Below are 70,859 nucleotides of genomic sequence, written 5' to 3' on the forward strand. Positions count from 1 at the left end.
TGCAGGAGGCAACCAATCAATGTGTTACTCTCACATTTCTGTCTTTCCCTCTCTCTAAAAATCAGTAGAAAAAATATCCCCAGGTGAGGATTAAAAAAAAAAAAAAGATTGTGGGGTGGCCAGTAACAGGGTGGTGGTGGAATCCACCGAGGATTAAGGGTTCCTGAAGATCCAAGCACATGGGCAGCTCTGGAAGCAGTAACGGAGTGGCCAGCTGTCCCTCAGGCTCTTGTCTCTACTACCCCTTCCCCACGGTTCCTGTCCTGGGCAGTGGATGGAGCTGTTCCATTCCCTGGAGGCCCCTCATTGCAATTAGGCCCCTGGTTTTTCCTTCCCTACTTTGTCATCGGGTCCCCAGCAGCTCTCAAGATTCATGACTCTATGTCCGAAGTACCTAGCCTGCTTGGTGATAGGCCTTTTACAGGTAGGGCCTCCTGTGGCTTACCTGGAGCCACCCTGGGGCGGTTCAACATCACCAAGTTCATCCCTTATATCTGCCATACTTCACCTGGCTCTCAGTTACCGGCCTCCTGGGCAGGGGTGCCCCAGGACAGAAGCTGGTGTTACCCCATCTCAAAATCACTGTCCACAGTAAGGACCAGTGCTCCAGCTCTGAGCAGTGTGCTCGGTCCTTGCAGGTGCTCAGTAAAGGTTCATGTAAAGAATGCCAAGCCTCCCACACCTCACCAGCGCCCAGCTCTGTGAAGCATCTCACATCTTCACCCTTGCCCCAGGGCTAATAACCACTACCCCCAGCATGATAGTGCGGACAACACTGGGAATTGAGGCTCAGAATCCTTAAGAATCTTGCTGGAAATCCTATAGTGGCAAACAAGTCACAGTGTAAACCCAAATCTGACCGATTTAAAACTAGAGGCCGTGACCTTGACCTCTGCTTTCTTGCCTTCCAAAGCAATGAGTCCTTCAACAGGGCGGGCAGGAGCCCCAGGAGAGGAACCGATGAGGGGTGTTGGGTAAAGGGCTTGTTCCCTGGTGGTGGCTCAGCGTGGGGGGCCCACACCGACTACAGCAATGGGCCAGGAGGTGGTAGGCACGGGCACCAGGACTGATGGCTGTGGGCACATAGTGCCTGCCTACTCTGAGAGGCCTGTGGCTTCTGTGGCTTCCAATGAGCCAGTACAGACCTAGGCACCTGTGCTATGGCCAGTGCATGAGGTGAGTCCCCAGTGCAGCCCATCCTGAGTGGCTTTCCCCCCTTCCTATAGTACAGAAGGGATATGAGTGTTCTGACTAGGTATACTTGATATATTCTTGGCAAACAAAAACAAATACACATCAAATCACACCTTGTTATATAATTTCTAAAGTAGTTTTAACGTCACACAAGCAGCTTTTTAAGTCTAAAGTGAGAGAAAATAGAGGTAACTAAGAAAAATCCCCATTGGCCTCTGTTCCCCCCCAGCCTGTGGAGGGCCCAGCTGAGCCTGACCAGGATTAGCAGCTATGAGAAGGGACCTAGTTCCTCAGGAAGAGCCAGGGGTCCATTCCTTCCCCTTAGAAACCTGGTTTTCCAGGGGGGTACAGGCATCTCAAGCCAGGCCACTGCACCGGTGAATCCCCTCAATTCCTGTTCATTTAACTCTGACCAGAGAAGGGGTGCTCTCCCAGTAGACCCAGAACCAGCTTGCCCAGTCACAGGAAGGGTTCAGTCAGCAGGTTCATCTCGCAGGATGGTGAGGAAGCGCTGGCCTCCCTCACAGAGAAGGCTGTGCACAGCCCGGCAAAGCGCCAGCTGGGGTGCTCCCAGTGGCTCCTGCATGCTCACCAAGGGGAGAAGTTCTGCCATCAGGACCTGGGGGGAGATGTAGGGTCAAGGTTGCAGAGAGGCCTTACCCCAGATAGCAGCCCAGGGCCCGCAAAGGAGGGCCCAGGGGATAGAGTATTTCCAGGACAGGCTTTGAGGCACCATGATCCAGCCCCTCCCTCCTCCAAACGCTCCATTCTCTCTCCTGCTCCCCCGGTGCTGGCAAATGCACAGGTGCAGAGGCTCTCGTCAAGAGCACAGATAGGCTGTTGAGCCCTGACAAGGCTTCAGATCTGGAATCCTCCCCATGACTCAGGCTCCCCTGGCACCCAGACACCTACTCCCTAATCCTCACTCTGGAAGTACCTTTTCCAGGTGGATTTGCTGGTCCAGCATGTCCACTCGAAGCCTGAGGGCTGCCAGGGTTTGCAGCTCCTGCGTGCTGGAGTAGAGAAGCAGCTGGGGGCTCCAGGTGGGATCTGCTCCTCCTCCACAAGGCAATGAGGCCATGGGGGGCCTCTCCTCAGGCCACGGCCCCAGCTGCTGTTCCACCACTTCTGTGAGGACGGGGGAATGTGGCCTCCTGGGGTGACAGCCAGGCACCTCTTTGCCACTCTCCTCTAAGGGGGAGCAAAGTTGCAAAGTCTCCATTTGCCTCCGAGACAAAGCCCTATTGTTCATAATCATCTCTTACAAGGCTAGGCCAGTCACCTACCAGTACCTCTGATTCTCACATGCTACTTTTTCAATGATTGGACAAATAAGTAAACTACTTAAAGTGATAGGGCTCTGTGTGTTGGGAGAAGGAATGGGGGTGGAGGAGCTGTTCCGACTGGTCCCATAGGACAACTGGGGTGAACTCAGAATGCAATGGAGTGACTTGGGGAAGGGCCTGTCTGCCTCTACTCTTGGGTTATCCTGTGGCTAGAGAACCTTGACCTCCCCTACCAGACTTCAGCACAGATGGCAGTGGGGTCTCACCTGCCTGCAGTTCCCGCAGCCTGTGGAGGCACTGCTCCACAATGGCCTGTAGCCCCTCCAAGGTGAGCAGGCCATGGTACTCCTGCATCCAGTCCGTGGGGTCTACGAAAGAGTCAGGGAGGGCAGGCTGGGTCCATGCTGGTCCTGCAGCACCCCCAACTCCAACCCCATACAAAAACCTGTATCAGGGCCCACTGACCTCTTGTGAGCTCTTCCTCCATTCTCAGTCTTAGCAGCGAGCAAGCCTTCTGCAGGCGCCCTACCTCTGCCTCCACCTCTGCAGCACTGAGCCTGGAGCTAGGCCAGCCTGACTGGACACAGGTCAGGGAAACTCCCGTGTTCAGCGCCACCGCTCACCTCCCCTAAAGATGGGGCCTGGGAGTGGCTCTGGGCCTTCCTGGAGTTGCTCCTCAAATTCACCAAGTGTAGAACCAGACACTCTCCCCCTACCCCCCAGCAAATCCAGCAAGGATACAGTCACCTGCATTTTCTGGAGGAACTGGGTTTTAGAGGACGTAGTGGCATCCATGGAGTCGCTGGTCTGTGTAGAGCTGAGCTGGGCCCACAGGCTGGATGCACACATGGGCACCCCAGTGAGAGATCATTATTCTAGTTAGCTGGACTGGATCTCAGGAAGTAGGCAAGGGCCAGAGTAGGGGCCTCAGCCTAGGCCCTAGGGTGTCTGGCTCTGCTGAGAGGTAGGAGAGGCCTTGGGATGTCTCAGGGGAACTAAGAGGACACTGTCCAGAGAGCTGACCCATTGTGAGAAATACTAGGAGAGAATTTGAGGAAGAAGGGGAGAGGGGCTGGCAGTGACTGGTAAGAACGGTGGGCGCTGGCTGTGTACCAGGCACAGTGCATAACCTGAAAGGAACCACCTCAGTTAACATCTCTAGAAAGCCAGTACTACTATCATCACCTGCACATGCAAGACAAATCGGGACTAAAAGACACCAAGTGTTTTGCTCAAAGTCTTGCAGCTTATAACCAAGCAGCTGAGCTGGGGGGTCTCAAAGCCTACTGAGTCTAAGGTGACTACGGCAGTCGGAGCTGGGCAGACTCTCTTAACATATAGTGTTCCCTCCTAGCAAAGAAAGCAAAGAGATCTGCTGGAAAAGTCTTACCAACAGGGCCCCGAGCTGGTGGGAAGCCTTGGCTTCCCTGCTCTCCCCTCCACCCCCACCCAGTTGCCAGACTCAGCCTCACCAGGAGTTCTGAGAAGCCGCCTTCCTGAAGGCCATGGGCAGCTGCAGCAGCGTCCTGTCAGGAAACCCAGTGTTCAAAGGAGCCTCGCCTCATTCCGGGACTGCAGACCCCATTCCCTGCTCAGAGCCCAGATAGGGGTGAGGCTAACACCCCCCACCCCCAAACAGGGCTTCCAGAGTGACCATGGGAGCCAACCCCGTCCAGGTCTGCCCTGTCAGAGAGAGGAGAGGGTACCACAAGCAGAGCCCATCTGAGCCCCTGGACTGGGTAGATAAAAGGGCACTGGATGGCCAGGGAGGAGAGTGGGACAGGCCCTAGCACATCTAACCCAGCCAATTCACAACCAGCTGTTCCATTCTGCCAGCTTCAGGGCATGGGCCTCATGGGTGGTACTCCAGAACCCACATGCACGTCAATGCCCTGCCCTCCCTGTCACCCCAAATTCCAGACTCCAGCTGCTGGCTAGGGTCTGGTCAGGTAGAGTGCTAGCAGTTCCTCCAGGGAGGTTCTGAGAAACCTACCCCTTCTCCTTGAGTGTGAAGGCTTCTGGGGCCTGAGGAGCAGCCGATGGAGCTATCTGTGGGTCCCTGAGGCCAGGTCCAGGCTTGGCAGCTAGGGGCCCCCTCCCTGCACAGGTCTGATCCCCCGCGGACAGAAGCCTAGGCTTCGGGAGGCCCTTGGCAGGCCTGGTGGCCTGGCGGGTGCCCCTGGGGAGTTTTGTTTGAGAAGCCCGGTGTGGGGCAGCGGCTGTGGTAGCCGAAGTGGCGATGGACCCAGACTTCAGGCTGGAGGCCTTGTCTCTTTCTCCAGCCTTAGATATGCCTTTTCGCACGTGTACAGCCTTCTGCAGTGCCTGGGTTAGAAGCTCCAGCTCCTTGAGGTCTTGAGGGCTGGGTGTGCATGCTGCGGAAGCCAATGCAGCGGTCGGTCACCACTGTCCTTCTTGCCGCTGCATGCACAAGGCAGGCCAGGGGCAGCACTTGGAGCTGGGTGGCTGAGGTTTACCTGGAGACGGGGCCTCTTCATTCGTTTCTGGACCTGGGGTTGGCTCCGGAGTCGGGGTCTCCGCTGGTTCCCTGCGAAGACACAGGAAGCAAAACCCCAGCCTTCTCAGAGCCTTCAGGGAAAGGGGGGAGGGGGATGACACCGACAACCGGCACCTGGGAAGTGGGCGCTGGGCCCGCCCTCCTGGCCCGGTCTCTGAGAGGGGTTCTGAAGGCCCGGGGAAGGCCGAGTCGGGGGTCCCGGGGCCCGCGTACCAGGCCCGCAGCAGCCTCCGGGAGACCCGCAGGCTCTGCTCCAGCTGCCGCTGCCGCTCGGCACAGGTGTCCAGGGCGTCCCGCAGCTCGGCCACCAGCCTGGGGAGGACACGCCGGTAGCTCAGCACCCGGGCGGCCTCCAACGGGCCGTGCTCGCTCCCGCCCTCGCCCCAGCGCCGGACTCACCGGCGTGAGCAACCGAGCGGTAGCATGGAGACGGTAGTCAGTCTTCAGGATTTGCCGCCGGCGGGAAGTCCCACCCCTTCCGGGCTATAAGACCGCCCACTTCCGGCGGACTATCCAATCCGGAGACCAGAGCTCAGGACCTTCCCCCTCCCCCTACACCCAGCCCACCTGCCACCCCGCGCCTGGCGGCTCGGGCCCCTCCTCCCGGAGCCAGGCCCCGAGGCTTGGAGGAGCGGACCTCGGGAGCCGCGCAGGCTTCCGGTGCGGCTGACTGGTGGATGGTAGCATCTGCGATCGCTCACAGCCGGCGTCTCTGTTCTCACTGAAGGCACTCTGAAGTGGGGCCGGCGGGTCTTGCTGACGCCGGGATGGGCCCAATCGCTATTTACTGGCAACAGTTGCTCGAGATGAGGATGAAGTGTGTGTTGGGAGCGGGGGTGAGGAAGGGGGGAGTGTTCCCTTTTGGACATACAGGTGCGGTGAGGACATTCAGGGGAGACATCAGGTAGGCACGTGGGTAGAGATGAAGCAAGAGGGTTCAAGGTGAGGCAGGTGTGCAGGGACAGGGACAGGCGAGGAATGGGTGTTGGAAGGAGAGCTGGAGCCCGGAGAGGTGGAGTGACAGCAGAGCCCGGTGTCAAAGAAGCACTGGGAGGCTGTACTAGGACGCTGTCCAAGGGATGGGGTGGGGTCTTCAGTGACTAAGGGAATACCCAGCGTGGGGGCAGCGATGCAGGCGGCAAGCCCCAATGTAATTGCAGAAAAGAGTAAACAAAAATCTTGGGTTACGGCCACAGATCTTGTCGGGGGAGAAGGGGGAGGGCATGTTTACAGATGGAGAGCTGTCTATTTTATAGTCACTAATAGAAAGGTGGTGCAGCATAGGGGAGAGAGACATGAAAGTGGGGAGTTGAGGCACAAAGGGGTTGGGACCCAGGCAGCCCTGGGGCTGCTGTTAGCGTAGCCCCTCCATCTGCTGTGGCCTGTTTTCATGTCTAACGTGGGGAGGCTGATGTCATTCTACCAAAATGAGATTCTCTGTGAGGTAGGAGGGGAGGGGGAAACGCTTCCCATCAGCACTTGGGAGACCCCACTCCAGTCGTAGGGCACTGAGGTGGTCATTAGAACTTTGGAAGATGCAGGGAGACTCCACACTGTGGTCATGGAGTGTTAGGTTCCACAGGAGTAGTTTTCCCCGACAGGTGCAGGCTGGGAGAAGGCAAAGACCCGGGTTCACCCAGAGTTGGGATTTTGGTAAGGGGCCATGGACAAGTGCCACAGTGTGCCTTGGTTGACAGTAGGAAGTGACAAGAAGGCAGTACAGATATGCACATCACTCAGCTTCCACTATCCTCATCACATTTAATCCTCACAACAGGCCTGTGAGGTAGATATTGCCCCATCTTACAGGCGAAGAAACAGGCTCACACATGCCCAGGGGCACACAGTTGCAAAATTCTCTTACAGTAGAAAAGACATAGATACACACCACACACACACACACACACACACACACACAAGCACTGTAATTCTGGTTCAAGAGCATTTGGGGGACACTCCTAGTCAAGTGGTTCTTTCTGACATTTGGAGAGGAAACAGAAGTTATCACAGCATGGCGAGTGTCAGTGGTCAACCCAACTGCGGAGAGGTCAGGGTCCCTGCTCTTGGGCAGATCTCTCAGGTGTTTTGGCTGCTGCCCCAAGCGTCTCGGCTAGTTGTTCTCAGGAACCCACAGCAGACCCATCCTCGCCCGGTAGGCAGGGACAGTTCTCAATCTTGCTCTTCTGCATCTGGGTCACTTCAGATGTTACAAATGATGTTTTTTTGTGGGGGTTTTCTCCCCCTGGCTAACCTCTTTAGGAAAATTCTTTTTGCATAAACAGTATCAGGATAGCTTTGAGGGGTTTGAATCAGATTATCTTTAGCTGCGTCTAAATAATGTTAAGAATCCCTTGTTTTTAAAAATTTAATACCTTCTATTTAAAAAGAAATGGCCCAGAAATTCAGTACAGCAAGAGATGTTCATATGGAGACTATCCGTTGGGGACACAGACAAATCACTCTGGGAGGAGGGACAGATTGCTAAAATGAGCTGGGAGGGAGGGAACCTACGACCAAGACATCAAGGCCCTGTCCTGCAAAAAGTCAGGGCCTTCATGTCTGGTCATCACATGTAGTCCGACAATGGAAAGGGCAGGGCTCCTTCACCCCGGGACCCTCTGCCCTGTGAGGGAGTAGATGACCTGGGCAGGGTGAGGTGGGCACGGCAACAGACCTCTCAGCTCCCCCTAGAATAGGGGTCCTCAAACTTTTTAAACAGGGGGCCAGTTCACTGTCCCTCAGACCATTGGAGGGCCGGACTATAGTTTAAAAAAAACAACTATGAACAAATTCCTATGCATACTGCACGTATCTTATTTTGAAGTAAAAAAACAAAACGGGAACAAATACAATATTTGTATTTGCATGTGGCCTGCGGGCCGTAGTTTGAGGAGCTCTGCCCTAGAACCTAAAACCAGATAGATGGAGTGGAGAAGCTGTGCCAGGCTACCTGGATCACGTGTTCTCAGTTGTGAAAGCTGTCGCTACTGTGATGAGGGTTCAATGGGGTTGGGGTTGTCAGGCCATGGGCTTAAGCTTCCCAAAGAGAAAGCAGGACAGACACAGGGGAGCACAGAGAAATAGGCTTCACACAGTGTTGCTTTGAGGTGAAACTTTTCAAAGAGAAGGATCTGAGTTTTTGTTCTGATTTAGACATTCTGATAGCTGGAATGGGACTCGCCTGGTGAAAGACACTCAGTGCCCTCCTAAGTTCTCTGTACCCCATTTGAGGCCACTGGGGTCTACACATCATTCATCTCCAGTGCTCCCACTTCTAGTGCAGCAGCAGCTCTCTCTCTGCAAACATTCACTGCAGCAAACACTAACACACTCACAGCTCCAGGAAGCCCAAGTTCGTGTCCTGCTCCTCCTTGCTGGGGGCAGATAGGTTTTTCCTTTTCACCTCTTGCCGGGGAACATTGCTCTCTGGGGAACTTGAGGGACGACACTGTAAACACGACTTCCTGGCATGATGATGGCAATGCAGTGTGCTCAAGTCACTGCCTGGGGAATGTGCTGAGGTAGATTGGGGAGGGCCGCCATTCACGGAGTTTGTAGGACTCACGCTGCTGACGGAGGAGTACCCTGAGGTTGTAATGTCCTTGCTCAGTTCCCTGCTGCCACAGAGAGGGGGCGTGGGCCCTAGGGCCAGAGGTGTCTGGGTGCTTGGCACCATGGCGTGCAGGTCCTGGCATCTCTTGTCCTCCAGGCAGGCCTCCTCATCGCTAGATTCCTGGCCGCAGTGCTGTTCGGGATTGAGGTACACCACAGTGACATCAAGGACACCGCTGGGAGCCGTCACTATGGGAGAAGGAGGAGTCAGAGGAGAGGCCAGGCCACAGACTGAGCATCAGGGTGACCCCCTACCCAGCTGGGACCCTGGTCGCCTAGGGTCCAACCAACTCTCACCCAGTTCTCTCAGCTAAATATGCTGGACCTCACTATCAGTTCCCTCTACTGATCTTTGAGTTAAAGAATGGAATATGAAATGCCTCCTTCAAGCTTGGGGCACCCAATAGGACTTGGGGGATAGTAGGAAGTGACAACAAACTGGTCATCTAATAATTTACTTAATTCCCTGGACACAAAAGCTTGCAAGCAATCGGGAGATTGACAGAAACTGCTTGAATTGGATTTTCTATGCAGACAAGTGCCTGAAAACACGAGAATAGAGCCCCCTGCAGCCTCCCCTGGACCCTGGAGGAGAGTGTGAGGCACAGAACCACAAGGCTGCACAGGGCAGTGGGGGACACATCTCATACATAGTTCTAGAAAGATCTTATTGTAAACTCCAGACAGGACTTCTTCCTCTTCCCTGCCCCAGTGAGTCCCTTCCATCAACACAAGCCTGCCTGAAACTGAACACACGTTTGGCTTAAATCCTTTTCTCCCCAAATGCTGCTGTGGTGTCCTAGGGACTCTGCTCTCTCACGTCTACCTGTGTCTGGACATGTTCTCTTTTTTTTTTTTTTTTAAATATATTTTATTGATTTTTTACAGAGAGGAAGGAAGAGGGATAGGGAGTTAGAAACATCAATGAGAGAGAAACATCGATCAGCTGCCTCCTGCACGCCACCCACTGGGGATCGAGCCTGCCACCAAGGTACATGCCCTTGACTGGAATCGAACCCGGGACCCTTGAGTCCGCAGGCCGACGCTGTATCCGCTGAGCCAAACCGGTCAGGGCTGGACATGTTCTCTTGCAGGTAAAGCCAGGGGCCCTCGATGAGAGCTGCCCTTTTTCTCGCTGCCCCCTTTGGTATAGCCCCTGGGTAGCTTCGTGGCCACAGGACTTACCATCACCTTCCTTCTCGCCCTCGCTCTCCTGGTCGCCCTCGTAGCCAGAGCAGTAGTCCAGGTTCCATTCCAGGAAGCTGCCCAGTAGCGTCTCTTCCTGGCTGGACAGCTCTGCGGTGGGGGTGGTGACGAAGCTGCCCCTGTCCTCTTGGAGGCTGTTCTCTCGCTTCCTAAGATGTGGAGGCCAGGAACTCAGTCATAGGCAGCAGCATTAGGTCCCTGGCACCTGCCTGCCCTGCCCCGTGTGCTGTGATAGAGACAACACAGCCACCCAGTGCCTGCCCTTGGAGTCCCAGAGGCAAGGCCAGAGGTGCAGTGAGAGCACTGGCTCATCTGGACTTTGCAGGATCAGTGCGAGTTCTTCAGGTGAATGAGGTGGGGAAGAAAAGTTATTGCAAGTGGTACAGCCAGGACTTTGAGATAGGAGAGACAGAAGTAAGTGGGATATACACAGAAGATTTAGGATAGAGATGAGGGTGCACGGGAGGGGCTGAGGACACTAATTAGGTTATAGCTGGAGTTCAGGGAGTGCCAGTAACACCATGGAGTAGAGGGCCCAGGGAGGGTGACATGTGACAGGTGCATGGCAGGGCCAGAGCCTGAGCTGGGCTCAACCTATGCTCAAGCCTATTTTCTCTCAAAGGGTATCAGTCAAAGCAAGAGACAGCACGTTGGAGGAGAGGATAGCGCTGTGGAGTGCAGCTCAGGCCCGGGGGCCTGAGGCCTGAATTCAACCCAACTTCAATTTCATAGGATCTCTTGCTTCTCCGTTATGCCATAGGAACCCTCTGTGTATGGAGCCCCTCAGGCAGTTGCAGGGGTCACGAGGGAACCCAGGCCCAAGCACACAGGAGCCACACTGCATCACACCCTTAAGATACCGGGCTTACTAACCTCTTGGTTTTCCTTGCGGAAGGAGAGCTAAGGAAGGTGTGAATGTCCCCTGAGCTGAGGAAAGACGTGGGTTCCGGGCTCTCTTGTTTCACTCCTAGAGCTGCGCACACCTGGCTGTAGCTCAGCACCTGAGAGGAAGCCAGGGTCAGAGGGAGAGAAGAGGCCCCAAGGGGTAGGCAGGGGTTTGTTCCCACCCCAACCAGGAGACAGGGTAGGGAGGTGACACCTCTTCCTGGCTGATCTCTTGGTAACGCTTGTCCTCAAATCGCTGTTTCACGGCAGTCAGAGAGACTTGTCTATAGTCCTTGGGGACGTCATCATGGAAGCTGCAAATAGAGGGACACATGAGGGACAGTGGGGGGCAGGTGGGGATCCGGGGCAGGCATTATCAGCACACCCAGCCCAAGAGACTCCCATTTTTAGCCTCCCTCACTAAAATGAGAAGGGACAACATACTTTCAAAAATAGCTCGGTGACGGGAGGTAAAGCAGGGTGCTACTGTGGAAAAGTCTAGCTGTTCCTAACAGTTAAACCTAGAGTCACCTATGACCCAGCAATTCCAGTCCCAGGTGTATCCCCAACAGAAATGTGAACACATGTTCACACAGAAACTTGTCCATGGATGTTCATAGCAGCATGATTCATAACAGCTAAAGGTGGAAACAATCCAAACATCCATCAGTGCACAAATTATAAACACAATATCCACACAGTAGATATTACAGTGGGAAATATGAGGGTGGAAGAGGTCGGCCACAAAAGGTCACATATTGTATGACTCCGTTTCTATGAAATGTCCAGAACAGGTGCATCCATAGAGACTGACAGTAGATGAATGTTTGCCTAGGGCTGGAAGGGCGAGGGAATATGGGTAATACATGTAAGGAGTACAGCCCCCCCCCCCCCCATTTTAAAACCATTTTTATTTTTCAATTATAGTTGACATACATTATTATACTAGTTTCAGGTGTACACTCTAGTGATTAGACATTACATAACTTACTAAGTGATCATCCTGCTACATCTTGCACCCATCTGACACCATGCATAGTTAATAGATTATTCACTATGTTCCCTATGCTATACTTTATATCCCATGACTATTATGTATTAACAATTTCTACTTCTTAATCCCTTCACCTTTTTCACTCATCCCCTCAACAATCTTCCATCTGGCAAATGTTCTCTGTATCTGTTATTTTGTTTTTTAGATTCAACTGTTGATAGATATGTATTTATTGCCATTTTATTGTTCATATTTTTTATCTTGTCTTTTCTTCTTCTTCTTAAAGAAGACCCTTTAGCTTTTTTTTTTTTTTTTTTGGTCTGCCCTCTGATTTTAAATGATGGCTTTGCTGGATAATCTTGGTTGTAGGTCCTTGCTTTTCATCACTTTGAATATATCTTGCCAATCCCTTCTGGGCCTTCAAAGTTTCTATTGAGCTCCCTTGAAGGTAACTGCTTTTCTCTTGCTTTTAAGATTCTCTCTGCCTTTACCTTTTGCATTTTAATTACGATGTGCCTTGGTATGGGCCTCTTTGGGTTCATCTTATTTAGGACTCTCTGCAGTTCCATATCTATTCCCTTCAGCAGGTTAGGGAAGGATTCTGTCATTATTTTTTCAAATAGGTTTTCAATTTCTTGACCTTGGCAGCTGAGATAGCTCTCCCAATTTTTATCCACCACATGTGGGACCAGCCTGTTCTCCTTCTGGCAACCCCATGATGCAAATGTTAGTGAGCTTGAAGTTGTCCCAGAGACTCCTTACACTAGCCTCATGTTTTGTGTTCCTTTTTCTTTTTGCTGTTTTGACTTGGTGTTTTTTTGCTTCCTTTTATTCCAAATTGCGGATTTGGTTCTTAGCTTTATCTACTGTACTGTTGTTTCCCTATAAATTATCCTTCATTTCAGTTAGTGTATTCTTCATATCTGACTGGTCCTTTTTTATGCTATTGAGGTTCTCACTAAGTTCACTGAGTATCCTTATAACCAGTGTTTTGAACTCTGCATCTAGAATGCTTATCCCCATTTTATTTAGTTCTTTTTCTGGAGTTTTGTTCTGTTCTTTCATTTGGGGCATGTTTCTCTGTCTCCTCATTTTGGCAGCCTCCCTGTGTTTGTTTCTATGTATTAGGTAGAGCTGCTACATCTCCCTGCCTTGGAGGAGTGGACTAACTTAGTATGTGTTCTATAGGGTCCGGTGGCACAGCCTACCCAATCACCCAAGCTGGGCACTTGAGGTGTGCCTCCTGTGTGGGCTGTGTACACTGTCCTCTTGTAGTTGAGCCTTGATTGCTGTTGGCACATCAATGGGAGGGATTTACTCCCAGGCCAATCAGCTGCAAGGACTGGCTATGACCACCAACCTGATACTCACAACTTACTGCAGGAAAGGTCTGGGTGGATTGATGGTCCTCCCATGAGAGCCCCTTCCTTTTCTCTATACTTGAGGACCCAGCCTCTGTGGCAGAAGTAGGGTGGGAGAATCCATTTCCTTTTACAGACTCACCACTTTTGGTGAAGACTCAAGACACAGGGTATGAGGTCTTCACAGGAGAAGCCGGTGAGGTCCCACAGTTGAGTGCTCCAGGGCTGTGCTGGGGAGAAAAGCAGGAATGGTGGGGCTGTTCTGACACCCACTCACACATACAACCCAGATGGTTCTGTTGTGGGATTTCCTGGATTTCAGGGTTGCAAAGACCCCCACATACAAAGCATGCCTCCTTGCTGTCAACAGTGAGGGAAATACAGGGGTGGGCAAAAGTAGGCTTAAGTTGTTCATATATAAAATCTATAATAATAAAAGCATAATATGCAAATCAACCAAACGGCAGAACAGCGGAACAACTGTCCGGATGAAGCCAGGGCTGTGAGGCCCGAGGCAACTGGGGCTGCGAAGGCCTACTCTTGCACAAATTTAGTGCAAAGGGCCTCTAGTAATATAATAATTAGTAAGTAATAATACAAGCCTGGCTGGTGTGGTCAAGGTTCAATTCCTGGTCAGGGTACATGCTGGGGTTGCAGGCTCAATCCCCAGTAGCGGGGCGTGTAGGAGGCAGCTGACTGATGATTCTCTATCATTGATGCTTCTATCCCGCCCCCCCCCCCTCTTTCTCTCTCTCTCTCTCTCCCTTCCTCTCTCTGAAATCAGTAACATATTTTAAAAATAAATAAATAATAATAATACAAGAATAAATGCTGTGTTTGGTGTACTATAATTATAAATCTACTTTTGTCTACTCGTGCACTTAAGCTAGAACCATCGCTAACCTCACCCCCAGAGAATGGCTTTTAGTCCATTCTAGTGTTTTCTTCTCCAGGAGAGATGGGCCTGCTTCTTTTTCTCCCCTCTCCCCACTTATATCTGAGCATCATTTTCTGACTCCAGGAATTGCCCAGGGCCCTGGCTCAGCCTGTGCTGAGTGGCTAACAGGATCCTTACTTTGCCCATGTGTCAACCTTGCTAGCAGCAGGGCGGCTGCGGCCAGGCGTGCTGGGGAGTAGGCGGCCAGGCTGGTGTGCAGTAGGGAGAGCTCGCAGAGGAAGCTGCACAGGTGCTGGGTTCTTGGTGGCATAGGGATCAGCGTCAGCAAGATGTCCTTGTAATCGACCACAGTAGGGACCTAGAGAGAACCGGAAGGCAGACGTGGGGTGGGGTCTCAGCACACAGAGAGCTCATCTACCCACTCAACAGGGAGGCTGGCCCAGCAGGGAGGCTGGCCCAGCACAGAGTCTGGCATGACTGATGTTCAAGATGGTTGCCAGGGCATGTGGTGATAAGATGACCTCAGGGTCCAAGAGAACTTCTCAGAGCAGGGAAGTTCAATGCTATGAGGTTGCCCTCAGATCCTGCCACTCCCTCAAGTGACCTCCACTTTGATTTACAAAAAAAAAGAAAAAGGCCACTTACTCGAATCTTCCCTTCCAGGGCAGAGATGATCTCTCCCATCATCCTCACCAGGTCCTCATACTTGTACGTATTGTCTGTGAGCCACACGGCTTCCCGGATTGTCAAGATCTCTTTGTTGATGAACCTGGAATATGAGATGGGGTCTGAGAGTTGAGCTCAATTCCCTCAGTGAGGCAATCACTTTAGGCTTCAGTAAAAGAGGCTGGGGGTGGGGAGGTCAAGGAATAGACCTGGATGCTTGTGACTACAGACAGGAACTGAGGAGGTCACATAACCCTGTCATAAGGAGCTGGAAAGGAGGAGGGATTAGTGCCACAGACCATTATGAGTGGCTGGACCGCCAGGCACACAAATGTTTCTGCCAAAGGCACTCATGAATGACGCGACTGGTCAATCCTCTTAGTGAGTGAGGGGGATTTGCCTTGCTTTGTGCCAGATTCTACAGCGAGTATAAATGGCTTAAACCTAGGAGGCAGGTGAGCCAACCGAACTGAGCTAGAGGTTGTTTGAAGGTTTGTACATAGCACAGAGTCTGGCCACTGGAAATGTGATTGCCCATTAGGCAGGTGGTCACCCTGTTCCCTATTCTCCACGAGAGCCAACTGTCAGTGGACACACTGGTACAGTGGCCTGCGAGGGTGCCTCGCCTGGAAGGGTGGACTGGGGCCAGGCCTGTGACCGCTCTGTTCTAAGACTCTGCAGCTCCCACATTTGCTGAGGCATGGGGACCACAGGTGCTGAAAGGCTGAGATGCAAGTGTAGCTGATGAGAGCCCCCTGCTTGGAGTCATGGCAAGTGCTGCTTTGAGAGCAGAGGTGGGGGTATCTCAGCCTCTAAAAAATTTTAAAGCAATTAGCATCTCACCGCTAGTCAGTTTGTGATCCAATAACTTGGTTTCTGATGGCAAGGACGTAAGTATGCCACCTAGGTACAGGAGGCAGGCGCCCTGTCTATTCAGCCCTCTCAGGTGAGGAGACCTGAAATACTCAGGGGCCCAAACAGTGTGCGGCAGTCTGCTTGCTGACCCTGAGTCCACCATGCTCCCTCCACCTGTGGTCATACGACCATGCTTCCATGACCACTCAGAGATCATGCTTTCTAGTTACATGTGGCCATGTGACTGAGCTTGCTGCCAAGGTGGCCATGGTGACCTTAGGGGTCATGGAACGGTGGTGGCAGAGAATAAGACAGAAACTAGGGCTCCTCTGTGACCTCCATGAAACAGAAAATCCGTCCCAATGACATGATGAGCCTGGACCTTATGCCTCTGGGTTATTGTGCAAAAGAAATCAATCTCCCTGTAATTCACACCACTGTGTGCAATGAGCCTGTTCCTTATTTCCCCCAAGCCTTGCAGACAAGGATGGTTGGTCTGGAAAGCACTGCCCAGGGGAAATGGCAGACCATCTGGTTTAGGAAAACTAGAAAATACAAAATGTATGGTGGGAATCACTGTTCATATTACTTCCAAAACTGGGTGGACAGGTATTTGTTAAAGGACAGCAGATTTAGGTAATAAATAAGATTGAGAAACACATTCTTGGGAACGTGACTGCCAACAAGCAATCTTTCATGATCTTGGGTGGAGGACTCTGACTTTCCCTCCTTGTTGAGTCACCCTCAGGGGCCAGGAGAAGTGGGGTCCAACCTGAGCCTCACCAAGTAAGGCCACACTCTGGGTCCTGAGACCATGTGCTGGGATGAGTGGCTGCCCACACTCCAAGCTCAGCTGTCCCTGTGGGGAGGACTACGTTGCTTGAGCACTCCCTAAAACTCAAACCCCCATCTAACCAAGTGGGGTGCTGAAGTTTTATTTCACTGAAAAGCCAGCCCATGGACTAGGGCAGCGGTTCTCAACCTGTGGGTCGCGACCCCTTTGGCGGTCGAACGACCCTTTCACAGGGGTCGCCTAAGACCATCCTGCATATCAGATATTTACATGACGATTCATAACAGTAGCAACATTACAGTTATGAAGTAGCAATGAAAATAATTTTATGGTTGGGTCACAACATGAGGAACTGTATTTAAAGGGCCAGAAGGTTGAGAACCACTGGACTAGGGCATAGCTGTGGGGAGCTTCTCACCGAGTGCAGATGACCATGCAGGCAATGCCCAGCAGCTGGAGCCTGTACCGGGGCACCAGCCTCCTCCGTAGGTATCGGTCCACACACTCCACTGTCAGGTGAAGGCATAGGCTTGTGAAGTCCTTCATAGTAGCAACTTCTACCAGCCAGTCGATCAGAATGTACCTTTGGGAAGAGAACCACCCCTGAACACTAGAGCGAGCACTCATGTGTCCTGTCTCCCAATCCAGATGGTTCATCTTCTCGAGTGAGAGAGCTGGTCATCTGCACTATTGGTTTACCCAGGAGCCATCCCAGGCTGAGATGCCACATTCAAGGGGGTTGGGGAGGCCCCACATCTCCTGGCATTGTTTCTGGGGGGTCGGTGGCTCATATATCTGTGTCTCTGCCTTCCCCACAGGGCCCCCCAGGCACTGGAAAGACCTGATACTCACAGGTAAGGGGCAAGGCAGAGGTGGAACAGATCACAGACCCCAGGACCAGAGAAAAGACACTCAAAGGTGCGAGAGCTTTGGCCTTCCTGCAAGTCACCTATGGGGTCATTTACCAAAACCTTTTGCAGTGGAGCAAAGAGCCAAGAACACAACTAAAGCAGAATGCACCGAGCCCATGAACTGGACTTTCTTAGTCACCCACCAACCCTGATGGAGCACAGAGACAACACACATGGGGTCCTTCCTCGAGAGGGCTATAGCCTGGGGTCAGGGACACAGACATCACAAAGGAATGCTGCGTGCAATGGGAAGGATACTCGAGTACGGGAAATGCCTTTCTGAACAAAAGAGAGGGGACGGAGAGAATAGGAGAGAGAGAAAACTGTGATTCTGCACAGACAGGGTAGATGGGATCCTGGTGTCAGGCAGGACAGAAGCATCTCAGAGGGAAGGAGGGAAAGATGGGGTCAAAGTGGTGGAATGGAAGGAGGGAAGGATGAAGGAGGAAGACAAGCCTCTAATTTCTCCCAGAAGGAGGAAGACCACATGAGTATCAGGTATTTGAGGTTTAAACCAGCCACTATTGGAACAGAAGAGGAAGTTCCCCTATACAAAAAGATTAACAAGCTTAATCTGGCTTATAAAAACAGAATAACCACTGTATATACTTTAAAATGGTTAAATCTGAAACTAATATAATGTTACATGTCAATTATACCTCAGTAAAAAAAAAGTTGGCAGTTGCTAGGCAGAGGAAAATGGAAAGATGCTCAACTCAAGGGCTGAGATGATAGTATCGCAATAAAATTATTTTAGTTCTTAACAAGGAAAAAAAAAGTGAAATTTATTACACACTGTTGCTCCCAAAATAGCAACAGTAAAAAAAAAAAAAAAAGGCAGACTGAAAGGGCACAAGTGGTGTTACCAGCGAATTTCTTCCAACAGAAAAAGGGAAGAGCTGAGAGGAGGGGGGAAGGGATTGTGATATTTAATGTGGGATCTAAGGATGCTGTATCCCTCACTGTGTGTGTGGTAGACATTAAGCCTCTCCAGGAAACGCTAGATCCTTCTAAAAATAAATGTTTACTGAGAACTTACTATGTGCTGGGCATTGTCTACTAGAGTATACCCAGAGCCTGCCCATTATAAATCCGAATGTATTAGAAATCTCTTACATAAGCTCACAAAATTATTCACATTTTCCATTTTACTAACATGTAAGTAAGAAGTGCCTTATCTCTAAACCTTGGAGGAAAATGGGCCTGCAGGAAGAGGTGGGTATTGCTGGGGTTTTAGGACACCGGGCACATTGCAGCTGCCCCAGAGGGCATAGCTCCTGGTTCAGGCTGGCTCAGACAGCCATGGAGTTTCACACACTCAGTTGATGATCGTAATGATAGCTTATAAAGAAAAGGTGGTTTGGGGGCTTCAGAAAGATGTTTAAAATGGTTTATCTTGTTCTGAGGCTTAAAAAGGAAAACTGGAGAGAGCAACACTTTTTAGGACGAATATTTTCTCTTAGAAGCCCTGGATAACTTAGAGAACACTCACACACACACACACACACACACACACACACACACACAAATGGGGTGATCTAGTGGGGTTGACAACACAGAGTGCTCTGTGACAGGTGGTTCAGGTGAAACAGAATGGATAGCTCCCTTTGCACCAGAGACCAGTGGTCACTCTGCCTTCCAATCAGACGCTCTGGCTTGAACCCCTCACCTCATCGTGTCGTTGAGTCCCTTCTGCACGGAAAACACCTTCTGCTTATTAGCAGCATGGGAAGCCTGAAAGAGCTGGCAGACTATCTCATTGGATGCTTTCACTTCTAGGCCAAGCTGGTTTCCATTTGCACAGGCTTTGGCTAAAGACAGCTGAGAAGTAAAGACATGCAGAATGAGCACAAAGCAGTGACTTTTGAGGTTTTCCATTTCCAAATGTGAAGAGCTTTTGAGAGAGAAGACATGTGTATACACATTTGCCCTCCTTATGCCTCAAGCCTTCTGGAACCAGTATGACTAAGATTTTAATGATTCCTTTTTAAATAAGTAATATATCACATGATAAAGAATTTTAAAAAGGATAAAAGGTATGTAACGAAATGTCAGTCCCCTTCCTAACCTGGTAAGCAGTTCAAACAATAAGTGTTTGGTAACTTAAAAAAAAAAAAAAAAAAAAGTATATTTCTGTTCAACTCCCAATTGTGAAAGCTAGAAATTCCAGAGGGAAGAAATGCATTGCCCTTTCAGCCAGCAGTGATGGGAATGCTGCTGCTCTGCTTCCTCAGTTGTGTTTATTTCCTCTTTTCTCAGAGGGCACTGAGGCCCTATGGACTTTATCGGGACCTTATTACTCTTATTGATGAGTTTGAGCTTCAAGTAGAACCACATTGTCATTGTCGTGTCTTATAAATTTGCCGACTGCCTTTTTGGACACAAACATTACAGGGCTCTGTGACATGTCAGGCTGAGCCACCTACCGCTTTGTGATTCTTTCTTAGCTTTTGAGGGTAGGTGACTCTCAACCGTCCACTTGATTGGTTGAGCTTCTACCCGCTTGGCTTTCTTTGTCTTGAAATCACAACTTCACAGCTACAAGGGGAGAGTGCTTAAAGAACACCAACTACAAATCCTTAAGGGTTCTGGTTCTGACACTGGACAACCTGGTGAGCAGGTCAAATAATGAGAATAAGACAGCACTCCACATGCCCACCTGCTCTAAGGAGCTTCAAGATCTGTTGCTGAGGTAAGCTTTACCTGCAAGACAACTTTAGGGACCAGTATGAATTTTGACAGCAGATGCAGTTCCCAGGCACTTAGAAATTAAGAGACTGACATAGATGCCCTAACCGGTTTGGCTCAGTGGATAGAGCATCGGCCTGCGGACTGAAAGGTCCTGGGTTCGATTCCAGTCAAGGGCATATACCTTGGTTGCGGGCACATCCCCAGTGGGGAGTGTGCAGGAGGCAGCTGATCGATGTTTCTCTCTCATCGATGTTTCTAACTCTCTATCCCTCTCCTCTCCTCTGTAAAAAATCAATAAAACATATTAAAAAAAAAAAAGAGAGACTGGCTTAGAGGCAATGGGCTTTGAGACAATAGGGTGGTAATGAACAGAGAAGAAAGCAGCAGTTCTAGGCTCTCCTCCCACACACCCCAGAGCTAAACTCCTTTAAGCCACAACTCCAGTTTTATGGCCTCCTGAGTGAGAGTCCAGGAGGTAAAGGCAAGCTCCCTTCTCACCTGGGCTTCCCAGCAGCCTTTGGCAGCATAGTCCCTGAGTTTCCGGAAGTTGTGGAGGCACCGTCCAGGATCAGACATCTGTCAATGGAAGAAAGTCACCATGACTTTATACTGTTGTATCTCTGGAAAAACTCAGAACTGACCTACGGGATCTTTAAATGTTTCCCCCAACATCCCCAGAGGGTCTCTGGCTGCACTTTCTTCCAAGCCTTTTATTCTCTAAATGACAGTGGTCACTTTGGGACAGTGCTGAGAGTGGCCCCCTAAGCAGCGGTTCCCAGGGGCCTACTAGATGTATGAGGATCCTTCCTGTGCTGACAACCTCATCCAAGGGCCAATTTGGAGACTGTGCCTTTGGCCAACATAATTCCTCCTCTCCCCAGACCCTGGTCCACTCACATCCGTCATTCTGTCACTTTCCCAGAGGAGGTACGAGCTGGTCAAACATCCCTGATTAGCAGACTCTTCAAACAGTTCACGGGCCTGCTTCTTTTTCTCTTCATCCTGGAACAGTCCAAGCAGTTTATTCTTTTCTTATTCTCTTTCTGCTAACCCATTCTAGTAACCATCTTCATCTTTCTCCATATCTCTACGTGTCCCCATGCATTGCTCTTTAATAAGAATGAGTTAACTAAATCGGAGTAGAAATGATTTCTCTAAAGACGTACATTTGACAATCAACGGGGAAAGTGAATTCACGAATTCTGCCCTCACAGGTTCTGCTTTCTCCTTGACCAGGTTTGTGTTTGGCTTGGCCCTAGGCCTGCTGGAGGGCAAGCCCTCCACACTGAACCCCCCAGATGGTGATGCTGGAGGCTATCTTGGGGCTCCTCCACCCCTCCCTCATGCTCAGTGTCCCTCCTGTTACTGTCAATGCACACCTGTCACCAGAAGCCACCACCTTCCCTGACTTGCTGCAGAGGGAATTCCTTAATAACAAAGCTTGTTAAAGCTTCCTCAAATGTGGAGAGTCTGGGTGAGCAGTGGGAGAGGCTCACCAACAGCAGAACCATGGAACAAATAAGCACACTCAGACGCTCTGCCTGGCTCCACGCAGCCTCTCAGTCAGGACTCTGGCTTCGAACCCTGGACAGCCCCTTTTGCTGCCTTTCACTTACTTCCTCATCCTTGGTGTTTGTGGCTGGCAGAAAGGTGAGCAGCATGGACATGTGACGCTGCTATATTCTGTGTGCTCACCCAGGCCAGGCACACATAAAACTCAGAATCCAAGTGGAATGGATAACTCAACTCACCTCAAAAAGATTCAGTACTCTCCCCAAGCAGTGCAGTATGGACGCTCTGTGAGTCTAAGAGGAGGAGGAGAAAGAAGTATGATCACCAGAGGCGAGAACATCCGGGGCTGCCCCTCCCAGCCTGTGGGGTTTGCAGAGGACCGCCTGCTTCATGGAACCTCTCTTGCCTTTCCAGCTGTCACTGTGCCTGCAGTCCAGCTCATCAGATTCCCCTGAACCCCGGCTCCGAGGCCTCCTCTCCTGCTTGGGCATTTCCAGACGCTCCCACATCCAGACTATTGGTTTTCTGTGCCTCCACTGCCCTCAGGTCCCTGATTTTATATGGTCCACAGCATCTCTCCTCAAGGTTTCTCACCTCCCGGGATCCTGTGGGGCTTGAACTGCCCAGCACTGCCCACCCTACATGCGCCCCTGGCCAGGACTCACTCTTTGTAGCTGGCACTCTGCCCGGAGGCTCTCGTGAACCACGGCCTTGCAGCAGCTTCCAGACACTGACCACGGAGGGCGGATGAAGAGCCAGATGAAAGGCGTGGCACTGACATTCAGTCGCTCAGCGAGACTAAAGTAGCGAGAGGCTTTCAGGCCATTCACTTCTGCGCGGGCCTCATCAGACACAGACACTGGAGAGGCGGACAGAACATGACCCAGGGATGTCTCGAGGACAAATGTGAGAGTTCTCCATGATCTTTTGTGAAAGTCTAAAACCCCAAGTTCATTGCAGTGCAGAGCTGCTGGTGTTTGAGGAGATAAAAGCCCTTCAGAATGGGGGGCTCCTTCCTCTTCTCTCCCTACTTTGTGACTCATGTACTTCTGCCAGGGTCTTCCCAACAGCCTGGATTTTGAAGGCTGGGAAGGAGTTCTCTGTGAAGGTGTCAGATGCCCACCCTCCCTCCTGTAGGGTACTGCTGGCAACCCCCCTGCTAACAAAGTTTATTTTGGGGGTAATGAGAATTTCCAAAATCAGACAGTGGTGATGGCTGCACAACTCTGTGACTATACCAAAAATCACTAGGTTGTATACTTTGGATGGGTGAGTTGTATGGTATGCGAATTTTGTCTGGGAACTGCTATCTGATGGGAGGTTTGGGGCAGGGCTGCAGCTTTTCTCAGCCTGGAGGAATGCTCATTGTTCCTATTAGTCACAACAGTCTTGTCAACTGACCACATGCAGGGGCTATTTCTCAATAAGATGCCAGATCTTTTAGAAGCAGAAAAACGGCTGTTTTTAAATCTTAATGTGTTTTGGGAACCAGACAGGATGTCCTGCTAAGCAAACAGGCAGGAATTGGTGGAAGGCCACATAAGATTCTTTCAAAGAGCACCTGACCTTTGGGGGTAAAGAAATTCAGTTACCATGCTGGCTTTGACCTGCTTGTACCTGCCTCCGGCTTAGAGCCTTGGCCACCTGTGTTCTTGATCTCCTACGGAATTAGGAATGCTTTGACAACTGCCCTAGGGTTCCACAGAGGAAGTGTGGCTGAGGCAAGGAGCAAGAGTCTACACACGGGTTTCGGTGTTAACTGGACAGAGGGCAGGCACCCGGGGAAGGCTGCTGCCTGAGTAGCCCTCATTCTAAGTCTCTGCTCAGTCATTCCTTGCTGACTGAAATGAAAAGATTTATTAAAATGAGAGGTGAGTCTTCCAACGTACAAAAATCAAACTTCATCAATGGGTCCCTCAGTAGGGCACCTCTGGCACAAGCTCCTTGGAGAAGACAGTAAGGCAGACCTCCAGATACAGAAAGAAGAGCAACTAAATTACAAACACTGAGAAGAGCTTATGCGTGTTCTAAAACATCAATATCAAGAGGGGCAATGCCAGCTCCAGCCCTGCAAGGACTTACAGCCTTCATTGTAGAGGTACGCAATGCCTAGCTTCACAGCAGCTTCAAAATTTCCCTTTTCAGCAGCCCTACAACATTAAGAACAGAAAATATCACAGAATTATATTCCATCAAAGTTATGTTCCATCACAGCAATTGAAGCTAGGCATTTTCTGAATAGCAACTTTTTTTTTTAGCTAGTGCAGTTATATATCATACAACATGGATGAACCTTAAAAACATGCTAAGTGAAAGAAGTCAACAAGTTGTATGATTCCTTATATGAAATGTTCATAATGGGCATATCCAGAGAGAGGAAACAGATACTAGAGTTTGGGGGATTGCAGGTAAAATAGGGAATGACTGCTAATGGATACAGGGTCTCATTTTGGGGTAATGAGAATGTTATAAAGTTAAATAGTGTTGATGGCTGCATAACTGTGACTATATTAAAAATCACCAAGTTGCACATTTAAAAAGGGTAAATTGTATAGTTTGTGGGTTATATCTCAGGTGGCTGGCCTGAAACTACTGGCACACTTGGACGGTGTGTTTAGTCATTGTCACACTAGGATCCACAGGCCTTAGGGCTCACACCCACTTTGGTCCTGCCTCTGGGTCCCATCTCTAGCAGGGGGATGGGATCAGCCAGTGAACGAAATGCAATAGGATTTAAACCATATGGTTTTGACCAAAAGAAAAGAGAGCTGAATAAAGTTTCCAAACACAGGTGACCTGGGTTTGAGTCACAAGGGATGGGTCACAGCCCAAGAGGGACTCTTCAGAAGCACCACTCTGACTAATGAGAGTTAGGCCTGTGCTGGTGGTAGGATGACTGATGACTGTGCTGGAAGTCATGTGACTCAGTGGGTGAGGTTGACTGCCCTTAGTTGCTTCTTTGGGGGGATAAGGAATTGGCAGAGGCTACAGGAAGAAAATCATTCCCAGGTCAGGCCTTGGGACACACGCTGAAATATCAGGGAGGCCCCAAGATGGGAGAAAACCAAGCTATTCCCAGGGTGCAGAGATACCTTTCAAAGAGCTTCAGGTTCCTTGGAGAAGGCCACAGCTCTTGAAAGCTGGCACATGCCCACACGCTGGCATGGTTGTCCACCAGGTACTTCAGGTGGGAGTGCACCTGCAGAGCAACGGAAGCAGGGTAGGTGGGAATTAAGGGACCTTCCCAGAAGCCATGCTCTGGAGCTCTTGAAGACAGAATGTAGGGCCTCCTGTCCTCTTCCCTACCCCAGTAGTGAAGGCCCCCACTCTGTGTCTTAAAGTAACAGTGGCTTTGAATAGAAAAAAGAGCCCAGAAATAAGTTTCTCTGTGGCTCTAAAGGTGGAGACAGTGGTCCTAACCCAGCCGTGGGCAAACTACGGCCCGCGGGCCGGATCCGGCCCATTTGAAATGAATAAAACTAAAAAAAAAAAAAAGACCGTACCCTTTTATGTAATGATGTTTACTTTGAATTTATATTAGTTCACACAAACACTCCATCCATGCTTTTGTTCAGGCCCTCCAGTCCAGTTTAAGAACCCATTGTGGCCCTCAAGTCAAAAAGTTTGCCCACCCCTGTCCTAACCGGTTTGGCTCAGTGGATATGGCGTCGACCTGCGGACTCAAGGGTCCCAGGTTTGATTCCGGTCAAAGGCATGTACCTTGGTTTCAGGCACATCTCCAGTAGGGAGTGTGCAGGAGGAAGCTGATCGATGTTTCTCTCTCATCGATGTTTCTAACTCTCTATCCCTCTCCCTTCCTCTCTGTAAAAAATCAATAAAATATACTTAAAAAATTAAAAAAATAAATAAAGGTGGAGACAGTGGTCCTGGAAGGGGGAATAATCATCTAGACTGAGAAAGAGGGGATGACACCTCTGTACGATATATAGCTACAAGGAACAGAGGAACCAAGTCTAACAGGAGCAGCTAGGACAAAAATTTGTTTTTTTGTTGTTGTTTTAAAATTTTTATTGCTTTTAGAGAGGAATGGAGAAAGAGAGATAGAAACATCAATGATGAGAATCATTGATCAGCTGCCTCCTGCACACCCCCTACCAGGGATCGAGCCCACAACCTGGGCATGTGCCCTTCCCCAGAATCGAACCCTCCCGGGTTCCTTCAGTCCGCAGGCTGACGCTCTATCCACTGAGCCAAACCTGGAAGGGCCAAAAATCTGTTTTGTATTGTTCTGCCTGGAGTCTTGCAGTGGGAGCATGAATGGAGCCTAGAGGTCAACGGAGTCTTGGAAAAGACTGACAGCAGCCTCAGGTAGGACCTGGAGCCTCTGCTCTGGGCGGGAGCCCTGATCACTGGTTAGCAATCTAAGCGCTAACGTTCCCACCGCCACTGGAAACTCAGCACCCATAGAAATAACCCAAATGGAGGCGGCTTTCGGATTTGGAGAAGTGGGTTCTTGTTTTCCTACGAATTTACTATATGCCTTGGGTTAAGTCGTTCAGAATGAGGCTGCAGTTCCAATGTCTGTAAAATAACTCCGAGTCCCTTTCAGTACTAAATATTACATGGGATTTGTTCTCAAGGATATACTTTTATTCTTTTTAATATCTTAAATTTTTTTTTTTTTAAATATGGAACGCTTCACGAATTTGCGTGTCATCCTTGCGCAGGGGCCATGCTAATCTTCTCTGTATCGTTCCAATTTTAGTATATGTGCTGCTGAAGCGAACACTAATATCTTAATTTTTTTCAAAAAAAATTTTAAAAATATATTTTTATTAATTTCAGAGAGGAAGGGAGAGAGAGATAGAAACATCAATGCTGAGAGAGAATCATTGATCGGCTGCCTCCTGCACGCCCCCTACTGGGGATTGAGCCTGCAACCTGGGCATGTGCCCTTTATTGGAATCAAACCCAGAACCCTTCAGTCCGCAGGCCAACGCTCTATCCACTGAGCCAAACTGGCTAGGCTCAAAATTTTTTAAAAAATTTATTTATCGCCCTAGCCGGTTTGACTCAGTGGATACAGTGTCAGCCTGGGGACTGAAGGTTCACAGGTTCGATTCCGGTCAAGGGCATGTGCCTGGGTTGCAGGCACATCCCCAGTAGGGGGTGTGCAGGAGGCAGCTGATTGATGCTTCTCTCTCATCGATGTTTCTAACTCTCTGTCCCTCTCCCTTCCTCGCTGTAAAAAATCAATAAAATACATACATATATATAAAATTTATTTGTCAACTACAATTGAGATACAGTATTAGTTTCAGATGTAATGTCTTATGTCGTAAGAAATACAAATTTTACTGCTGTAAAAAAAAGTGGCTTCTCTGTTAAACGTTATAGTGAATGTACTGCTTTTAGGTTTCCCATGATCAGAACAAACTCAAGCATCTATTAACAATTACCATCCTTGTTCCTCTGTTCTTTTTGTAGCCACAGTTCTGCTCTGACATGTAAGAACATGAAACCTTGACGGAATGACCAACACTGCTAGGGCTGACACTATCTTCATCGGGCAACTTACAGATCGAACGGCAAGGATGTCCCCAACAGAGAGCCATTTCAGGATGTGAAAGAGCACGTCTTCTGGGAGACTCAAGATGGTTAAGTTTCTGGGTCTTCTTCTTATTCTCCGCTTTGTAGGATAACAGAAACACTTGGCACACCTACAGTGGATCACTTAAGAAAAAAGAATCAGAATGGTCTCAGTGACGTGCTGGAAAGGAGCTATACGGAGGTGAAGTTATACCCGCAGATGACTTAACAGTTACAGCCCCCGCCCCACGAAAGGAGTCAGCCGGATTTCCAGTCCCCAACAAAGAGTTAATAAAGGAGCAGTATTATAAGGATAACAGAAGACGTCGTCATTCATTCAAATATTCAGTAAGTATGGACGGTGAATAGCCGACAATCATGTAGCCTGGCTATCGGGAAACCTTCTGACCGGGAGCCCAGATGATAACCGGGAAGGGGAACCAAGCAGCCAATGGGATGAGGTCTCTCAATGGAGCCCCCGGGACCCCTGCTGATCTCTCTGCTCCGTTTGCATACCTGACTAAGACGCATAATGGTCCATAAGGCTCCGTGGACTTGAACCACCCGGTTTTCGAGTCCAAACCAAGAGGGTCAGTTCCACAGGGACTCAAAGGCTGAACTTGCAGGACAGCTTGGTGCCCCCTCTGCCCTGTGTCCTCTCTCCCCATGGGGGGAGCGGGGGGATCATTCCAACTCCAGCAGCTCCTTCCTCATTCTAAGGAGAGGACTTGGACACTCCCGGGCAGGACCCCCTCACCCACAATTTTCCTGGTTTTCCATACAGCACTCCGCCCCCCGCCCCGCTCTTAACCGGGGTCTTCCCAGCCGCAGGTAACGCGCCGCGGAAGCCCGACCTACACTCAGGGGGGCCAGTTTCCACAGGTTACCTGGATTTCACCGCACCGCCCTCATTCCCTTAATGTAGGACAGACACGGAAACGCGTAGCCGCCACGGCGATAATTTCCGAAACCGCGGCAGCGCTCACAGCCTCTACAGGGAATGGGACCCGCGCGGGGCTTTCACGCGGACCTGGGCGCCGCCTGGCATTTAAACTGCGCGCCGGGCAAGCGGCGCCGGGACCCCGGGCCAAAGGGCTCGAGCCGGGCTGCGCAGTCTCGGGGCGCCCGCCCGCCGCCGCCCGCCCCCCTGCGCCCCGCGCTCACCACTGCCGCTCCCCATCGCCACCTGCGCCGCCACCTCCGTCGCCTCAGTCACCTCCGTCGCCTCGGTCTAAGCAGCACCAGCCGCCGGCCAGCCCTGAGCGCACCGCCCCACGCACGCGCAGACCCGCCCCGCCGCCCGCCCTAGTTTTCAAACGCACCCAGCGCTTCCATTGGCCCGTCTGGGGGGGCGCGCGCCGCAGGGCTACAGGGCTCCGCCCTCGGCCACGCCCCGCTCGCCGTCTCCGGGCGCCCTCGATTGGCCGCCCCAGGACGCGAATTCGAACGCCGGCCGTTGATTGGCGGAGCCCGTGAAGCCTCCCGGCTCCCTGGTCCTGGCGGGGGTCTGGGAGGAGCGCGGTTCAGACTCGGCGGGCAGGGGCTTCTTCAGTCCGACTTGGGCCGCGTGGTTCCGGGCTGGTCGGTGCTTGGCCCTCGCTGCTGACTCGGCGTCAGAGTTCCCGGCCGCCGGAACCCACCGTGCGCAGTCGGTTGTCGGCGAAGGTCTGCGGACCCTGCGGGCGCGGGGTCTTGCGAAGGCCGCGGCGCAGCTGTGTCCCAGACGGGGCCGTCTGTCTGTGTGGACGCGGAAGAGCCAGCGCCCGGGCATTGCGTCTAGGTGGCCCCTGACCCCCGATGCCATACGCCTACTTCCCGTTCGCGCTTCAGGCGAGGAGACCTCGGGTTGGGGACCAAGCCACTGACTGCATCGATTGTCATGGCAGAAAGTGGAATTGGAGATCTGGGCTCGAAAGCATCCACCCAGCAAGCACGTTTGGCCCCTTCTTCCCCAGTAACAAGGCTCCCCCTGGGCCCTTCGTCCGTACCTGTCCCAGGACAAGCACTAACCCTCTCACCTTGACCAGGTATCTCCCCAACTCTGTCTCCAGTATCTCCTCACTGCCACCCTGGGACCCCTTCCCGAAAGGGAAGCGCACACCTGCTTGCTTTACTCGCTGTTGCCAGCCACAGCTGGGCATTCTGTTCTCAGAGGTTAGCAGGCAGTGCCTACATGGCCCGTCTTTCAGGAATCAGCTCACCTTCCACCCCTTCCAGGAGACATTCTAACAAGGAAAGAACTGCAATCTCCGGGCCTGGAGAAGCTAAGGAATCCGAGTCATGGCTCAGACCCCTCCTCCCACAACCTCAACCAGCTGTCATGTCCCCTCTGCTCCCCCATTCCTCATGGTCCCTGAACCTCATGGTGCCCAGACTCCATGCCAGCCTGGAGCAGGAGATGGAGAAGTGAGGAGACGGATGATCTCAACAAAGGATATGAAAGTCTCAGTGGTCCCAAAATGACAAGGGGCTGAGGCCCTGGAATTTGGTGGTGGCGGAGCAGGCGGGGTGATGTGCACGGGAAGTAGAATGGATAGAGCTGAACATGCTTGGGGCCTGCTCCCCAGATGTCCCAGAGTTCTCATCCTTCCTCACCTTTTTTCCCATTGGTTACTCTTTCCCGGGTTGTTACTTTGTCGCCCTCCTCCCCTGCCTTGTTACTTTGTTACCGGTTTTTCCCCAGGCAGAGGTACCTTCCTTCAGTGTTAGATTTTGGAAGCACCCACAAGGCACCAATAAACTGGACCCACCGATGATGGAGTCAGCTGTCATTCACCGCCCTAACTCCCCTGTCATATGACGTCACAAGTCCAAAACCTCATCCCTGGTCACTCAGAGTTCCTCAGATGTCCTCTGTCTTGTTCTTTCTGACCTTATCGCTCTCCGTCATTCAGAAGTAAAGGTTTCTTATTTTTTCAGGAAACAGGTGTCCTCTTCTTGGCTATTCTGTAGCCATACCTTCCCTAGCCCCCACCCACTGCCCTAGCAGTAAGAGCCCCTAGGGCCCAGTGGGGTGAGAGACAGTTCCAGAAAGGTGTGAGAAGAGCCCATTTCCCATTCAGGGTGGGAGAACTCATTGGGAATGTCAAACTGTGGGGCGCTCAGGGAAGTTTCTGCTTGGAATAAGATGGCAATTGAAGGACTGGGGATGAATGAGAAAGGAATTCAAGGGTGGCAGGGTGTAGAGGGGAGAGTAAGGAAACTGAAGTAGACTGAGAACGCAAAGATCCCATGATTCAGAGAGAAAAGAACAGGAGTCTTCAGAGGACGCAGAGAAGCAGAGGAAGTGGAGAGAGGCCACAGGAGGGGTTTTCATCAGAAGGCTGCAGGGGACATTGTGAAATGCCCTAGAGAAGTTACATGGAAAAATAAGGCAGCAACCAGTGGGTGTGATAGCAAGGAGTGTGATAATGCTGTCATTCACCGCCCTATGTTGGGTAAGTAGTGATGGGAGGTAGGATGAGTGGGCAGGGACAGTAGATAGCACTTTCCCAGAGAAGACTGAGAAGGGAGGGAGCAAACAACCTGCTGAGGGGGCTTTTTAGAGGGGGCCAGAAGGACCCCGCTGGAGAGAGAAAGGCTGCTTGATGGAGCATCCTCATGACAGAGGTGCAAAGACACATCCGTCCACCCTCAGGCTAGACAGGGCAATGGGCTGGAGCACACGGGTCTTGCGTTCAGTGGTTCTCACACCCGAGCTGCATCAGAAACACTTGTTAACATGGGGCTCATTTTAATGCAGATTGCTGGGCCTCATCCAAAAATTTCTGACCCAACAGGCCTGGGGTGGGGCCCTTGAACCTGCATTTCTAACAAGTTTCTGAAGCTGCTAATGCTGTGGTCAGGAACTCCACTATGAGAACCTCTGTCTGCCTCAGTCAAATGTTGGCTCTATACCTCCTGACCGTGTAAAGTTAGTGAAGTCTAAATCTCAGCTCACTCATCTGGGCAATGGTATAATGATCATGACCACTTCAGGGGTTGGTGCGGGATCACAGGTAGGCTTACCCTAACCTTTGCAGCGGCTGGGGCAGAAAGCAAATCCAGGTATGTACATGCTGAAAATTTGTGACTTAGGCTGCAAACTCATCAATCTACCTCTTCTCCTACCTTCAGAACTATGACATCTTTGCAGCCATGGTCACCCTCAGCTATCGCTCCTTGAGAGGACACGGCAGGTGTTTCTCTGAGGCTACTTCCACAGACAGGTCTCATTGAGGCCGCAGGCCACCAGCTGGGACTCAAGGGAATGGTTTTCTATTGACATACACCTGGATTCTCCACTAGGCCTTCAAGGCAAATGGCCTCAGTCTGGCAGAGAGCCACCCTAGCCTTCCGCCCTTGAGCTGGGCTCACTGGGACCACCAGCTGCCTGTGTAATCCTTGCAACCTATGGCAGGGTACGCACACCTGAGCTAACCTGGCACTGGGAAGTTTATTTTTAAAAAATATATGTTTTTATTGATTTTTGTTTTTTTTGAGAGGAAGGGAAAGGGAAAGGAGAGAGAGAGAAAAAAACAACAACACAAAAAACCATCGATGTGAGAGAGAAACATCAATTGGTTGCCTCTCGTCTGCACCCTGACCAGGGATCAAATCCGCAACCTGGGTATATGCCCTGACCTGGAATGGAACGGACAACCTTTCGGTGCATGGGATGACAACCAACTGAGCCACACCTACCAGGGTGGGAATTTTTTTATTGTAGCAAGACTGTGAGGGAAGTGGGGAGGGAGGTGGTGGTGATGAGGGCCCTGCTGGCTCTGCTTGCCCTGTATTTCCCCCTTGGGTTGGGGGCCCAGGGCAGGTGAAGCTCAGGAAGATGCCCTACAGGGAAACCTGGCTGACTGAGTAGTCATCTAGCATGTACTTCTTGGCTTGCTCCAGAGTGTTAAGTACCTACAGTTGATGGCAGGCACTGTGGAGGGGGGAGGAGACAGCAGAGGGTGGAAAGAAGGAGAGTCCTTGGACTTGTGATAAGGCCCCCAAAAGGCCCATTCCTCTTTCAGCTGCCCCCAGAGCACTCCCAGCACGTCAGTCCTACAGAATTCAGCTGTCTGCCATCTCGGGGACTCTGGTTGGGAATGGTGTCAGGAAGCAGAGGTCCCGGCGAGCCCCTGGCTTGCTGTACGATGCTGGGTATATGGCATTCTCTGTCTGGGCCTGCTACCCTCTCTGTGAAATGAGGAGGAGCTGATCTCCAAGGTCCCTTCCAGCACAGACATCTAATGTTCTATGAAATCCATATGAACATTGCCATGGAGACATCAGAGAGGAACTGTAGCAGCACTGAACGTGATTTCCACCCGAAAGAGAAAACACCGGAAAGCGGGTGACATCAGAGCTGCGCTCCCTCCAATGCCCAGGTATATGCTCACCTTCACCCAGCTGAGAGCATTGCCAGGCAGGTGATAACAGGCCATCCCTTGGTGCTCATCTTCCAGGACACTGCCTGCACGAAGGAGAGACCATGTTCCCATGAGGGCTGGGCTGGAGGGCCACGGCAGGGTGGCCTGGGCCCACAGAATTTCAGTCTTCATCCTAGGGGCCAGGAATGCGGGACTTGGCAGGGGTGAGGCACAGATGCCCTCTGTGTAGTGTCGCACACCTGGGAAGGTCAGGTCCACAAATGCCTTGAACTCCTGCAGCGCCTCCTGCTGCCTGTTGGTCCTGACTTTGGTCCGCAGGGAGTAGCCACGGCCAAGCTTGCTCTTGAGGTGCTGGGGGCTGCCCAGGCACTTGATGCCAGCCGGGTGCACAAGGCCTCACAGTCCTCCATGCTGGGGAGAGGGGGTGGGGCCCATCCCTTCTTTCAGCTGCCCCCAGAGCACTGTCACCTGTATGAGCACTCCCTGGGGGAGGGATGGGTATGCTGACATCTACCCTCTGTGTCAAACGCTGAATGTCAACACCCAGATCAGGCTGTTCCTGAGTCCCATGCTCAGAGTGTGGCCCACATGCTAGAGCCTGGGGATTCTCCTCACAGATTCTATTCCAACTGATGTCAGGTCTCTGCCTACGCAGTCCCTCCCAGCCTATTCCTCCCATAGCCCCCATCCCAGCTCATCCATCCACCCACAGAGCCCTGAGCTCTACCTATGGGAGGTGATGACGATGGCCTTGCAGGTCTTACAGACCCTTGCCACAGTTCCCCAGAGCAGGCACTGGACTACAGGGTCCATGCCAGTGGATGGCGCTCATCCGGAAAGGTGACCACAGGCTCTCCCAGCAGGGCAATGCCAGTGCTCAGCTTCTGCTTGCTGCCACCACTAGGAGCAGAGAGGAGGAAGGTTTGGGTGAACGGCAGTTGTCAACCTCCAGTAGTTCAACCCTCTCCGCTTTTTCTTCTCTGTCCAGAAAGTGCTCACAACCCCTAGTGGGGCTTTTAGTAACTGTCCACGCTGAGTATAAACCAGGGGTTTATACTTTTTGACTCGAGGGCCACAATGCGTTCTTAAACTGGACCGGAGGTCCGGAACAAAAGCATGGATGGAGTGTTTGTGTGAACTAATATAAATTCAAAGTAAACATCATTACATAAAAGGGTACGGTCTTTTTTTTTCAATAGTTTTATTCATTTCAAACGGGCTGGATCCGGCCCATGGCTGGTATAAACCATTCCCCTGACACAGGGATCAGTCCAGGTAAGTACATGGTCAATGAGCCTTCTTTGATGATCTCAATGGGTGCTGGGGTTAAGGGCAAAAGGCCAGTTTATTTATTTATTTTAAATGTGCAATTATTACTATGGAAAAGGTAATAAAATATACAAAACAAAACTTTCCCTTTTTAAAACTAATGTTACAAACCCATATTATGGCTTATATATAAATACTATACTCTATAGCTGACCATTCATTTGGCGCCTAAGTCCAACAAAGTAGCCCTCTAACGGTTAAAAAAACACACAAGAAAAATTTATCCAAGAATGGATTGTGCCCTAATCGGTTTGGCTCAGTGGATAGAGCGTCGGCCTGCGGACTAAAGGGTTCCCAGGTTCGATTCCGGTCAAGGGCATGTACCTTGTTTGCGGGCACATCCCCAGTACGGGGTGTGCAGGAGGCAGCTAATCGATGTTTCTCTCTCATCGATGTTTCTAACTCTCTATCCCTCTCCCTTCCTCTCTGTGAAAAAAAATCAATAAAATATATTAAAAAAAGAAAATAAAAAGAATGGATTGCCCTTCTGTGTGTTTATCCTGAATGATTACAGGATTTTGTCAACTATGGGAGGAATCACTGTGTGCGCAAGTCTGAGTAAAAGAGTGTTTTAGATACAGTTTTCAAAATAATTTTCACCCTTCAGAAAACACAAATACACAAAGATGCATCCTTCATAGAAATCAAGCACAAATCCATCAAGTTGAGCTATTTTCAAATACAGGAAAAAGTATGGCACAGAACAGAAGCCACAATGTGGCTTTCTCTAATTGTATAGGATGTCATAGCACACATTCCAGCATGGAGTTTGTTATTCAAACTTACAGGTATCAATCAGCCCTGTTCCAAGCATAAGAGAGAAAGTGATTCAGTCATCATCATCATCATCACCATCACCATCATCAGGCCTGTTTAGCACTATGATACAAATGGGAAAAATAAACCAGGGGCACTTACACTGTCCCAGACCAGAATATTCCCACTGACACAACTATTCTCTTTTTAAAGGAACTGGAGTATGAGGGGGCGGGGGGAGTGTCTATTTTTAGAGAAATACAAATACAAATTTTAGAATTTGCCTGTGACCATCCGAGAGCCCAAGTGAGAGGTCTTGCCCTGCCCAGTCCTGGCCTTCACATGGCCTTGATCTCATAATTCACTGCTTGGTGTTTACTTGTCCCAGCCTTGCCTCATGTTCTCATTGTGGATGCTGTTGTGGGTCCTCTTGTTCTTGTCTCTGTCCTGGGACAGTTCACTGGCCGTGGTCATAAGCTGCTGCTGCGCGCACTCCTCCAACTTGGCCCGGTGATCTGCTTCTCCTTGCAGGCATCCAGGATGCCCTCCCTGGACAGCTCAGCACTGGAGCCCCTGCACTTCGTGTCCTCCTCCTACAGATTCTCTTGGGCCTGACAGCCCACCAACTCCTACACTGAAGTGTGTGTGTGGTTGGGGGCGGGGAGGGTTGTCATCCACCAGATGCAGCTCCTCCTTGACCTTCTCCAGGTCAGCCTGGCTTCTTCGGCCCTGTGCTCCCCTCCTCCACCTCCTCCCACTTAGTCTAAGCGTCTCTTCCACGAGGGGGACCTTGGTGGTGTTCTATGCAGCCAGCTGCTCCTGGCTTCTTATCTGCTCCACCACCTGCCTCTCCAGCTCCTTCTGGGCCACAGTGCAGCCAGGGGTCAGCTTCCAGGCACTGGGCCTCGTCTGTCCCGTGCGCTTCCTCTCCTCCTCCAGCTCCAGGGCCGGAGGGCCATGTTATTGAACTTTTAAAAACAAACACATAGCATTTACAATATGCAAGGCGCTGTTCTAAACTTTGCAAAGTTAAATAATGTAATCTTCAAAAGACACTAGGAAACACAAAAACCTGCTTGAAACTGAAGCCAAGAGAGAGAGAGAGAGAGAGAGAGAGAGAGAGAGAGAGAGAAGAACCAGGGACGACATCCCTGACCCATGGGTGTCTCTGACTTCCCAGTCCAGGGAGTAGGGTGCTGCTGCAAATGCTCAGGGGTTGCTGGGCACAGCTCTAGGGGGTTCTGGGAGCCCGGAGGCGTGTGGCCTGCCTTGGTTTACGCTAGTTGGAGCTGGGTTGATGTCACTGGCAACAGAAAATTGAGGAATGCCTCTAGGCTTTTCACCAGAATATCAACATCTCGGATGCCTCAGACACAGGGGCATAAGGTAATGCGTGCTTGAAATGCCAGCCTACCCAAATCAGAACTGTGTTTAGTGGCAGGAAGAAAGGTCTGTCCTCATTCCGTCTGGACGATAACATCTGGAGTGCTGCTACCTGACCTCAGCCCCATTACTGCCCGGGCCAAGAGGAAGCAGTGCCTTAGGGCAGCAAAGGTCACCGACCCATTCTTACAGGAAGGCCACCTCCCTGCAGATCCACAAAGTGACATGGACTGCACAGCTACCCCAAGCCGAGGGCTAATGGGCCTTGCCCTACACCCCAGCAGTGAGAAGAGCCAGAACAAATCTTAGTATTGGAGGTGGTAGGGCCAAGGGAGCTCCAAATCTTACCTGTAGGTCCTCACCAGCTGGTCTGAGTTTGCGGTCACGAGTAAGTCATCAATAATTTGCGCCCTACCTGGTTTGGCTCAGTGGATAGAGCATCGGCCTGCAGACCGAAGGGTCCCAGGTTCGATTCCAGTCAAGGGCACATGCCTGGGTTGCGGGCTCAACCCCCAGCAGGGAGTGTGCAGGAGGCAGCCGATCAATGATTCTCTGTCATCATTAATGTTTCTATCTCTCTCTCCCTCTCCCTTCCTCTCTGAAATCAATAAAAAATATCTACACTAATAAAAGAGAAACATGGTAATTGGCGTACGACCACTACCCTTCCCATTGGCTAATCAGGGCAATATGCAAATTAACTGTCAGCCAAGATGGCGGACAGCAGCCAGGCAGCTTGAAACTAACATGAGGCTTGCTTGCCTCAGTGACAGAGGACTCCAACGTTCCCCACCGGCCGCTGCAGGCCTCTGAGCCTGCAGTTTCAAACATTGTAACAAATATAGATGCTAAAAAAAAAACCCAGAAACCAGCTTTCAGCGAGCTGGGATCTCAGAGCTGGAGTCAGAGCTGGAGTTATACATTGTTTCGATTACCTACTTTCAGCAGCGGAGGCCTAAGAGCTGGAGCCTCAGAGCTAAAGCTGGCCCAAAATTAAAAAAGAAAAAGAAAAAAAGGAGCGGTTGGGAGCTTCCATCACCTGCCAGCCTGAAAACAGCCCTCAGCCCCTCACCCAGACTGGCCAGGCACTCCAGTGGGGACCCCCACCCTGAAGGGTGTGTGACCAGCTGCAAACAGCTCTCAGCCCCTCACCCAGACTGGCCAGGCACTCCAGTGGGGACCCCCACCCTGAAGGGTGTGTGACCAGCTACAAACAGCCCTCAGCCCCTCACCCAGGCTGGCCAGGCATCCCAGTGGGGACCCCAACCCTGAATGGTGTGTGACCAGCTGCAAACAGCCATCATCCCCTCACCCAGGCTGGCCAGGCACCCCAGTGGGGACCCCCACCCTGATCCAGGACACCCTTCAGGGAAAACCAGCCAGCCCCACCCATGCACCAGGCCTGGGTAATATGCCTCCCAGCACCGGGATCAGCGTGACAGGGGGCAGCGCCCAAACCCCCTGATTGCTCTGCGGCTCTGTGTGTGACAGGGGGTGGGGCCACAACCTCCCTATCCGCCCTGCTCTGTTTGTGACAGGGGAAGGCGCCCCAACCTCCTGATCAGCCCTGCCCTGTGCCTGATACGGGGGAGCTCCCCAACCTCTGATCGCCCTGCGGCTCTGTGTGTGACAGGGTGCAGCGCCCCAACCCACTGATCAGCCCTGCTCTGTGTGTGACAGGGTGCAGCGCCTCAACCGCCCCCCCCCCTGGGCCCTGCTCTGTGGGTGATAGAGAGTGGCGCCCCAACCCCCTGATCCGCCCTGCTCTGTGTGTGACAGGTGGCGGTGCCCCAACTCCCCTATCGGCCCTACTCTCTGAGTGACAGGGGGGAGCTCCTCAACCCCCTGATGGGCCCTGCTCTGTGCGTGACAGGGGGCAGCGCCCCAACCCCCGGATTGGCCCTGCTCTGTGCGTGACAGGGGGTGGCGCCGCAACCTCCCCATCGACCCTGCCTTTAGTGTGACAGGGGGCGGTGCCCCAATCCCCCAATCGGCCCTACCCTGAACATGACTGGGGGTGGCATCGCAACCTCCCGATCTGCCCTGCTCTGTGCATGACAGGGGGCGGCGTCCCAACTCCGCAATCGGCCCTGCTCTGAGCCCGACCAGGGGCTGCACCTAGGGATTGGGCCTTTCCTCTGCCACCCGGGAGCAGGCCTAAGCCAGCAGGGTGTTATCTCCCGAGGGCTCCTAGACTGCTAGAGGGCACAGGCTGGGCTGAGGGACCCCCGCTTCCCCTGGAGTGCACAAATTTTTGTGCACCGGGTCCCTAGTATATATATATTTTAAAATAATAATTTGATCCACGCAGGCACTGATGTGCGCTCGGGGATGCCCCGGAGCCCGCTGTCCATCACCAGCATCTCTCGGCCTGTCATGTGGTCCAGCAGGACATCAAACTGGGGGGAGTGGCCAACACCCTTCCCTACCTGAGGTTGGAACAGACCCAAGGGGAAGGCACATCGGATGGACACCTGCCCTGGCCTTGCCCCACCCCAGGCTCCTGCCTCTGTCCTATGCATACCCGCATTTACCACCTGAGCAGACATGTGCCTTGGGGGTTCCTGGGACAACAGTGATGTAGGGAGCCTGGGATGCAGTGCTCACTGTTGGTGTCTGTACACTGGGGCACATGGGGCTGGAGCACTTACTTGGCACCCTATCTTCTGCCCACCAGGCCTACTTCCTGTCACTTTTCAAGTGTCCAGTCAATAGAAGACACTTTATTTTTTCCCCTTTAAAAATATTTTCTGTTAGACATGTATAGACAGGAATAGATTTTTTTTGTGTCAAATATTTATACAAAGGCTACTGGACTCTCTTGTTGGTCCCTGCCCCAGGCCTGGTGTGCACCTCCAGACTCTCGCATGAGGTGTGCTCCCCGCAGAGGACTGTTTTGTGTTATTGTTGCCAAACAGCATCATCCCGTATCTACCAGTCTGTAACTTGCTTTTCCAGCTCAACGTTATATCTTAAAGATCTTCCTCGGTCAATAAACACAGACCTATTCTGACTCGGTTTAACTGCTAGTTAGTCATCCAGGGAAGGCTTCTAGATTTTACTTAGTTATTTATAAACAATTCAGGCACATTTGAGTTATTTCCAGTTTTTTGCCATTATGAACTTGCAGCGAACTACCCTGGTTTGTGCCCATGTTCAAACATTCCTCTGGAGTAGATGATGAAAATAGAATGCCATTCTTGAAAGATAACCAAATTTCTTTTCCCCATCTTCTCCTCACTTTAACCAGCTGGATAGTTCTGAGCTCTGGGTGGGGTGGGGAGACTGCTGAGAAGAATGATGACTTGAATGAAGATGCTTCAAATATTTCACTATTAAATGCAAAGATTTCTGGTAGATTGCAAATAAATCTGGTGATTTTAACACAATATTTCTTCTATTTCTAGTTTGCTATTTTTTTTTTCTAAATCATGAGTGGGTACTGTGTTTTTTAAGAATGTCTTTTCAGCATCTATTGAAAAATATTTTTCTCCTTTCATCTACTAAGGTTGTGATTTATATTGTTGGGTTTTTCTACTATTTTTTTAAAATATGTTTTTAGAAAACCAAGTTTTGGAGAAACCAAGATGGCGGCATAGGTAAACACCAGAAATTGCTGCCTCTCACAACAACTTCAAAAATACAACTAAAAGAGAGAACCAAGATGGCGGCATAGGTTAACGCCGGAGTTTGCTGCTTTGAACAACTACTTCAAAAGTAAAACTAAAAGACTGAACGGACATCACCCAGAACCACTGGAACGCTGGCTGAGTGGAAGTCCTACAACTAGGAGGACAGAGAAACGCATACGGACACTCAGAGGAGGCGCAGTGCTGAAGTCAAATTCTGAGGTGCGGAGTGCGCGCGCGGAGCGGGCTGGCGGCGGAGGGCGCGGTTAGCGTTTTTCAATCGGGAGGGAGTCGCAGACTCTGAGCTCCAGATCCGGGCGAGTCTTTAGGGACCCAGACTCAAACGGGAGAAGCGGGACTGTCTGGCCTCGGTCAGAGCGAGTGCAGCTTTCTCTCCGAGGTGTGCAGCGGGGCTGGGACTCAGAGAGGCAGAGCCCCTGGGGACAGGACTGAGAGCCACCATAACTGCTCTCTCCGGCCCACCCCATTGATCCTGTGCGACCCACCCCGCCCAAGCCCTGCACAGAGGCATTTGCCGGATAGCCTCAGGCAAAGGCTAGATTAGCACCTCCCTAGAGGACAGAAGTTCAGACCACTAGGGGGTGCACCAAGGAAGCATAACAAAATGCGGAGACAAAGAAACAGGACAAAATTGTCAATGGAAGATCTAGAGTTCAGAACCACACTTTTAAGGTCTCTCAAGAACTGTTTAGAAGCCGCCGATAAACTTAATGAGATCTACAAGAAAACTAATGAGACCCTCGATGTTATATTGGGGAACCAACTAGAAATTAAGCATACACTGACTGAAATAAAGAATATTATACAGACTCCCGACAGCAGAACAGAGGAGCGCAAGAATCAAGTCAATGATTTGAAATGTGAGGAATCAAAAAACACCCAACCGGAAAAGCAAAATGAAAAAAGAATCCAAAAATGCGAGGATAGTGTAAGGAGCCTCTGGGACAGCTTCAGGCGTACCAACATCAGAATTATAGGGGTGCCAGAAGATGAGAGAGAGCAAGATATTGAAAACCTATTTGAAGAAATAATGACAGAAAACTTCCCCTAGCTGGTGAAAGAAATGGACTTACAGGTCCAAGAAGCGCGGAGAACCCCAAACAAAAGGAATCCAAAGAGGACCACACCAAGACACATCATAATTAAAATGCCAAGAGCAAAAGATAAAGAGAGAATCTTAAAAACAGCAAGAGAAAGAAACTCAGTTACCTACAAGGGAATACCCATACGACTGTCAGCTGATTTCTCAACAGAAACTTTGCAGGCCAGAAGGGAGTGGCAAGAAATATTCAAAGTGATGAATACCAAGAACCTACAACCAAGATTACTTTATCCAGCAAAGCTATCGTTCAGAATTGAAGGTCAGATAAAGAGCTTCACAGATAAGGAAAAGCTAAAGGAGTTCATCACCACCAAACCAGGATTATATGAAATGCTGAAAGGTATCCTTTAAGAAGAGGAAGAGGAAGAAAAAGGTAAAGATACAAATTATGAACAACAAATATGCATCTATCAACAAGTGAATCTAAGAATCAAGTGAATAAATAATCTGATGAACAGAATGAACTGGTGATTATAATAGAATCAGGGACATAGAAAGGGAATGGACTGACCATTCTTGGGGGGAAAGGGGTGTGGGAGATGCGGGAAGAGACTGGACAAAAATCGTGCACCTATGGATGAGGACAGTGGGTGGGGAGTGAGGGCGGAGGGTGGGGTGGGAACTGGGAGGAGGGGAGTTATGGGGGGGAAAAAGAGGAACAAATGTAATAATCTGAACAATAAAGATTTAATTAATAATAAAAAAAAAATACAACTAAAAGACAAAACGGACATCATCCAGAACCACAGGAAAGCTGGCTGAGTGGAAATTCTACAACTAGAAGGAAAGAGAAAAGCACACTGAGACTCAGAGGAGGTGCGGTCCGGAAGTAAAGTGCAGAGGTACAGAGGCGCACATGGCAAGGGCTGGCAACTGAGGACGCGGCTGTCTTTTTGAATCGGGAGGTAGTCACAAGCCCCCGACTGCTCTGAACTCCAGTTCCGGGAAGTCTCTGGGGACCCAGACTCATATGGGGAGAAACTGGACTGTCTGGAAGCGGGCAGAATTCGGAACTCGAGGGCGCCTTTCTCTCAGAGGTGCTTGCAGCAACTATGGTGACGCTGAGACACGGGGCCCCTTAGGGCAGGGCTGAGGATCAGCCATAGCTGTTTGCTCCGCCCTTCGATTCCCTGAGACCCCGCCCCACCCAAGCTGCAGCAGAGGCTTTTGCATATGAATGCCCTGGCCCTTTGCAATCTGAAAATTACCTAACAAACTGCAGCTGGGCCAGACAGACCCAGAACTTCCAAGAGAAGGCCCAAGGCCCCACAGCAGCTTGCATTGCTTCACAGCTGGGCCTCATCTGGGCAACTCTAACCCCAAACAAGGAAGGGGAATCTGCAGATCCCTTTGTAGCTCTTGCTGGGTAGCCTCAGGCAGAGGCTAAATTAGCACCTCCTTAGATCCAAGAGCCAGTGTACCCAGTGGTCAGAGTGGGACCATCCAGATTACAACTCCTCAGATCCATAAGGGACACACTCAGGGGGCAGACTCAGTGAGCACCAAAGCCCCACTGAAGCAAGTCTTGCCCCAGAAGGGTGTCTTCAGCACAGAAGTTCTCCCACCATAGACACAGCTGGTTCTCACAGCCAATTGGCCTAGAGGTCAATTCCTCCCAGTGATACCTACAACAATCAAGGCTTAACTACAACAAGACTGTGCACAAAGCCCACAAACGGGTGCACCAAGAGTGTCCACCTCAGGTAATTGGGGAGGCTGAGCCACTGGGCCCTATAGGACACCTAGCACACAAAGCCACTCTACCAACACAGGGAAGCATAAAAAATGCGGAGACAAAGAAACAGGTCACAAATGACAGAAATGGAGGAAAGCAAACTACTGGATATAGAGTTCAAAACCACGTTAATAACGTTACTCAAGAATTTTCTAGAAACCGCCAATAAATTTAGTGAGACCCTGGAGAATACAAAAAAAGACCAACCAGAAATCAAGCATACACTGACTGAAATAAAGAATAATATACAGAGATCCAACAGCAGACAAGAGGATCCCAAGAATCAAGTCAAAGATTTGAAATACGAAGAAGCAAAAAATACCCAACCAGAAAAGCAAAAAGAATCCAAAAATATGAAGATAGTGTAAGGAGCCTCTGGGACAACTTCAAGCATACCAACATCTGAACTATGGGGGTGCCAGAAGAAGAGAGAGAGCAAGATATTGAAAACCTATTTGAAGAAATAGTGACAGAAAACTTCCCCTACCTGGTGAAAGAAATAGACTTACAAGTCCAGGATGCACAGAGAACCCCGAACAAAAAGTCCTCCAAAGAGGACCACACCAAGACACATCATAATTAAAATGCCAAGGGCAAAAGACAAAGAGAGAATCTTAAAAGCAGCAAGAGAAAAACAGTTAGTTACCTACAAGAGAGTACCCATACGACTGTCAGCTGATTTCTCAACAGAAACTATGCAGGCCAGAAGGGAGTGGCAAGAAATATTCAAAGTGATGAATGCCAAGAACCTATAACCAAGATTACTTTATCCAGCAAAGCTATCATTCAGAATTGAAGGTCAGATAAAGAGCTTCACTGATAAGAAAAAGCTAAAGGAGTTCATCACCACCAAACCAGTATTAAATGAAATGCTGAAAGGTATCCTTTAAGAAGAGGAAGAAGAAAAAGGTAAAGATAAAAATTATGAACAGCAAATACATATCTATCAATAAGTGAATCTAAAAATCAAGTGAATAAAAAATCTGATGAACAGAGTAAACTGGTGATTATAATAGAACCAGGGGCATAGAAAGGGAGTGGACTGACAATTCTTGTGGGGAAAGGGGTGTGGGGTGCAGGAAGGGACTGGACAAAAATCGTACACCTATGGATTAGGACGGTGGGAGGGGTAAGGGCAGAGGGTGGGGTGGGAACTGGGTGGAGGAGAGCTATGGGGGGAAAAAGAGGAACAACTGTAATAATCTGAACAATAAAGATTTAATTTAAAAAAATGTTTTTATTGATTTTTAGAGAGAGAGGAAGGGAGAGGGATAGAGAGATAGAAACATCCATTGATCTCTTTTTTTAGGAAGGTTGAGACCACTGGTCTAAGGTTTATTTCTACCTCAGTTTCTGGCTCCTACCCAGCCTGGCCCTGGTCCGGAGGCAACCAACTGATGTGTTTCTCTCACATCGATATTTCTGTCTTTCCCTCTCTCTCCCACTCTTTCTAAACATCAATGGGAAAATATCCTCGGGTGAGGATTAAAAAAACAAACAAAGGTGGGTAACCTGGTCAGAAGGTCAAATCTGCAAGCTGCTCCTCCCAGGGGGTCCGGGATGAATGTCCTTGAGCATCTCCAGGAAGGCCTGCGGGGATGGTGCCTCCACATTCTGGAAGGTGTTCTGGACTCTGCCGAACAGGATGAAGTATTTCAGCTCCTGCCAGATGAACCCCAAGTGGTTCTCATCGAACAGGATGAAGACTCCGGGGAAGCGCCCGCGGTAGGCTAAGCCAGTTAAGGTAACAGTGTCCACGGCATAGAAACACATCCTGCAGGTTCGGGGGTAGTCCTGGTAAAATGAGTTCACGCCCACAGGCAGAACAAACGGGACAGGCTGCTCCTCTGAAGCTGCAGCCCCGGACTCCCCGACGCTGGGCTGGGCAGGGTTCTGCCAGCCATGGCCCTCGCTTTCCTCAGTCCCGTCTTCTTGCTGCTGCTGCTGCTGCTGCTCCCGGATCACCTGCTCGTCAATCTCCTGGACCACGCGGGAGAGCTCGTTGAAGTTGCTGAAGATCTCGCCATCTGGCAGCTGGATGCGGCGCATGAGGTGGATCTCTAACATCCCGATGGAGTCTCCCGTGACCTTCGTGACCCTGGCATACTTCCCATGGAAGCTGAGCATGGCAATCTTTAGGCCGAAGGCATCGTAGTTGCCTTGGAAGAGGCCTGGCCTGATGAGGTCCTCGGGGTGGCTCGGCGGGAGGTAGAGGCGGAGGTAGGCCAGGCAGTCATACTGATATCTGTCGTCCTGCACGTACACCAGCATCAGCCCCCGTTCTTCCCTACGTCTCATTGTTAAATCCTTTGGGTGGTCTGTCTCGTTGCACTGGAGGGTGAGCCTGCCCTTCTGAATCTGCACGTGGCGGTTGTGGGGCCTGCTGATGCGGCCTTCCAGGCACTCCGCCGTGGCTGATTTCCTCTCCGTCAGGCGAATTCTGAACGAGGGCTCGAATTGCAGCAGGCCACCCACGTGGGTGTTAAGGGAAGGCCCATACGTCCAACCAGTAATGCATAAGCCGTCCACCACGACGTTCAGCAGTGTTCTATAGTGCTCAGTATCTAGCTGCCACAATCCCAAAATGTGTCTGTATGGGAACAGCTTCGCATAGACTTCTCGATAAGACATACCTATCGTCTCCAGGTTCTGCAAGTTTTCACAAACGCCATACTCGTCCCGGCAGCGCCGTCTCCAGATGCTGTCGGTGTGCAGGATGCGGTGGAATTTGGTGCAGACCTGGGCCAGGCTGAGCAGGTCGGTGCCGGGGAGCAAGGTCAAGATCTCCACCAGCATCTCCACCGGCAGGTCCTGCAGCGAGCAGCGCGGGGGCCGCATGGGGCTCGCGATTCCTCCACTCCCCGCACAGCACCCCGCTGCCGCGTCCGCCTGGACGTGCTTTTCTGCCCGGGCCAGGGCCGGGGCCGGCTTGCCGTCGGCCGCTGCCGTCTCAGCTGGGCCCTGGCACTGCTGACGACACCGACATCCCCGCGAAGAGCCCACGCCGCAGAGGCCAGCGCACTCCTCCATGCCTCCCTGCGTAACAGCCACGTGGGCCGCGGAGCCTCAGCCGGGCTTTAAACTAGCTAGCTCGTCCAGCCCGAGTTCAGCCACGCCCCCAGGGTCTAGCCACGCCCCCTCAGAGCGGAGCCAATTGTAGGACTTTAGCAACACTTAGAAAGAAACCCATCCCATTGATTTTTAGAGAGAGTCGAAGGGAGGGGGAGAGACAGAGAGAGAAAAACATTGATGTGAGAGAGACACATCGATTGGTTGCCTCTTCGAGGGCCACAATGGGTTCTTAAACTGGACCGGAGGGCCGGAACAAAAGCATGGATGGAGTGTTTGTGTGAACTAATATAAATTCAAAGTAAACATCATTACATAAAAGGGTACGGTCTTTTTTTTTTTAGTTTTATTCATTTCAAACGGGCCGTATCTGGCCCGCGGGCCGTAGTTTGCCCACGGCTGTGTCTAGTACGTGCCCCAACCAGGGCTGCAGATCAAGCCTGCAACTGAGGGATGTGCCCTTGACTGGGATTGAACCCAGGACCCTTCAGTCTGTGGGCTGAGGCTCTATCCACTAAGCCAGTGGTTCTCAACCTTCCTAATGCCGCGACCCTTTAATACAGTTCCTCATGTTGTGGTGACCCCCCAATGTCATTGTTACAAATTGAACATAATTAAAGCATAGTGATTAATCACACAAAAAATATGTAAATATATATGTGTTTTCCGATGGTCTTAGGCGACCCCTGTGAAAGGATCGTTCGACCCCCCAAAGGGGTCGTTACCCACAGGTTAAGAACCGCTGCACTAAGCCAAACCGGCTAGGGCCTATAGTTCATTTTGGATCCCTATCTGGTTTTATCATCATTTATGAGTTGGTAGAATCCCATCTTCTCTCCCATGATTCTGAAGGTTCCTTCAAGGAGGAAATTATCTTTTTGGTGGTTGTTGGTAGACTTGCCCATTAATCCCTTTCAGCCTAGATTTTTTAAAAAATATATTTTATTGCCAAAACCGGTTTGGCTCAGTGGATGGAGCGTCGCCCTGCGGACTGAAAGGTCCCAGGTTTGATTCCGGTCAAGGGCATGTACCTGAGTTGCGGGCACATCCTCAGTAGGAGATGTGCAGGAGGCAGCTGATCGATGTTTCTCTCTCATCGATGTTTCTAGCTCTCTATCTCTCTCCTTTCCTCTCTGTAAAAAATCAATAAAATATATTTAAAATATATATATATTTTATTGATTTTTTATTGATTTTTTTTTACAGAGAGGAAGGGAGAGAGATAGAGAGCTAGAAACATCGATGAGAGAGAAACATCGATCAGCTGCCTCCTGCACACTCCTTACTGGAGATGTGCCCGCAACCAAGGTACATGCCCTTGACCGGAATCGAACCTGGGACCTTTCAGTCCGCAGGCGGACGCTCTATCCACTGAGCCAAACCGGTTACGGCCAGCCTAGATTTTTTAAAATATAGTTTTTTATTGCTTTCAGAGAGGGAGAGTGAGATAGAAACATCAATGATGAGAGAGAATCATTGATCGGCTGCCCCGCAGTGGGGATTGAGCCTGCAACCCGGGCATGTGCCCTTGACCAGAATCAAATCCTTCAGTCCACAGGCCAACACTCTATCCGCTGAGACAAACCAGCTAGGGCTCAGCCTAAACTTTTTAAAGAAGGGGTAGGTCTTTGACCATTATTTTATTTTTAATTATTATTATTATTTTTAAAATTTTCACAGGTTGTTTAAAAATTGGTTTTAGAAAGAGAGAAACATTGATTGGTTGCCTCCCCCAACCAGGAATTGAACCTGCAACCTTTTTGGTGTATAGGACAATGTTACAACCTACTGAGCCATCCAACCAGGGCCTTTGACCATTATTTTAATTTTGTCTCGGTTTTGGTCTATATGGGCAGGTTTTCTATTTCTTGAACCAATTTTGGAATATAAGTCTTGAAAATATAATTTGATTTAAAGAAAATAAAAATAAAAAGGTGACTTTTCTTACACAGCTGAGGTTGGCGTAAACCTTTTGCCATGGTGGCTCATCTGGGATGGCCAAGGAGCCCTGATCAGCACACAGTGGCACCATGGACCAATGACAACTTTGCAGAGGAGCTAAATAATTCTGAGGCAGTGAGTGACTCAGAAGGAAATTCATGTGGACTCTCAGAAGTCACTGCTGATTTTTAGAATAGCAGCAGATACTGGCAAGACTGTATTTTAGAAGATGTGAAAGAATGCTTAAAAATACTTGTACAGATAAAGGGTGGTGAGCAGAAGGCTCACAAAGGGAGAGAGCAAGGACACAGTTTGGTTAGGGTTTTCTAATTATACTAGAGGCCCGGTGCACAAAAATGTGTGCACTTGGGGGTGGGGAGGTCCCTCAGGCCAGCCTGTGCCCATTCATAGTCCAGGACCCCTTGGACTATGCTCCCCGGGGGATAAGGCCGAAGCTTGCAGTCAGACATCCTTCTGGCAGCCAGGGAGCCCTCGGGGGATGTCCAACTAAAGGCTTAGGCCCCCAAGGGATCAGTTCTAAACCGTTAGTTGGACATTCCTAGTGCTGCCACGGAGGTGGGAGAGGCTCCTGCCACCACCACTGCACTGGCCAGCCATGAGCCAGCTTCTGGCTGAGTGGCACTCCCCATATGGAAGTGCACTGACCACAGGGGACAGCTCCTGCATTGAGCGTCTGCCCCCTGGTGGCCAGTGTGCATCATAGCAACCGGTCATTCTGCCATTCAATGTGCATATTAGCCTTATATTATTATTATATAGGATGTCCCTATTTCCCCCTTTTGCCCCCTCTACCCAGCTTTTGCCCCCCATTTCTCTCTGGCCATCACCATACTACTGTCTGTGTCCATGGGTTGTGCATATATTTTCTTTGGCTAATCCCTTCTTTAAATTCACTTCTTTAAATTTTTATTTTCAGATAAGTGCTTATAACTGCACTATTATATATTTTCTATTACAGTGGGGCCTTGACTTACGAGTGTCCCAACTAACGAGTTTTTTGAGATACCAGCTGTCTCTCTGCCGATTTCTTGCATTGAGTTGATAGAGTAATTTGAGTTAACGAGCTCCTTAATGAGCTCAGTCTCAGAACGAATTAAACTCGTAAGTCAAGGCCCCACTGTATATCATTTAGAATTAAGATATTTCTTAATTGAACCCTTGTAAATTTTAACACAATAAATTATGCTAGAAGCAATTAGGAGATTTTTCATGTAATGCAGATACATTTCAATTAATATTTTATTAATTTTTAATTTTTTAATATTTTAATTTGAAATAATCTCATACATGTAAAAAAACTATAAAATACTTCAGCATATTATATGTACCCTTCACCCAATTTCTTAGGTGTTAATAATTTAAACATAACCATTATACAACTAACAAAATTTGGAATATATTTTTCTTATAATCTCTTTAATGTTACTTAATCCATTTACTTTGTTTTTGTTAATCTTCACCCAAGGATATTTTTCCATTGAATTTTAGAGAGAGTGAAGGGAAAGGGAGAGACACATTGATTGGTTGCCTCCTGCACATGCTTTGATAGGGGCTGGGGATCAAGCCAGCAACTGAGGTACATGCCCTTGACTGGAATCGAACCTGGGACCCTTCAGTCCACGGGCTAATGCTCTATCCACTGAGCAAAACAGGCTGCAGCTTAATTCATTTACTTTTAATCTATATGTGTCTTTATATTTAAAGTGGATTTTGTTTTTGATTCACCCTCATAACCTGTCTTTTAATTGGTGCATTTATGCCACTGACTTTCAGAGTGCTTACTGATAGAGTTACTGCCATATCAGGCGGCTTCTGGGCTTCTGGGGCCGGCCTGCCCTGGATGGCAGCGCGCTGGAGGCTCACGCTGCCCCGCCCTGCCTGCAGTATGCAAATTAGCTGCCATCTTTGTTGGAGGTTAATTTGCATATCACACTGATTAGCCAATGGAAGGCAGCAAAGGTACAGTTAATTACCATGTTTGTCTATTATTAGATAGGATTAATTCAAGTGTGACTTCTAGGAGGAAATAGAGAAACAGAGGAGCAAGTTTAACATGATTTAAATTCAGTATTTCCAACTATGAATCTTTACAAAATGCAGATAAGTTCCAGGAAAATAGAAATCTGATTTCTTGCCAGCTGGGCAGGATGAGGGCCTTGCAGCAGATGTCATTTGACTTTAAATAATACAAAGAAATATCACATTGCCTTTCACCCAAGTTTATGGAATAAGTTCATACTTTCTTCTATGTGAGCTTCAGTAAATGTATGTTGATGGATGAGTGATGACAATCAGGCTAGATTGAGGGTCTGCTCAGGACCATGTAGCCTTGTCCCATATTTTCTTTTCCTTCCTTCCTTCCACCTTCCTTTCTATTTGTAACAGCTTTATTGATACATAATTCACATACCATACAGTTCACCCATTCACCACATTCACCCACTGATGAATATTTTTTAGCATATTCAGAGTGGTGGGTCCATCATCACAATCGATTTTAGAACATTTCATCACCCCAAAAAGAAACCCTGTATCCATTAGCAGCCACTCCTCATTTCCTCCAATGCCCCAGGCCCTGGCAACCACTAATCTACTGTCTCTATAGATTCGCCTATAATGGACATTTCACACAAACAGAATCACATAATATGTGGCCTTTTGTGACTGGCTTCTTTCACTTAATGTTTTTGAGGTCCATGTTGTATGTAACATTATCTGTACTTCATTCTTTTAAAAAACATTCCATTAGCCCTGCTGTCGTGGCTCAGTGGTTGAGCGTTGACCTATGAACCAGGAGGTCACAGTTCGATTCCTGGTCAGGGCACATGTCTGGGTGCGGGCTTGATCCTCAGTGTGGGGCATGCAGGAGGCAGCCGATCAATGATTCTCTCTCATCATTGATGTTCCTATGTCTCTGTCCCTCTCGCTTCCTCTCTGAAATCAATAAAAATATTTTTTTAAAAAATAAAAATATTAAAATTAAAAAAACAACTAGAAGATGTCTGAGTGAGGCTGCCTAATAGGCATGCATATATGCACGTCTGAAGCACAGGACTGGGGATGTGGCTACTTGGGAGACGTCAGTAAACAAGATAATGGGATTCAGAGAAACGAATGAGATCAGGCGGGGACAATGTGTAAAGAATGAGAAGGACAGCCCTAACCGGTTTGGCTCAGTGGATAGAGCGTCGGCCTGCAGACTCAAAGGTCCCAGGTTTGATTCCGGTCAAGGGCATGTACCTTGGTTGCAGGCACATCCCCAGTAGGGAGTGTGCAGGAGGCAGCTGATTGATATTTCTCTCTCACCGATGTTTCTAACTCTCTATCCCTCTCCCTTCCTCTCTGTAAAAAATCAATAAAATATATTTTTAAAAAAAGGACAGAGAGATGATGTTTCAATCCCAAGGAGTAACAAAATTTCATGAGCTAGATGAAGATCCACCACGGGAGCCTGGAAAGAAGTGTTAGTGACAGAAACGAGGCAGAGGACAGGGGACACCGTAGAATAAATCCAGGAAGGCTGGCGTTTGACAGAAGGAAGGGTCAGCATTATGAAATGCTGCAGGAAAGCAAAGAAGGCAGGACTGAAAATCAGGAGTAGCCTCAACCAAGGTGAGTGCAGTGGGAAGGGGCTCAGGTGAGCAGACTCCAGGCTACAGGGAGGGAGCAACCATGAACTGCAGCTGCCCACTGGACATCCTGCATGGCCATAGAAGTTTGCCACCCACTCCCCCAGGAAGTATCGGGGGAGGAGAGAGGAGCGGTTGGGTGTGTGTGGACAGCCAATGGCTTTGGGGGTCCATTGAGTTGCAAGTGCCTGTGAGACATTCAAGAGGCAAAGTTGAGTAAGCAGGTCAAACACATGATCTGGACTCCGAGATGAGGTCTAGGATGGGAGTCACAGACAAACCTGATACGTGGAATGTCCCCCAGCCCTGTGTACTTCAGTGCTCCCCTCTTCTCAACACAGCCACCCCATCCCCAGAGGGGTGCCTCCCTCGGCCCAGCTCACCACCTAGCTTCCCTAAGTGAGAGCTGAGGCTGAGGCCCTCGACAAAGTCATCCCCAGAGGTGACAGGCTCTTCCGCAGCCACTAATTAAAAAATGGAGCATTTCCAGCTCCGTTGAGGCCAAGAAGGGCAACACGTTCCTCATCCTGAGTGAAGGAGATCCTGTCTTGTTCACAGCCAGCGGGGCCACCTTCTTGGCAGAGGCCTGAGACACCCAAGACAGAAGACCCCACCAAGGAGGCCTGAGGCCAGCAGTCCGAAGCCCCCTGTGCTTCACTTGGTTCTGGGACAGGCCTCTTCCCTTCTGTCCTTGAGACAAACAAAACTCCTTTGATGTTTTAGCCACTGGTAACTATAGAGAAGCTAAGACTAACAGACTTAGGGGAAAGGTCACAAAGTTCCTGGATGTTTGCAGGCCTCTCAACAAGATTCTGGCTGGGGCCTTCAGGGAGACTAACCAGGCAGCTTTGAGCTTTCTCAGCCTTTCCCCCACCTTCCCGCCTCCACAAGCTGTCTTCAAGATCCAGGAGCGATTGACACAGTCGTGCCCGACTTTCAAGGCTCCCTTGCTCCTTGGGGTTCATGGCTCTGGTGCCCCTCTCATCCCAGGCCCTCCTGCCTTATAAGGGGACCCCAAGAGAGGTAAGAGGACTGAGGCACTAACCTCTGTCTTTGGGTGCACAGATGAATCTCCCTCTGAGTCTGTCTCCACCGAAACCCACTTGAGTCTTTTGCCAGATTTCCCAGCCTCTGCAGCCCTCCGGGGCTGCTTCCGTAAGCAAAAGGCCCATATGAGTACTGCTCTTTGCTTTTTAAGCTGCATCTGACTTTCCCTTCCATACCTCTGTAAGAACCAGTGGACTTTCCTCACACACCTTTTCCAAATTGGTCTCGACCCTTTTCGCCTCCTCTTCCACAACTTGAGCTCCAGGCACGGCCGCTACGCTTTGTGACAGGACCTGCTTTCCTGAGACAAGGATGGAGGGTACCACTGCTTTTGCGAGGTTAGGAGGTAGGATCAAGGGAACCGGAGGCACTGGGCTTTCCCCGGGAAGGCCCTGAAGGTGCCCCGGCTGACCTTGGTTCTCATACACACACCTTTCTGAAGGGCAACCACAAACATTCAAGACTGCACACATACTGACATGACCACAACGTGGTGGACACAGAAACGTCGCGTGGCACTGGCTTTTGAGGAAAATCATAAGACCTGCGGTCCGGGAATGTCAGGTATCACAAACCCCATTTTCTACAGCGTTTCCTTGGGGGAGGGGAGGCTTTGCCTCTGGAAGAGATGCAGACCAAGAGCTGACAGAACAGACCTTCTTCCTACTGGCTCCTGGGGAACAGGTGTTCCAGAAAGGTGACTGGGTCAGGAAGCACAGGGTCTTGTTTCTACTCAGCTGACCAGGGTCACAGGGGCCAAGCCAGCCCTCTTTCTCCTCCTTCTGCCAGGTGCCCAGCAGCCACAGATACAGGCTGTCACCTCGATGCCCGGAGGGTGGATTAAATGGTCTCTAGGCTCCCTCGGATGCGGAGAGTCAAGGCCATTACAGACCACAGGAAGGATGCTACGAAGCCATGTCTTTAATGAATTACACTCTGACCCACTCACCAGTTTCGCTTCCGGTAGAAGCCAGAACATCTGGCTTTCAGTTGCCACCAGACACTGGTGTCAGTGAGGAAAAGCAGGATGATGTGCACCGGCCCCGAGATGGCAAGTGCTGCCAGATGCTCCCCCATCCCTAGAGGCTCCCTTCCTTTTGAATTGTATGCCCCTCGCTAAAATCGCATAAACAGATCTTGTCAAACTTGGGGTGATTTTTCTAAGCTTTTCCTCACCTTTTGCATACAGTAGGTACATTTTTACAGAGCAGGTACCTATCATTTAAAAGAAGCATACTTGTTATCATCCTAGCAGATGTTAACCATGAATAATGTTTTGTTTTCCTGGCTGTAACTAATGGCCTATAAAAATAATGCAGTAAAGTAAAAGACTTCTCCCTGTCTATGACAGTTCGTTGAAATGAAAAAAATTATATGTTGGTTCTTCTATCATTCATTAATCACCCTGCAACTTCAACTCGCCACACATGTGAAAACACTCAGGAGCCTCTATTTTCCTTTTTAAAATCTAACCTGCTTTAATTTTTTCTTTTAAATAAATAAATATATATGTATATATGTGTGTGTATATATATATATATATATATATATATATATATATATATGTGTGTGTGTGTATATATATATATATATCTCCTATCTAATAAAGAGGGAATATGCTAATTGACTGCCCTGCCCTCAAAGATGGTGGTGCCCACAGCCAATAAGGAGGGAATATGCTAATTGCCACGTCCTCAAACATGGAGGTGCCCACAGCCAATAAGGAGGAAACATGCTAATTGACTGCCACGTCCTCAAAGATGGAGGTGCCCACAGCCAATAAGGAGGGAATATGCTAATTGACTGCCACATCCTCAAAGATGGCGGCACCCACAGCCACAAGATGGCGGTGCCCAGTCCCCTCAGCCCCGCCAGGGTGGCAGTCACACTGCATCATGCGCCTGCCTCCGGAGTCCCCTAGTCCCCTCAGCCCCTCAGCCTCTCAGCCGCCCAGGGCTGCCCAAGGTGCAGGTAACCAGGGCCGGCCAAGGCTTGCGCTGCCAGCAGTGGTGGCAGCAGTGGTGTGATGGGGCATCGCCTTCCCCTGATCGCTGGGTGGCCTCCTGCCCCTGAGGGCTCCCGGACTGTGAGAGGAGGCAGGCCGGGCTGAGGGACCCCCCTCCAGGGCATGAATTTTCATGCACGGGGCCTCTAGTATATATATATATATATATATATATATATATATATATATATATATATATATATTTTATTGATTTCAGAGAGGGAGAGGGAGAGAGAGATGGATACATCAATGATGTGAGAGAATAATCGATTGGCTGCCTCCTGAAAACCCCCCACTGGGGACCAAGCCCACAACCAGGGCATGTGCCCTTGATTGGAATAGAACCTGGGACCCTTCAGTCTGCAGGCCCACGCTCTATCCATTGAGCCAAACCAGCTAGGGTTTAAATATATGTACTTAAAAATTATACAGTAAATACATACTCACTGGAAAAAAAGAGACAAGTATGAGGTAGGAAGTAAAGGAACTTGCTCATTCCCCAAAACTATTGGTACAGTTTTGTGTATAAACCTTCCATGCTTTTTAGATAAATTTTAAAAAAATACAAGTGGGACAATACTATGCATTGTCTTCACCAACTTGCTTGTTTCGTTTAATAATATATAGCCCTGGCCACTGTGGCTCAGTTGGTTGGACATCGACCTGTACACCGAAAGTTGCTTGTTCGATTCCTGGTAGGGAGCCTGCAGGAGGCAGCTGATCAATGTTTCTCTCTCCCTCTCCCTTCCTCTCTCTCTAAAATCAATAAAAATATTAAACACACACACACACACACACATATATAATGGCCCTAGCTGGTATGGCTCAGTGGATAGAGCATCGGCCTACGGACTGAAGGGTCCCAGGTTCAGTTCTGGTCAAGGGCACATGCCCAGGTTGTGGGCTTGATCCTCAGTAGGGGACATGCAGGAGGCAGCTGATCAATGATTCTCTCTCATCATTGATGTTTCTATCTCTCTCCCTCTCCTTTCCTCTCTGAAATCAATAAAAATATATTTAAAAAATTAGAACTGATATAACAAGTAAAGAAAAAAAAAATATATAATGAACATTAACCATATCAGGACATATAGCTCAAAATAGTACAGATTTCTGATAAAGGTAAATACATGGACAATTATAAAAGTTGTATCATTATAACTTTAGTTTATAACTCCACTGTTTGTTTTCGACATAATTTAAGAAACTAATGTGTAAAAAATTATTAGCCTATGTTTCTGGACACCCAATACATAAAGGTGTATTGTGACATCAATAATTGAAAGGGTAGGGATGGGTCTGTATAGAAACAGTTTTTGTATGTTATTGAAATTAAGGTGGTTTAAATTCAAATTAGAATGTTATAACTTTAGGATGCTAATTATATACAATCCCCATGGAAACCACCAAGAACATAGTTATAGGATATACACAAAAGGAAATGAGAAAGGAATTACAACATTTCATATGATGTAGCTAAAGTAGTCAAATTCATATAGACAGGAAGTGGAGTGGCAGTTGCCAGGAGCTGGAGAAATCGGGAGTTAGTGATTCATGGATCCAGGGTTTCAGTTTTACAAGATGAAAAAAGTTCCAGACATGGACACAGAGAATAGTGTTTGGAAGGCCTGGGGTGGGGCTGGGGTTGGGTGGAAGGGTCTAAAAGGGGGAAATGGGAGACATCTGTAATACTGACAAAAACAATTAAAAAAATATTGATTGAAAAAGAAAAAAAGGTTCTGGAGATGGATGGTGGTGATGGTCGCACAACAACGTGAATGAACTTGATACTCCTGAGTTGTGCACTTAAGAATGGTGAAAATGGGCAGCCAGCATGGCTCAGAGCATCAGTCCATGAACCAGGAGGTCATGGTTCAATTCCCGGTCAGGGCACATGCCTGGGTTTCGGACTCCATCCCCAGTGTGGGGCATGCAGGAGGCAGCCCATCAATGATTCTCTCTCATCATTGATGTTTCTCTCTCTCTCTCTCTCTCTCTCTCTCTCTCTCTCTCTCTCTCTCCTCCTCCTCTCTGAAATCAGTAAAAATATATTTTTAAAAATTAAAAAATGGGAAACTTTATAGTATATGTATATTTTACCATAATTAAAAAAAAATTTAAAGGTGTTGGAGAGGATGTGGACAATTTCCCATTGATTTTTAGAGAGAGTGGGCAAGACAGAAATATCTATGTGAGAGAAACACACTGATTGGTTGCCTCCTGCACGGGCCCCAATGAGGGCCGGGCCGGGGAGGAGCCTGCAATCAAAATACATGCCCTTGACAGGAATCTAACCCCGGACCCTTTGGTCTGCAGGCCGCTGCTCTATCCACTGAGCCAAACGGGCCAGGGCTAGCTTTCTGTTCTTGATTCTGTGTCTACTGCCATAGAGAGCAGCATGCTAATGAGGGGGTCAGGCATGTGTACAGAGGCCAAGGTTCAGCCTCTACTAGTTTTTTTTCTCAGGAAGTAGGGATGAGCCCACGAAGGCATTGCCATGCTTTTCCCCAGACCAGAGGTACAGCTTCCTGCCTATCTCAACATCCCTCCTGTAAGACTCACCCACTTTCCACCTAGTTTTTAAGTTGGAAGATGCCTCCTGCTCAGCAGAAGGGCCTTGGTCCTTGTTACTGCTGCATAGGAGGGAAGAGAAGAAATAGCATGAAGCAATCTAAAAAGAAATGGATCCCAGAAAGGCCGAGGGATCCAGAGAGAATGTCCAGAGTCAGGCGCCCACTACCTTGGTAATTCTACATAATAAAAGCATAGTATGCAAATTGTCCCCTCTGGGATTTTGACCTCAGGGCAGGGCTGGCCTGGGGAAGGGAGGGAGTCCCCGTTAGGGACCCTACCAGTGCACTAATTTCGTGCACTGGGCCTCTCTAGTTTTCTTATAAAGCTCTGTCCCCATCAGGGCCCCTAAGTTTCCTTGGACGTGCTACGCCTATCCCTCAGGTGTGAGGTTGGGTGACGGAGGAGAGGAGAAAGGGAGAAATCCTTAGGTTCGTCCCAGAGATCAGGGCAGCATTCTCAGTGATTCCCTGGACCACCTGTGTCAGAATCGCCTGGGATGTGTGTTTTAGTTCTGATCAGTGAATCTCGAATGCTCACTACAGTTGAGAACCGCTGGGTTAGGGTTCGCCTAGAACAGTGGTTCTCAACCTTGGCTGCACATTAGAATCGCCTGGGAATCTTTTTAAAATCACGATTTCTGGGCCTCATCCTCTGGAACATGACTTTGTTAATCCCCTTTCACCTGCCCGCAGATTACTTTCTGTTCTATTTCAATTACAAATTCAAAATGCTATGGCTTTTCTGATCCTCTCAGATGAAAATCATTCCACCTCCAAAACTCCACAGGTGGTTTGTGTGAGAACTAGAAAGGGCACCACAAAACTCTGGGAGTTAGACTACTAAAATGAATTCAAAATAGATAAGAATACATACATGTAAAACCCTTTAGGAGATATAATGACTCACAAGAGGAAAGCGGAGGAAGCTGTTCATATATTTTTAAGTTAAAAAAACAACAACAAAAAAACCACCCCAAACATCAATTTAAAGGAGGTGACCAGCATAAAAGTAAACAAAAAAGAGCTTTACAGAGGTAAAATATGTTTATCCAACTCTGAACCAGAGAGATTTGGTGACAGACACAAGAAAATGTTCACTTTAAGGTATGTGGTGTGAATGATGGCCCCCTCTTCAGTTTCTTTTAAAAATTGATTATTGATTTCAGAGAGGAAGGGAGAGGGGAACATCAACGATGAGAGAGAATCATTGATCAGCTGCCTCCTGCACGAGATCAAGCAGGCAACCGGGGCATGTACCCTGACTGGGTTTACAGGTTGAAGCTTAACCACTGAGCCAAACCGGTTTTGGCAAGCTTCAGTTTCTTATTTATTTATTTATTTATTTATGTATGTATGTATGTATGTATGTATGTATTTATTTATTTATGTATTTATTTATTTTAAATATATTTTATTGATTTTTTTACAGAGAGGAAAGGAGAGGGATAGAGAGTTAGAAACATCGATGAGAGAGAAACATCGATCAGCTGCCTCCTGCACACCTCCTACTGGGGATGTGTCCGCAACCCAGGTACATGCCCTTGACAGGAATCGAACCTGGGACCTTTCAGTCCGCAGGCCGACGCTCTATCCACTGAGCCAAACCGGTTTTGGCAGGCTTCAGTTTCTTTTTAAACACTCACCAAGCAGCATTCTCCCAGACTTGGCTTATTTATTTACTCATTACCTTTTTTGAAACTGAGGAATAATTTATTTCAGTGAAATGCATGACCATGAGTGGACAATTTGATGAATTTTGACAAATATTTACACTCGTGAAACCAACACCTCAATCAAGATGTGGCAGGATAGCCCTAGCCGGTTTGGCTCTGTGCTTAGAGCATAGGCCTGTGGACCGCAGGGTCCTGGGTTTGATTCCAGTCCCGGGCACATACCTCAGTTGTAGGCTCCTCCCTGGCCCGGGCCCTGGTCAACCAATCAATGTTTTTCTTTCACAACGATATTTCTCTCTGTCTTTCCCTCTCTCTTCCACTCTCTCTAAAAATCAATGGAAAAATATCTTCGGGTGAAAAAAAAAAAGATGTGGCAGGATAGTAAGAAGATAGGGGAATTCCTTGACAACTGGAATAAGGGAAACTGAGGCAAAATAATTAAACAAGACCAAACAATTTTAGCAATTTACAGCCAGCTAATGAATCAAAGGGTTTTCTCTTCCCTAACCAAGGACACTTAGGAAGAAATGGTTTACACATTCCAGACCGTCCAGGAACAGAACGGCCTCAGGCCGGGTCCCTCTTCTGTGAGGTTCTTTACGACAGTCTTTAAAAATGAAACTAGCCAGAAAATAACCCCTGACCCCTCTATCCCACATGTGGTTTGTGTGTGTGTGTGTGTGTGTGTGTGTGTGTTTTGTTAATCCTCACCTGAGGATACCTTTTCCATTGCTTTTCAGAGAAAGTGGAAAGAAGGAAGGGAAGGGGCTGAGGAGAGAGGGAGAGAGAGGTTGAGAGAGAGAAACATCCGTGTGTCTTGAGAGAAACACATCCAATGGCTGCCTCCCACATGTGCCCAGAATTGTGGGTGAGAAATAAACCCGAAACCCAGGTATGCAACCTTGACGTGGGCCAATGCTCCAACCACTGAGCCACACCGATCAAGGCTATATGCACATTTTGAAGAATCAACATATTGAAGGACACACCTGAAAAACTGAGGAATATACTATTAAAATCCTCCCCTGAGACCTGCCTTAGGATTCCCACCAGCCAAAGAAAGATAAAAAGCCTCAAGACAAAGGAGCCACTTGGTACTCGATAGCGCACACCCACACCTTGTATCTATGTTCTTGTCTAAGGGTCCTCATGAGACTTGCAGCCAGGGGAGCAGTGGGCAGCAGCAGCTCATCCCAGACTCATCCCCCTGAACTTGTCTCCAAGGCCCCCTTTTTCCATGGCTTTCTCTCTCTTGTTGCTTCTTCTACCGTAAACCCTTCCTTTGTTTCATTGTCCCCAGCTTTAATTATCATACTTTCAAAATCACCGGAGACATCTTTCCTACACAAAGTCAAGAACCCACTCACTACAGGCAGGCCCAAGGCAGACCTGCTCCAGGCCCAGACCCAACCAGTAACAAAGACAGAACATTACCATCACTCTAGCGCAGTGATGGCGAACCTTTTGAGCTCGGCGTGTCAGCATTTTGAAAAACCCTAACTTAACTCTGGTACCGTGTCACATATAGAAATTTTTTGATATTTGCAACCATGGTAAAACAAAGACTTATATTTTTGATATTTATTTTATATATTGAAATGCCATTTAACAAAGAAAAATCAACCAAAAAAATGAGTTCGCGTGTCATCTCTGACATGCATGTCATAGGTTCACCATCACTGCTCTAGCGTAAAAAAAAACCAAAACACACACACACAAAAAAAACATGGAGCCCCTTTAAATGGAATTAGAACTGCTATCTCAGAGAAACTGCCTTCCATATCTTATGCCTCAAACCTTTGGAATGTTAAAACAGGACAAAATAATCTTTGGACTGAGCTTCAAGCAACACTGTGTCCCAAATAACTATTTGCAAGGATAACAAGAAAGCAGATATTATGACTCCTGGGCTGATGACTATCAGACTAAAAACCAAAAATATTATTAGAATTAACATCACTAAGTTAGCTTATCTGCACCAATAGAAATGCCTTCTTAGCCCTGGGAGTAGCCCAGTTGGTTGGAGTGTTGTCCTGATATGTCAGGTTTGATCCCTGGTCCGGGCACATGTAAGAAGCAACCAGTGGCCGAAAGCGGTTTGGCTCGGTGGATAGAGCGTCGGCCTGCGGACTGAAAGGTCCCAGGTTCGATTCCGGTCAAGGGCATGTACCAGGGTTGCGGGCACATCCCCAGTGGGAGATGTGCAGGAGGCAGCTGATCGATGTTTCTCTCTCATCGATGTTTCTAACTCTCTATCTCTCTCCTTTCCTCTCTGTAAAAAATCAATAAAATATATTAAAAAAAAAAAAAAGAAGCAACCAGTGAATGCATAAATGAGTGGAACAGCAAATTGATGTTTCTCTCTCTTTCTCCCCAAAATTAATAAATAATTTTTTTTAAAAAAAATGAAAGAAATGCCTTGCTTCTATTACTGTCATTGTTCCCTTCCCTTTCCCATAAATACCCTTTGCCTTTGTCTCCTAACTGAAACACTATTTGGGCTTCTGCCTGAATCAGTGCTTCCTAATAGCTATTCTTTTATCTCAAATAAACGCCTGTTGCCTCTCACTTTGGCCTTTTATTTTTGGGATAACACCAGAAAGCTCCCTAAGGTCTCTATTTAGTCAACTCCGAGGCAACCGACTTTCTGATTATCACCCATGTTGTCCTCTGCTCAACACCATGTTGTAGTCATCCACACTGCCCCATGTGGTAAGCAGCTGTTCCCTTTTTATTGCTGAGCACAGTCCCTTGGATGAGTATAACCACTGTGTTCATCTATTCCCTGCCGATGTGTGTTTGGGACATGGCCAGTTTGGGGCTCTTCAGACTACAGCTGCTGAGAATAGCCTGGCCTAGGCTCTGGCAGACACGCATCTGTGGCTGCTGGAGGAAGTATCAAAGCTCTGTGTCATGTGTAGATATGATGGTCCTCACCTTTTTCACTTGTGACCGAGACAAGAATAAACGGTCCAATGCTCACTCCCTGGAGCGTTGTGATGAGCTTAACACAAGTGCTACCCCCATTGTCAAAGTAGAAGCTGGTCAGGTAGATAAAGGGGATGATAGCCGGCCATAGAGCATGAGCAACAAGATAACAGTCAGGATGTTTTCCTGGTGTGTAAAAGCTTCTTTGTTGTAGTATAAAAACACCACCTTAGGGAAGGGTGGGGGGAAGAATTTGAAAAGTTCACCAAGCGTCGATCCTAAGCACATGAAAAAGAACATGATAATCTCAATTTTAAAAAACCAGTTGTTAGTAACACAACTCAGGCAACTCCCTTCACCCAACAGTGCAGAGATAGGAGACTCCACTTCTGAAAGTCGCGAGTTCATAGATGTTTACAAAGAACATAGGCAGAGCAAAGGAGGATTGGTCTATTGTACACAAATGACCAGGGAGCCAGCAGGCTGCATAATTCTGTCACAAATACTCGCACCCCTCAATGCCCTAGGGCAGGGGTGGGCAACCTTTTTGTGAGTGCGTGCCAAAACCAGCAAAATCTCTGACTCAAAATTCTTCTGTGTGCCAACCCTAATTTTTTGAGAACATGTTACGCCTGCTTGATATCTCTTAAGGTGTATGTATGTGAAGAACCTTGAAGAAATAATAAAATTCATTTGAGCGACAAAAACACAGTATATGATGATGAAAAATACATTTATTTTTTAATGTATACATGTACACTGATAGTCTGACAGAAAACTTTATAACTCCCCGTTTGATATTATCAGTGGGACTTTTTTTTTTTTAGGGTATTTTTATTGATTTTTTACAGAGAAGAGGGGGGAGGGATAGAGAGTTAGAAACATCGATGAGAGAGAAACATCAATCAGCTGCCTCCTGCACACTCCTTACTGGGGATGTGCCTGCAACCAAGGTACATGCCCTTGACCGGAATCGAACCTGGGACCCTTCAGTCTGCAGGCTGACGCTCTATCCACTGAGCCAAGCCGGTTAGGGCATCAGTGGGACTTTTGCTGCTGCATCACTGATGACAGAGATTTTACATCAGGTTTATATTTCGTGACCTTCAGAGATATGCACGAGCTACTACTTTCATCCATCAGGCTACTCCTATTACAAGACTTAACAAAATTAATCACTGAGAACAAAGATTCACAAACGTATGTGGATGAAACCAAAACACTGGTCAGATCTAGGAAGGCAGGGAGAGTTAAGGCAGAGGCATAGAAATTGCTCTTCCCCTCTCTCGTCAGTCCATGCCTATTGTCTTTAAGATAACTTGTCATGTAAAATTATTTATTTATCTAAGATGCACCTACACTGAATTTATCTGAAAAATAAAAAAGTCAATATTGCCGAAACCGGTTTGGCTCAGTGGATAGAGCGTCGGCCTGCGGACTGAAAGGTCCTAGGTTCGATTCCGGTCAAGGGCATGTACCTGGGTTGCGGGCACATCCCCAGTAGGAGATGTGCAGGAGGCGGCTGATCGATGTTTCTCTCTCATCGATGTTTCTAACTCTCTATCTCTCTCCCTTCCTCTCTGTAAAAAATCAATAAAATATATTATAAAAAATAAAGAATTAGCAAGTTTAAAAAAAAAGTCAATATTAAGAAAAAAATTGTAAATGGAAGATTATAAGAGAGGGTTTCGGGTGCCAGCAAAAGTTACTGGCGTGCCATGTTTGGCACGCGTGCCAGGCGTTGCCCACCCCTGCCCTAGGGAGCTGTTTCTGGAATTATCTTTTATGGAGGTCAATAATGAAGATGCTTTTACACCCTGAGTCACCCATCAGGGGCTGAGCTGCCAGCCTAGAACTCCGGTCTCGTTCTGGTTCCTTGAAAGTTCCCCAAAGCAAGTCCCCTGTGACGTGCAGGGGAAGAGTCCCAGCACCACGCACCCCTCCCCAGCAGCAGCAGAAGGAGATGAGGTCCCACAGTACAGCCGAGAGCTAGAAAGTGGCCACATAAACTCCACTGACGAAGTGGATGTGCCTGGCCTGGATGGACCTCTCTTTGATTGCCAAGATGAAAAAAGAGCCAGAGAGGAAAGCTACACCAAAAAGCAAGTTGGTAAGTCCTTTAGGGCCCCTGGAAAAGACAGCACGTGAGGTGAGAGGTAGCAGTTTAAGTAGATCTGCCCTCAGCAACCACCTTCCAAAATAACAATTTGTAATTAAAACAAAGGAAGGAACAGGTGGGGAAGGGAGGAGAGGGAAGGGAGGAGTTTTCCCACACTGCAGGCGGGAAAGCTTTAGCTGGAGAGAGAAGTTGCACATTCTCCACCAGGGCTGGTGCCAGGGCAGGGGAATGGTGCACCCGGTGGTTGAGCAGCGCGGTCACTATGGTTTGGTTCCTCACGTCTTCAAAGGAAGCTGCCACTAGGTAGTTCTGATCAAAGCTCTCAGGCTCCTCTTCTGCCTTTTTCAGTAGGAATACCTCCATGAACCTAAAAGAGAGCAGAACATCTATCTAGCTTCACCCCAGGCCCAGGGGGGCAGGGAGGACTTGCTATTGCCACCCCCCCCAACCCCTGCTCCTCCTGGGTGTCTCATCATGAATCCTCACCCACATCCCAAAGTGGGCTCCTCCTGACATGGCCTTGCCCTCAGTTCCAGCGATCCCATTTGCCCGCAGGTCCGGCTCCTGCCTGAATCTCATGACCCTGGGACCTCAATAAAGTTTGACCGGAGCAATAAAAACAAAAAAGTCTCATCTAGACCTCTTTTAAGTTTTGTTCAGCTCTGCCTACTCTCCTCCACGGACTCTGTGGCCCTAATGGAGCTCCTTGCCTTCTGTCTAGCCCAGGGGTGGGCAAACTTTTTGACTCGAGGGCCACAATGGGTTCTTAAACTGGACCAGAGGGCCGGAACAAAAGCATGGATGGAGTGTTTGTGTGAACTAATATAAATTCAAAGTAAACATCATTACATAAAAGGGTACGGTCTTTTTTTTCAATAGTTTTATTCATTTCAAACGGGCTGGATCCTGCCCGCGGGCCGGCCGTAGTTTGCCCACGGCTGGTCTAGCCCCTTCAGTCTCTATGAGAAGACACATCTGGTTACATTGCACCCCACTGAACAAATTCAAATGAGTTCTGCTGTTCTTGAGATAAAGCCAAACTCCTGCACATATCCTCCAGCGCCCAACTGCTATTCAGACTGAGCTTCCTGTCTTTTAGTTCTAGCCATGCTGAAGGACTCATGTTCCCCATGCCTACAAATGCTCTTCTGGAGGCTTGGAATGTTCTTCCCCTCCTATGGGTCAATTTCCATTCCTATCTCAGGCTCTTACTCTAAAGCCTTCTCTGACTCTCCATGGCTGAGATGTGTCTATGTGATATCAGAGCACTTCAATCATCATCATTATTGTCAATTCACATTGTAGCTATGGTCACTTACCCATATGACTTCTGGGCTAGAAGCTCATTCATGGCTGGTAATAATATTGTTCATCACTGTACTTCCAGCACACAGGGCCATGTCAAATACATGACTCATCTGACATTCTGGAATCTTCAGTGCTGGGAGGGACCTTCAATCATAGCAATGGCAGTAACGATAATCATACCACTGACTGAAGGCTCACTGAGTGCCACCTGAGCAAAGCCCCTGACAGGCCCTCCCTCATGGAATCCTTGTGATTTATCTATTATTCTCTTCATTTGCATATAAAGAAGCCAAAGCTTGGAGAGGTAGAGCACTATGTAACAAGAAGTATATTATGATGTTTCCTTTTTTGACACCATTTTACTACATCATGTTCTGCATTTGATTTCTTAATTACAAAACATAATTACATCATGTTAAAAATAAAATAATTATACAAGATTTATAATGAGCCCTGACCGGTTTGGCTCGGTGGATAGACCATCGGCCTGTGGACTGAAGGGTCCCAGGTTTGATTCCGGTCAAGGGCATGTACCTTGGTTGTGGGCACATCCCCAGTGTGGGGTGTGCAGGAGGCAGCTGATCAATGTTTCTCTCTCATTGATGTTTCTGACTCTCTATCTCTCTCCCTTCCTCTCTGTAAAAAAATCAATAAAATATATTTATTTATTTTTAAATAAAATATATTTTTTAAGAAAGATTTATAATGAGAAATGGTAGTGCCCTGGCTTACTCTTCAGCATCCCAGTGCCTGCTCACCAGAGGCAACCACTTTCCAATCTTTTAGCTGGTGTTTCTCCAGATTACTAATTAGCTAGCACATTTATCTAGTGACAGCCTTTCATGGAAGCAAGGATTTTGTTCTCCATGACTATTCCTACTCGTATGGTCTTTCCCTCCCCTCCCTCTCCTCTCTCCCCTCTAGAGTTATATCACAAATTTGGTTAAATCAATGGTCAGTTTTGACATTATTATGACTAAGTCAAAATTATTCACAGCTGAGCCAAGTAGTATATCATGATGTACATGATATGCAATGTCATACCGCCTTCTCTGTCCAGGGTTAATATCCTCTTTTTCTCATTTGTTTAGTTTTCTCTAGATTTATCACCAAGTCACTCATAAACTCCCTTGATAGAAGTACAAATCTCCTCTCAATACCCTCAAATATATCAGAAAATTTATCAGTTTCATTTTTGGACATGCTTTAGTCCCTAGAAAGACACAACTTGGTCCCATTTCTAGGAACCCTCCCTTTTCTGTCACTTGGAGTTTGAAAGATGTTTTTTTTTTTTTTCCCCTGAGACTTCTTGCTACTCAGTTTGATTTCAGGGAGTATCGCATGCCCTGAAACCACGTGGCTAAGCTACAAGGAATCATGGGCCTGCTTCATGCCCCATTCTCCTGGGCCTGGTACTTACCCAGAGGAATCTGTTCCTCAGCCACATGCATATCTGCAAAATGTTCTAAAAGCTGAGGACCCAGCTTGGAATTTGGAGAAATAAAGATGGAACAATAGTTTGACTGTATGTTTTTAGAGCCAGTTTGAATGGGACACTTTCCATGTTTGTTCTGAAGTTGAGTGACGTGAGACTAACTATAATGATCGCCAGAGGCACCAGGATCTGTATCAATAGCATCATTATCCAGTTGCACCAAGAATATGTAACCTTTTTCAGGAGCATGGCATAAAACTGTTGGCAGAGAAGACTGAGCTACAGTTTTTAAAAGAGGGAGATATACCATTAACAGGGTCACAGATAGAAGCTGACAGGAAGTTAAGTGGCCCCTGGTTCATGTCCAACTGTATTCTCTCATAATTGTCTAACATTTTTATTTTGTTCATAATTGGCTTCAAGTTAAAATTCTTTGACCCAGTGATTTGATTGACATTTGATGACAAAGAAAAAGAAGGGAAAAATTGGAAAGAGTCTGGAAGAGTAGTCTAAGCAGATACCAAATGTAAACATGGTACAATTTTTTTTTTTTTTTTTTACCTACCAGATTGGCAAAAATGTTAAGTTGACTAGGATGTGGAGAAAATACCACTGCTTTAATTTGGTCCAAGGAAACAAATTAGCTGGATGAATAGAATTTAATTTAATATTCACACAGTCTTCAACCTAGAAATTCCACTTCCAGTAACGTATCCTACAGGTACACTTGTGTAAGTATGTGAGACCCATGCACAGGCTGTCCCTACTGCACCGACAGTAAATGTCAAGTGTGTAGTTGTGTGCACTGAGATCCCAAGATCAAGAGTCGTGCGTGGGGGTGGGAGACCCCTAGAGGTTAGCACCACATGCTCCCACTCAGCTTCTCTGTGGCACTGTATGAGCTGGGACAGGAAGGGGGCCCTTTAAGCCTCAGGTGCCAGTGTTCCTTGTGCGTGACTTGTCCACCCGCAAGCCTTTGTGGTGGTTGGATTTGAGTGAGACATTCCTAAGTTTCTGGCCCAAAATACCAACGAATCCCTGAAAATTTCTACCAAACAACCCCAAAGTTTCCCACATTTGACACGATGGAGGCTACAAATGCCTTAAGTGTTCATCAAAAGGCATTGCAATTGCCCGGCCGATGTGGCTCAGTGAACCAGAAGGTCACGGGTTCGGTTCCCAGTCAGAGCACATGCCTGGGTTTTGGGCTTGATCCCCAGTCGGGGGCATGCAGGAGGAAGCCAATCAATGATTCTCTCTCATCATTGATGTTTCCATCTTTCACTCCCTCTCCCTTCCTCTTTGAAATTACAAAAAAAATTTCTATTTTATTTTTTTATAGCTAGTTTGGCTCCGTGAATATAGCGCCGGCCTGTGGACTGAAGGGTGCCAGGTTCGATTCCGGTCAAGGGTAGCTGATCAATGTTTCTCTCTCATTGATGTTTCTAACTCTCTATCCCTCTCCCTTCCTCTCTGTAAAAAATCAATAAGATATATTTTTTAAAGGGGGGGGGGCACTCCTATTGACTTGTCTGAAGTTGCACCCTCAGAAATACTTCCTGGGAAGATTGCAGAACTGCCTTCAAAAGCAAAGCTTGGCCAAGTGGAGACTGGATAGAGCCTTGCTGGGGACTGAAAATCTGTGGGTCATGAACAATGAAAATACATCCTGCATATCAGATATTTACATTACGATTCATCACAGTAGCAACATTACAGTTATGAAGTAGCAATGAAAATAATTTTATGGTTGGGGGTCACCACAACATGAGGAACTGTATTAAAGGGCCGTGGCATTAGGAAGGTTGAGAACCACTGGAGATGATCCCTAATGCCCTCTCCAACTCAGAGGCTCCGTAGATGACAGCTTCCCCTTTAATGTGTGACTCAAGACAATGAAACAATGAAATTAACCTCTTCACTAACCCATGAAAACCAGTCTCATTATTTTACAGTTATACCTTGTAGAAAGCTAAATTAAGACCACCTTATAAAATTCACCATACTCTTTTATTGACATTGAAAGAATATTACAGGTTGACCCTACATTTCATAAGGATATATTTTGAAAAATTTTAAATTCCAGGTGGTACAGTACATGATCTGTTTCACACTGAAAGATGAAAAAGAAAGATTAAATATGCTTTTTGGCCAGTAGTTTTAGTGTTTTTATTGTTTCTTCTTCCTGATAAGAGGAATGGCCAAGACATTTACTGTGATCTTTTCTGATACTTTCTTCCACTGGGTTAATCCTGGTAAAAAAGAAACACACCAAATTTTGCCTTTGAACCAAAACAGAGAGCATAGTATTGCTGAAATGGAATACAGCCGGTCTTTATGCCTAAATCTGCACATTTTTTCTTAAGCCTTTGTTAAAGGTTGATATATACTTCTTGACAGAATAATAGCATGATTCCAAGAATTAAACCAAAACTGCTTTATTGCATGCATCAGAAATATTTGCTCACCCCAGTGTTTGGGTGGATTGGCAGGCCAGCCTGTATTGAGAAAATCCTTGAATAAAGACGTTTAATTCTGTTAACAGAAACTCTGCTAATCAGGAGGTGAGAATGGACAGAGGGAAGCTTGATGGCTTGGAACTCTGTACTGGAATCTGCCAACTTACCCTAAACCAAACAAAAAACAAAAAGAAATCAAATTCTCAAAATTGCAACACATTTCACTTTGTTTTAATTTAAAAAATAAAAGTCATGTAAAATTTGAAAAAAATAAGAAGTTAGGCCTTAGCTGGTTTGGCTCAGTGGATAGAGTGTCAGCCTGCAGGATCCCTGTTTCGATTCTGGTCTAGGGCACATGGCTGGGTTGCGAGCTCGATCCCCAATAGGAGGCATGCAGGAAGCAGCTAATCAATGATTCTCTCTCTTCATTGATGTTTCCCTCTTTCTCCCTTTCTCTTTGAAATCAATAAAAATATATTTAAAATAAATAAGTTAGGACAACAATAATAAAGGAAAAAGGAGCTGTACCTAGATTACATACTGCTGGCAAGTATAGCTAGTTCTTATATAGGCACTAAATATTGAATTAACTGACCAATGGCTTTTCCAAAGAACTGAGGCAATATTAACATGAATAGATTCATTATTTTCCTTAAAAAACACCATGTGCAAATTAAAAGAGAAATGAAATATTACTTAATATCTATTTTAAGAAAAAGATATATTTGTTGTTGGCAGCAAACTGTTAATAACTCAAGAAACAAATATTTATTCATAGTCATTGGGTCTGTTATTCTACTTCTGGGAATTTGTCACAACAAAATAATCCAGTCCATTTTGACTCATTTTTTCCTTCAGTACAGTTCTGTTGAAGATGTGTTTGTTATCTATTGCTGCTACTATTCCAAAATGTAACAGCTTAAAACAATACTAAACATTTATTGTCTTGCATAGTTTCTGTGGGTCAGGAATTTGGGAGTGGTTTGGTTGACTGGTTCTTTCTCAAGGTCTCTCACCAGGCTGCAGTTGAGCTATTGGCCAGGGCTGTATTCCTCTGAAGGCTTGACTAAGGCAGAAGGCTGTAAGTACTACCAAGGTGGCGCCCTCACATGGCTGTGGGCTGGGGTGTGTTAGCTGGTTTAACAGCTCTCTGAGTGTAGTTCTAACAAAGATGTTGGTTGATGTTTTAATGAACAATAACTGAGATAAAAGTGAAACAACAGAGATGGATGTCAGAACTTCATTTGTCCATGAGGTGAGCAACATTTTTGTTGAACTGAATAATACTTGTTTAATACTGGAAGAATATTTCCTCAAATTTCTGTGTTATGCCCAGCCGGTGGCTCAGTGGTTGAATCAGGAGGTCAGGGTTTGATTCCGGTCAAGGCACATGCCTGGGTTTCAGGCTCAATCCCCAGTGTGTGGGGTGGGTAGGAGGCAGCCAATGATTAAATTTTTTTTTCTCATTATTGGTTTTCTTTTTCTCTCTCTCTCCCTACCTCTTTCTCTGAAATTATATATATATATATATATATATATATATATATATATATATATAAAATGAATTCAAATTTCTGTGCTATTCTATGCCCAGCCAGTGTGACTCAGTGGTTGAGTGTCGACCTATGAACCAGGAGGTCACAGTTCAATCCTGGTCAGGGCATTTCCCTGGGTTTGCGGGCTCGATCCCATGTGGGGCATGCACCTGATCAATGATTCTCTCTCATCATTGACATTTCTATCTCTCTCTCCCTCTCCCTTCCTCTCTGAAATCAATAAAAAATAATATTTTAAAAAAGAATGTTGGTACACTAGTGTTGTCCCAGAGGTCCCTTAAATTAGCCTCATTTTTTTTTAAAATATATTTTATTGATTTTTTACAGAGAGGAAGGGAGAGAGATAGTTAGAAACATCAATGATGAGAGAAACATCGATCAGCTGCCTCCCGCACATCCCCCACTGGGGATATGCCCGCAACCCAGGCATACGCCCTTGACCGGAATCGAACCTGGGACCCTTCAGTCCGCAGGCCGACACTCTATCCACTGAGCCAAACCGGTTTCGGCAGCCTCATTTTTTTTTAACATTATTTTTTCTTTTTGCTGTTCCAATTGGGTGCTCTCTCCTACCTTGTCTTCCGTATTGTTGATTTAATCCTCTGCTTCATCAATTCTGCTATTGGTGTCTTCTAATGTACTCTTTTATTTCAGTTATTATATTCTTCACTTCTGACTGGTTCTTTTTTTTAATGGTTTCTATCCTTTTCTATCTTTCTGGTAAAATTCTCACCGTTTCATCTATTTGAGCATCTCTATAACCAGTATTTTAAACTCTGTATGTGGTAGATTTTGTGTAGTTCTTGTTTCCATTTTGTGTAGTTCTTTTTCTCAAGTTTT

General features: G+C 48.2%; 3 protein-coding genes and 1 pseudogene across 4 annotated transcripts; all 4 read right to left on the reverse strand.

Annotated features, from left to right (window-relative positions):
* Positions 1-1,253: 1,253 nt before the first annotated feature.
* TEDC2 (tubulin epsilon and delta complex 2) lies at positions 1,254-5,441 on the reverse strand. The gene is made up of 10 exons (XM_081089274.1): positions 5,398-5,441; positions 5,212-5,310; positions 4,958-5,028; positions 4,474-4,855; positions 3,953-4,006; positions 3,222-3,315; positions 2,946-3,057; positions 2,747-2,848; positions 2,132-2,385; positions 1,254-1,813 (listed from the first exon to the last, which is right to left on the reverse strand). The coding sequence occupies exons 1-10, from the start codon at positions 5,421-5,423 to the stop codon at positions 1,667-1,669; spliced, it is 1,341 nt and encodes a 446-aa protein (XP_080945400.1). The 5' UTR covers positions 5,424-5,441; the 3' UTR covers positions 1,254-1,666.
* Positions 5,442-8,329: 2,888 nt separating this feature from the next.
* CCNF (cyclin F) lies at positions 8,330-28,112 on the reverse strand (the record flags this gene model as incomplete). Its single annotated transcript, XM_081090286.1, has 17 exons — positions 8,330-8,799; positions 9,796-9,965; positions 10,690-10,817; positions 10,916-11,015; positions 13,199-13,286; positions 14,132-14,312; positions 14,600-14,723; positions 16,687-16,851; positions 18,849-19,000; positions 20,369-20,446; positions 20,768-20,872; positions 21,622-21,675; positions 22,048-22,241; positions 23,465-23,532; positions 24,475-24,581; positions 26,922-27,076; positions 28,097-28,112. 17 exons carry the CDS (start codon positions 28,110-28,112, stop codon positions 8,330-8,332), a joined length of 2,355 nt encoding a protein of 784 aa, XP_080946412.1.
* A 1,802-nt stretch (positions 28,113-29,914) lies between these two features.
* LOC308518565 (phospholipid-transporting ATPase ABCA3-like) lies at positions 29,915-34,860 on the reverse strand (annotated as a pseudogene). The gene is made up of 6 exons: positions 34,781-34,860; positions 33,029-33,201; positions 32,541-32,712; positions 32,311-32,384; positions 31,704-31,831; positions 29,915-30,074 (listed from the first exon to the last, which is right to left on the reverse strand). The product of its transcript is annotated as a phospholipid-transporting ATPase ABCA3-like (transcript).
* An 8,920-nt stretch (positions 34,861-43,780) lies between these two features.
* LOC308517829 (F-box only protein 31-like) lies at positions 43,781-45,299 on the reverse strand (the record flags this gene model as incomplete). Its single annotated transcript, XM_081089289.1, has 1 exon — positions 43,781-45,299. The coding sequence occupies exon 1, from the start codon at positions 45,284-45,286 to the stop codon at positions 43,781-43,783; it is 1,506 nt and encodes a 501-aa protein (XP_080945415.1). The 5' UTR covers positions 45,287-45,299.
* Between the last annotated feature and the right edge of the window lie 25,560 nt (positions 45,300-70,859).

Source organism: Myotis nattereri (assembly GCF_964212035.1).
Source record: "Myotis nattereri genome assembly, chromosome: 4".
Classification (NCBI taxonomy): domain Eukaryota; kingdom Metazoa; phylum Chordata; class Mammalia; order Chiroptera; family Vespertilionidae; genus Myotis; species Myotis nattereri.

Coding starts and splice junctions, on each gene's coding strand:
- TEDC2 (XM_081089274.1), bottom strand. CDS start 5,423: ATGCTACCGCTCGGTTGCTCACGCCG. Junction 4,856..4,957: donor TGAAGAGGCCCCGTCTCCAG/GTAAACCTCAGC, acceptor TGGCTTCCGCAG/CATGCACACCCAGCCCTCAA. Junction 2,849..2,945: donor GGAGGAAGAGCTCACAAGAG/GTCAGTGGGCCC, acceptor ACTCTTTCGTAG/ACCCCACGGACTGGATGCAG.